Source organism: Sminthopsis crassicaudata, chromosome 6 (genome assembly GCF_048593235.1).
Source record: "Sminthopsis crassicaudata isolate SCR6 chromosome 6, ASM4859323v1, whole genome shotgun sequence".
Taxonomy (NCBI): Eukaryota; Metazoa; Chordata; class Mammalia; order Dasyuromorphia; family Dasyuridae; genus Sminthopsis; species Sminthopsis crassicaudata.
In genome coordinates, this window is record NC_133622.1 from 244457061 (window position 1) to 244529149 (window position 72089).

General features: G+C 34.5%; 2 protein-coding genes and 2 pseudogenes across 2 annotated transcripts; all 4 read right to left on the reverse strand.

The window, feature by feature from the left end:
* Positions 1-8422: 8422 nt before the first annotated feature.
* Positions 8423-9384, reverse strand: LOC141545603 (olfactory receptor 10Q1-like; annotated as a pseudogene).
* Positions 9385-22686: 13302 nt separating this feature from the next.
* Positions 22687-32621, reverse strand: LOC141547548 (olfactory receptor 5B2-like). Its single transcript, XM_074275937.1, has 2 exons — positions 31716-32621; positions 22687-22731 (listed from the first exon to the last, which is right to left on the reverse strand). Exons 1-2 carry the CDS (start codon positions 32619-32621, stop codon positions 22687-22689), a joined length of 951 nt encoding a protein of 316 aa, XP_074132038.1.
* A 24198-nt stretch (positions 32622-56819) lies between these two features.
* Positions 56820-57755, reverse strand: LOC141547550 (olfactory receptor 5B12-like; annotated as a pseudogene).
* Positions 57756-64766: 7011 nt separating this feature from the next.
* LOC141547551 (olfactory receptor 5B12-like) lies at positions 64767-65702 on the reverse strand. Its single transcript, XM_074275938.1, has one exon. The coding sequence runs from the start codon at positions 65700-65702 to the stop codon at positions 64767-64769; it is 936 nt and encodes a 311-aa protein (XP_074132039.1).
* Between the last annotated feature and the right edge of the window lie 6387 nt (positions 65703-72089).

Below are 72089 nucleotides of genomic sequence, written 5' to 3' on the forward strand. Positions count from 1 at the left end.
ATATACACAAATATATATGTGTATATATATGCATATATATATACATTTATATGTTTGGATTTATGTATATATATATTATATACAGCTACATATGGTGAGTATTTTAAAAAAGAAGGCATGGGTGGCTAATGATTTGGAATGAAAGAATGAAGAATAATATTAAAAAATCTTGTATCCATTGATGAATGGCAACATAAGCTTTGCTCTCATGATCAGTTTATATCTGATGATTTATTGTTGCTAAATTTTCAGTTGTTTCAAAGATGCAGACTCTTGGCTCAACTAAACTCCTTAGTTCAACATACTTAGTGAATAAATTAATATTGGAAATGCAAATAAAAAGAAAGGAGCTGTAAAAACTTTCTGGAAATGAATAATTCCAAAGTCAAATTTTATATCAAAGATTTAGTGACCATTTTTGAGAGCTTTTTTTCCCCCAGCAGATTTCTGCTCTCATGTGTGTTAATTAAGAAGATCTCTATATCCCTTTCTATCCAGAAGTCTCCATGATTATATGAAGTAAATGTGTTCAAAGAAAAAAAAGTAATAGTATGATTATTCTTAATTTGAAGTAGCCTGGCAAATTCATAATATCATGGAACAACGGAAATCTCTTTAACATTGAGATAAACTATTTTGAGGCATAGATGAAGAAAATAAGATCCAGATAAGTGTAATCTTTGTCCTGAGGCCACAGAGCTAGATTTCAAACTTAGGTCACCTTACAGCCACCCCTTCCTTCCTTCCTTCCTTCCTTCCTTCCTTCCTTCCTTCCTTCCTTCCTTCCTTCCTTCCTTCCTTCCTTCCTTCCTTCCTTCCTTCCTTCCTTCCTTCCTTCTCTCTCTCTGACTCTCTCTCTGACTCTCTCTCTGACTCTCTCTCTCTCTCTCTCTCTCTCTCTCTCTCTCTCTCTCTCTCTCTCTCTCTCTCTCTCTCTCTCTCATATCAGGTAGAGTTAAGTGACTTGCCTAGGGTCACATAGCTAGCAAGTGTTAAGTGTCTGATACTGGATTTACTGGTGCTTTTTCTACTAGCCATCTAGCTGCCCCATCTTTTGCCCATTTTATGTGATATATGCAGTTGATCATGAGTGATAACTGTTTCTTTGTGAAAAGCGCATTGAACAGGAAACCAGGGCCATAATCCCAATTCTCTTATAACGAGTGGTATGAACTTTAGCAAAGGGTTATTCTCAATTTCATTGCTTATAAAATAAAGGATATGGACTACATAATTCCTTTAGGCAATATGGTAAAGTAGACTTTCTCTCATAAAATACATGAGAAATAAAAGGCAGGCATTTAATTCCATTAATCTGACGTCGTTATTTTCTTTGGGAAAGAGGAAGATATTCTTTCCTTTGGGATACAACTATATCTTTGTGGAAAGAGTCAGGAAGCCAAGGTTATAATCCTGATTCTGTAACTAATTGTATGAATTTAGACAAAGGCTTTCTCTTTTCTGGTCCTGGGGTTTTTGCATAATATAGAGAGGATATTAGATTACCACCAATATTTCTTGCAAAATTTAGTAGTTTCATTACCCATATTCCTTTGTTCTGCCTATTTATGAGCAATATAAACAGAACAGATAATCTGTGGCATATTGGTGGGGCTTGATGAGATTTTGAACTCAGCTGTATAGAGGCTTAACTGTGGCTTCTATGTCCTCCCAATAGGATAGTAGTGACTTTCTTATGATAAATATTGTGTAGAGCATAGAATTCTATCTCCTCTCTACTAGTGGCTGTGTTTTTATTATTGCTTAAACCACATAGTGATTAATAACAGATAGAAAGTCTCAGAATTTCACAGGTTTTACCCAAAGTGAGAAGCTATTCAGTTGTGTGCAATTCTTTGTGACCCCATTGATCATTCAGTCCATGGGATTTTCTTGGCAAAGATACTGGAATGGTTTGCCATTTCTTTTTCAGGTTTCCTAGCATCACACAGGTAATATATATCTGTGGCCAGATTTGAACTTGAGCTTTCTTGACTCTAGCACTCTATCTGCTGAGCCACCTAGTTGTCTCTTCATGTGAGAAGACAGAAGTATAAAGTCAAAGACATGTCCTTCTGTGTCTTGGACATATTGTTCAGTCAAGCTAGTGAATTTAATGAATTCTTTTTCAGAATATTATTTTCAAATGGAAAAATATAATAAATCATAAAAATAATTATGCTATCATACAACTGTATATATTTTAAATATATATTTTAAAATATATTTTTATTTTATATTTATGTTATATTTTATATATATTATATATATTTATATTATATTTTATATTTATATTTTAGTTAAAATATATTTTAAAAGTTTACAGACCAGGTTAAGAAGCCACGACATAATTGGATGTTGTTGGGATTTCCTTTTCAAAGAATTTATGGGAAGACATAGAAAAGAATGAAGTAGGATCAAAGGGTATTGATGGGCTGTCATTTATAGATGTTCTAGTAATGTCACTCATCCAAAAGATCAAGGATTCATTAAAATAATCTTTTAGGAGGAGATTTAATGACCTCTTAAGGCAGATGGATTTTCTGCAAATTAAAGTTATGGAAGTGTTCTAAATCCTAGTCTTAAGGGAAGTATTTTTTGGGTGAACTTTTGACTTACATGAAAAGCAGAAAAACTCTCAAGGCAGAAAAACCTTAATGATGTTTGCTAGGACTGTGTACTGTAAGGCTGCAGGAGATTAACTATAGCAGGGAATGATAAGAATTGATAAATACTTTGCCCACTGACTCTTGCATCTGATGAAATTATAGCCTGATGAAGGAAACTAGTCCAAACTTTTCTCAAAAAGGCTTGTCTGGGTCTACACTAGAACTTAAAAAAAATCAATTAATAAGTATAAATTGCACATTGCTATATGATGGTCAGCACTATGCATTATTCCATGGGAGATAAAGGGAACAGGAAGATCTGAACTTTGTTCTTTTGGATTCAGAATCATATAATATCTATGTTAGTTTACTTGCCACATTTCAATCTGTCTCATGATCATAATTCATTTCCTTGAGAGGCAATAATGGAATTATTTTTATTTCATTAGGCTATTAAATTCTGGGGTCCCAATTCATATGAGTCAAATGACATAGTCTTACCATCTTCCAGTGCATCTGACTTCATCAGCCATCTAGAGAAAAGTTCTGATCTGAAGGCTCCCTTTTGTTCTGAGATCCTCCCTGGATAGTCCTTCTAAAGAACTCACCTACTCTCTCCTTCCTCTTTATTTTGGGATAATGGCAAAGTATGTTGTTTCTCAGAAAGGAGAGACTCTGGCCAGTAGACACACTCTTTATCTCTGCTTTCAAGTTGGCCCTTATGGAGATAAAAATTGGAGTTGTCTTTGATATCGCTAACTACTTTAGAATCTCGGAAAGGAAACATTTTGAAGGTCTGGTACATGGGGGTACCATTGGAGTTTCCTATAGCTGGGTCATAGATATTTGCTAAGTAATGGGAAACCTAGCAAAGACAGTCCATGACATCTCCATTAACAGTCTAATCATGTCTGTTTCAGCCAGTTTATTAGAGAACTCTGTGAGGTTTCTCTCAGTGGAACGAGTCTCTGGAGTAAAGGGTTTCCCCAGTAGTCCGCTCTAATTGGACTTGACTAGAAAATTGGTGAAAATTTTTTGCGTTAAGAAAAACAGATAAGCTAAATGGTTCAGTAGAGCTGTTCAGCACCAAATTATCTCATGTTCTAGTAAAGATCAAGGTTTATGTCTGGGATAAGTGGAAGGGAATATTTTTCTTTTGTTCCCATGGGAATTAAACTCTATTCCAGAAAATGTCAGTAGTGGAAAATGTTGGAGACATAAATACATGTCAATATGGTATAGTAGATAGATCTCTGAATTGGGAGACAGGAGACCTGAGTTCTAGTCTCAGTTCTTCCATGAACAATTTGTGAGATTCTGGGGAAATCACTTAATTGTTTTACTGGAATTGGGCTACACGGGTAACTTGGTTCAGAAAAAGCCTGGATGCAACAAATGCAGCAGATGCTAATGAAGTTCTAGATAATCAAAGATGAAATAAGATACTGATCTTGACCTCAGGAAGCAGACCATCTCAAACTGGTTAATACAGAGGGAGAACTTCATATTTCTATATGTTTTTAAAATGGTTTTAAAAAAAATGACTTTCTCTATCATTTATAATCCCTTTTAAATTTTCTGTTGCTTTTGTTCAGCTTCTTTATGGTTTACTTCTCCAATTCTTCAAATTTTGAATTAACTAGGTGATCCAGTGGAGAGAGACCTGTATCTGAAATCAGGAAGAAGTGAGTTCAAATTAACTTTAGACCCTTACTGAATGACCATCTTGGACAAGTCATTTTAACTCAGTTTCCTCATTTGTAAAATGATAGCAATAAGCATTTACTTAACATGGTGCCTGGTATATAGCAAGCACTATATACATGTTAGCCATTGCTATTGTGTAAGAAATTACAAACATGAAAGCCCCTTTATGGGTATCAGTTTGCATTCCTGTAATGTAAAGGGGACAAATTAGTTGATTTCCAATATTTCTTTTAAAAGTCCAATATATGGGGCAGCTAGGTGGCGCAGTGGATAGAGCACCAGCCCTGAATTCAGGAGGACCCTGAGTTCAAATCTAGTCTCAGACACTTAACACTTCCTAGCTGTGTGACCCTGGGTAAGTCACTTAACCCCAGCCTCAGGGGGGGAAAAAAGTCCAATATATTCTTTAAAACAATAATGGCTTTTTATTTCCAAAATATATGCAAAGATAATTTTCAACATTAACCCTTGCAAAACTTGTGTTCCATGTTTTTCTCTCTCCCTCCCCACTTCCCTCCTCCCCTAGGCATAATCCTATATATATGTATATACATATATATATATGCAATTCTTCCAAACATTTTCTCAATTTTATCATCTTGCACAAGAAAATAAGATCAAAAGGAGAAAAAAATGATAGAGAAAAAACAGATAAGCAAACATAATAACAAAAAAGTGAAAATACTATGCTGTGATCCACAATTAGTCCTGATAGTTCTCCCTTTGCATGCAGATAGCTTCCTCCATCATGAATCTATTGCAGTTTGCCTGAATTGCCTCATTATTGAAAAGAGCCAAATCTATCACAATTGATCTACGGATAATCTTAGTTGTTGTTCCATACAATGTTCTCTTGCTTCTACTCACCTCATTGAGCATCAGTTCATGTAAGTCTTTCCTGGGTTTTCTGAAATCATCCTGCTCATCATTTCTTATAGATAGACATATACATTTATATACAGATATAACAATACATTTTGACTACAACATTCATCATCCAGTTTGTGGTTCACTATTCTTTCTACCTAGATCATTGTCACAGAAAACATAACTCCTTCATTGTGACTTTGCACCAGTTGAATTTTTTTTTCTCTAAAAACTTCAAAGGGAGTATCCATCCAAAGTGGAAGAAAGATCATCAACAATTTCATGTGTTAGTCTCCTCATCTGTGAAATGGAGACATTGAACTAGATAATCTTTAAGGTTTCTTCCAGTTTTAGATGTATAATCTTGTGGTTTTATAATCTATTTCATAGAGGAAAGGAAATTAACATTTATATAAACTGCCTACCATACACCAGAATTTTACCAATATTATTTCATTTGATATTTACAACCCTGGGAAGTAGATGTTATTTTTTTTTCCATTTGAGATCACTGGGAGAAAAGAATATGTATTCAATTCTTCCTGATTATAAACCAGAACTCTGCCCACTGTGTTATTCACCTGCTTTTACTTAATACTGAAAATATATCCATCATCGGTCCTACAAGTTTTCTGTGCCAACTTTTAAAAACAGCATTGCTAGTAATCACCAGTTCATTCTCAATTCATTGAAAGCTCTATTCCTGAGTTCTACAAACAAGAACAGAATTTTATTGATATCTGAATATTGGAAGCAACCAATGTTCAAGGCATTTACCTTGTATGCATTGGGAAAGAAAGTGAGGATCTGATTCCCTTCTGGAGCTAGGGAAGCTTCAGTACCAAATGGTATCAAGCCAAATGGAACCAAATGGAAAAAAGCTCTGACCGTGTGTTTTAGGAAAAAAATGAAGGCCAGAAACATTTCAATCTGAGGAAATCAATGAAGATTCCATGGAAGAAGACAGAAAGGCAATAACAAGAGGGAAACAGTCCTTTTTGGATATAGCAGATGGCTTATGTGAAAGCATAGAGAAGGGGAAGGAAGGACAACAAAACAGCCAGGTGATCAGAACTAGAGCAAACTCTGCAACTATTATTGTTGCTGCTGTTACTCTTTGTTTCTTATTTTTGTTTTTTCTTATTCTTCTTATTTTCCCTCTTCTTCCTCCTTCTTTTTCTCCTCCTCCTCCTTTTCCTCCCCATCCTTTCTTCTCCCTTTCCTACTCCCCCTCCTCCTCCTACCATTACTATTACTGTGCCCACTACTACCACCACTACTACTGCTGTTGCTATTGTTGCTGCTGCTATTACTGTTACTACTGCTACTGCTGCTACTACTGTTACTACTGCTGCTGCTGCTACTGTTTCTATGATTACCACTGCTTCTGCTGCTATTGTTTCTATTATTGCTTCTATTATTACTGCAACTACTATTACTACTACTGCTATTATTACCACTATTGCTGTTGCTACTGCTGCTTTTATTACCATTGCTGCTGCTGCTGGTGCTGCTACTGCTGTTACTGCTCCTATTACTATTACTACTACTACTACTAAAACTACTACCACCACATCTACTACTACTTTTGCTGCTGATACTGATACTGCTGTCACTACTATTACCACTAATGTTGCAGCTGCTGCTACTACTGTTTTGCCCGCTGCTGCTGCTCTACTACTACTACTACTACTACTACTACTACTACTACTACTACTACTACTACTACTACTATTACCACCACTACCACCTCCACCAGTATTGCTTCTACAATCCAAACTTACTTCCAAACTACAGGAAAGGGGCTTCCTTGTGAGACAAGTTCGTGAGTACAGTAATTTTACAGATGAAGAAATGAGACTCAGAACAAACGTGCTAAAAGTCACAAAATTAGTAAATGCTACCACCAGCTTCCAAATCCAAACCTCTCCTTAAAGCAAAGACAAAGCTTTTTGTTTCTCTGTAAAAGGGTATAACTTTATTTCTCTTCATATTAGACACTATTTTTAATGGGGGTAAGTGCATGGACAAACAGAATTCAGATTGTGTGTGTTGTGCATGTATGTATTTTATACTATAAAAAAGATTGTTGTTCAGTCATGTCCAACTCTTTGTGAGCCTGTTTAGGATTTTCTTGACAAAGACACTGGAGTTATTTGCCATTTCCTTCTCCAGCTTATTTTATAGAACCAGGAGAAACAAAGTTAATTGAAGAATTCAAGGTTACACAGCTAGTTAGGGGCACCCACAAATGTCTGAGGCCAGATTTGAACTCAAGTCTTCTTGACTCTAGGCTAAGTACCCACAAATGCTACTTCTTGTCCCTGAATGATTGGAGCTGGGGGGGATGAAGATGAAGATGATCGGCCCCTAGAATATAGACTCTACAATGAAGACAAAAACATGGGTTTCAAAAAGTTTCTTTGACTTGAATGGATCCTTAAGATGGTAATGAAGTTAGTCAAAATGACTAGCAGGACAAACAAGGACATTGAAGACAATGCAAAGGAAAAGTACTACATCACTGATGTGGATGTCAGAAGAGAACCAAAATCAGGACATGAGAATCTCATATAAAAATGATAGATCATGTGGAAACTACAAAAGAAAAGGAGATACCTTATACTTGTTTGTGGGAAAGGATAGGATGAGATATCAGAGCCTGAGGAGACAGTATAGTTTAGGTGGTTATCATGGTTTGCTAAGCCTCTGTTATGCTTTTTTTTTTTTTTTTTTTTTGGTAGCATCAACAAATGATGGAAGCGTTTTAATTAAGGGATTAGAGGAATCATTCTCTTTCTTATGGTCATGCTTCAGAGAAGCAGAAAACAGGAAAAAAATTGAAAGGGAGGAGATTGGGAAAGAGAAAAATGGTGAGAGAAAAGTTGTTTGTCCTTTGTTCTCAAACAGAATGATAGCCAATAGAACTCATGTACTTGGAAATGGGTACATTATTTTAACAACAATCGTGTAGATATTAGAGAGTAGATTCTAGAGTTGCAGAAATTGGAAAAAAACTCAAAGAATATTTAATAGTAGTCCATACTTGAGCAGATATTCCTTTCACAATATCTCTAGCAAGTGATCATTTAAACTCTCTTTATGTTCATCATAATGCATATGGGCAGACATAGTGTATTTCAGAATAGAAGATGCAATTGTAGAAAATTTAATATGTGTGAATTTATACATTGGAATTAGTTCTTTTTCCTGTCTTCATAACTCTCTATTTCACATCTTCATGGAGGTTCAGAGGCTGCTGTGCAGCTCATGGATTTTTTCAGTGCATCTTTGAAATCTTTATTCCGTAGGGTGTAAATGATGGGGTTGAGCAGAGGTGTGACAAAGGTATAGACCAAGGCAAGCTGCCGGTCATCATCCTCTGAGGTGCTGGACTTAGGACGCATATAGACCAGGATGCCACAGCCATACTGCAGTAGGACCACACAGAGATGGGAGGAGCAGGTAGAAAATGCTTTCCGGCGCCCCTCTGCAGAGCGAATTCGTAGAATGGTGTTGGCGATAAAGATATAGGAAATGGAGATGAGCACAAAGGGACAGTCAGAACAAAGATGCCCATAATAAACAGAACAACTTGTGGCACTCGAATGTCACCACAGGCCAGACGTAAGACAGGTGGGCATCACAGAAGAAGTGGTTGATCTCCAGGCAGTGCCCACAGAAGGGGACGGTGAAGATCAATATTGTGAGTTGCAGATTAAGGTAAACAGCCAAGCCCAGGGAGACAACCATGAGTTGGACACATCGCTTCTGGGTCATGATGAGGGTGTAGTGCAGGGGATGGCAGATGGCCACATAGCGGGTCATATGCCATGACGGCCAATAAGAAACAGTCGGTACCACCAAGGGTGCAAAAAGACAAACATCTGAGCTGCACAGCCAGCAAATGAGATGGGTTTTTGAGACTCAAAGATGTTGGAGAGCATCAATGGTACCACAGCAGTGGTGTAACAGATCTCTATGAGGGACAGATTAGACAGGAAAAAGTACATGGGGGTACGGAGGGATGTGTGGGTATACACGGCCCAGATTATAGCGGTGTTACCACAGAGGGTCATTATGTAAAGAAGGAGAAGAAGCAGAAGAGGAGGGCCTGGATCTTGGGGGAGGTGGTGAACACTCGGAACACAAACTCTGCAGTAGCAGACTGGTTAAGATGGAAAGTATTGGGAGAAGACATTTCATCTGCCAAAGAGAAGTACAAAGTTAAAACGAATTACCAATAACTGATTAGATAAAATAAGAAAACGTTTTATTCTTAGAATGGTAGAATCATAGAAATATGGAGATTTGAGGATCTTTAAAAGATGACTTTTGATAAATCTCTTCATCTCTATAGCTTTTAGTATTCTTATCTACATAACATTGGGATTGAAATTTAATGTCTAAGATCTCCTCTAGGATGAATATTCTATATTCTACATTCTAGTTTCTCTTCCAATACCAACATCCTATATATTTTTCTCTAAAGCCAGCCACCTGGAGTTTCTTTGGCACTTATTTTATGCCAAGTCTTATACTAAATGCTGGGGATACAGAGAAAAGCAAAAAACTAGTTCTATTTTTAATGAGCTCACAGTCTAATGTGGAAGCAACTATATATAAAAAAGATATGTGCAGGATAAATTGATGGTAGGCTCAGATATGAGGTGGTAAGAACCTGACCCAAAATGTGGCCATATAAGATGAGAAGAGAGAGAATGTCCTAGAGATGCTATAAATTGTAACTATGATAGCCCTGGATAACTGATTGAATATAAAATTTGTCTTGCAACTTTGACATTCAATGTTTTAAAGTTATTTTTTGGCCCTAATGTTCTCCGTCTCATGTTTGAAGATCCTTTCTAGTTCTTAATTCTACACTCACTATTCTAGAGTCTTCTTTCAATTTGAGAGACATTTAACGGTCTCTTTCAGCTCTGATATGCTTCAAATATAACATTATTCCATTATTTCATAATCATCGATGAAATATGTAAATTGTCATAGGATCCTATATTTAAGATGTTCAGGAATTCAGAAACCATTGAGTCTATTATATTTAAGAGATGAGGAAGCTAAGATTGAGAGAAGTTGTATGACTCATCTCAGTTTACTCAGCTGGTTTACTGAAGCAAGATTTGAACTCAGCTCTTGACTCTAACTGCAGTATGGTATCTATTGCATCACTCATCTCTGGTGCAGTAGATGGATCCTAAAGGATTTTTTCCAACACATATGGTAATCTATATGGGCTCACACAGCTGGTAATCTTCAGAGGCAATAATTATATCCAAATCTTCTGGTCTATAAACCTAGCAAGCTTTTTTTTTCCCTCAATAATATTTCATTTTTCCAAATACAGGTGAAGATAGTTTTCAACATTCATGTCTGTAAGATTTTATTAAACTCAATATGTTATCCACTCTTCCTTGCTGCTTCTTTTATTTAATATTTTTAAAATATCAGTTATTTTGTTATATCCTGATTTTCTTTCCTGGAGCTTATTATGTCTACCATCTAATGATGCTTATTGATATTTTTCTGTGAAGCAACCTTCTTTGCTTTATTTTGCTTTTATGGAAAGAAAAAGTGAAAAATCTGTGTTCCAATTCCACTTCATTCCAGGTGACCCAAGTCAAACTGCTTCCATTCTCAACCTTGGCTTCCTTATTTGTAAGATGAGGATAATGACACTTGTAGCTTGCTACCCACTATAGATGATGCAGTTATGTGGTTCAGTAGCTAGAGTGCTGGGCGTGGAAATTATGTAGAACTTTGTTCAAATTCTGTCCCAGATGGTTAGTAGCTGAGTGATATTGGGCCTGTTTCTTTGACTAACCTCTCTGAGTTTGTTTCCTCATATGCAAAAATAAGAATAGGAATGTTACTTCCTTCTTTTTACAGTGTTGTAATAAGGTACAAAATGAGGTAACATTTTTGAGCTTTGTAAACCTTAAACAAGTATATAATTATAATTTATTATGGTTTTGAGTATTCCCTAAACTGCATCTTTGGGATGACCCTATAAGAGGCTGACATTATGATGATATTTTCATGATTCATAATATTCAATGAATTTTGAGTGAGCTTCATAATTATTCAAAAAGAATAGCCATGCATCCAAAATGAATGAAAACACATGTCTTTCAGACAAATAATGAATTAAAAATTCACATAAATAATCCTTCTGCTTAGGGTTACCTTGTTAATATATATTAAAACTTACATATAAAACCATGTCTCCTATCTCTTTGGCCAGTAATATTTCCACCATAACAAACATTTAATCATAGGATTAATTGGAGAGAACTCATGTGAACAAAAAATCTTTTCTAGATATTACTCAGAGGTTTTACCAATAACCAAAATGCTACTTTTCCTGAAAATTTACATCCCTCCTTTGAGAGTGCAACATTATATTCTGAAGATTAAAAGTAAATTAGCTCTTACCTGGCATAAGCTCTTCTGCAGGGCAGCAACAATTCTAGGACTAATAGAAACAGAAGAACACATGATTACAGAAGAATTTTGGGCCTTTATAGCTGCTGTGCAACCCCCATAACTGAACTGTAAGAAGAGGAAGAGGTGGATGAAAGGATAAAAAAGATACGAAAGGAGAAGTTAGTAAAAATAATTACCAGTGATTATCACTTTACCTAATAACTATAATGTTTGCATTAAAATTTTCATGACCATCATCAAATTGAAAATATAGAAGCTCTGAGCAAGAAGGGAAGGTAGGAGCTACCTAGCTCTTTCCCCCCGTATTGGAAATAGAATATCATATGCAATATTCTTTAAAAGGGGTCCTCCATGCTTTATTTAAAATCCTCCAATGTTGGGGAACCTACTACTTCCTGAATCAGCTCCTTCAACTTTGGCTTAGGTCTAATAATGATAAGGCTTTTGATTATGGGGAGATGAGTTTTTACTCATTACTCCTTTTCTATCCTGAAGATAAAAAGTCTATTTTTTTTTCCAATAATAGTCCTTTAAATACTTAGAGAGCTATTATATTTCTTCCAAGTTGTTTAAAAGTATTTTAAAACCACTTATCTGCCATTATAAACTTGACTTTTGGTAGGCACTATGCTACTTACTTTCTCTGTGATATTGGACAACCCAGGTCTCATACTTGAGATCCAGTTATCTCCTCGGTAAAATGAGGTTTCTTTTGGTCAAACCAAATATATTTTCTAACTCCACTTCCCATGATCCTGGTTATTCTCAATGCCCTTCCTTCCATAAAATCTGCAAATAATGGGTGGGAAGGTTCTCCTATTTTTTGAGACTCCATTATGGACTTGAATCTCAGAACTTGGTTGTGAACAAAATCCCATGAGAAACTGAGATTTTGACACTACATTACTCTCGTAAGTATAATATTGCTAGATAGATGCAAAGAATAAAAGTATACTTAAGGGTAAGAGATACTTTTAGTATTCAAATCAAATATATATTCTATGTGACTATGCTTCGTATTCAAAGCGTGGTCACATGGAATAGAGATTTGATTTATTCTAGTTTATCCTACAACCAGAACTCAGATGTATGGACTGAAATTGGAGAGAAACAGATTTGAATATTTGGAACTTGTGTAGTTGTGTCCAACTCTTGTGACAGTGTGTGAATGCACACCAATGTTTTTCATGGGGTTTTCTTTGTAAAAAATACCATAGATAATTGCCATTTCTTTCTCCCATGGCTTATGGCAAAAAGAGATTACGACATTTGCTTGGGATCACATGGTTAATAAGTACCTGAGGGCAAATTTGAATTCAGGTCTGACCCTAGGCCCAGAGCTCTATCCAATGGGCTACCTAGTTACCTTTGGAGAAATGTGTCTAATGCCATCACTAGCATGAGAGGAAGCGATTTGTAAAAAAGAAAGAAATTTACACCTTAACTTTGCTATTATTTGGAGGGAATAGCAAGGTGTATATGGTAGATTTGCAATTTTATATGCTATCATCTTTTTGTTATAATGTTTTATGGTCATCCTTATTTTGTTCTGTGAATTGGAAATTAAATAAATTAACAAATTTAAATATGTATATACATGCATATATACATATACATATGCATTTATGTGTTTGGATATATGTATATATATATATACATATATACCTACACATATATGTATGTATTTAAAAAATAAGGGATGAATGGCTAATGATCTGGACTGAAAGAGGGAGGAATTATATTAAAAAATCTTGGATCCATTGATGTATGACAACACAAGCATTTCTCTCATGATCAATTTACATCTGGTGATTTACTGTTGCTGAATTTCTAGTTGGTTCACAGATGAAGACTCTTGTCCCAGCTAAATTCCTTAGCTCAACATACTTAATCAATATTGAAAATGCAAAAAAAGGAGTTGGAAAAGCTTCCTGGAACTGAATAATTCCAAATTATATATAAAAAACTGGTGACCATTTTTGAGAGATTTTTTTTTTCAAGAAGATTTCTGTTCATATGTGAGTTGCCTAAGAAGATCTCTATATCCCTTTCTATCAAGAAGTCTGCATAATTCTATGAAGTAAAAGTGTTCAAAGGGAAAAAAAAAAGAAGTAATAGTATGATTATTCCCAGTTTGAAGCAGCCTGGCAAATTCACAATATCAAATAACAATGGAAAGCTCTTCAGCATTAAGATTTACTACTTTTATGCATAGATGAAAAAAAATGAGATCCCGATAAGTGTAATAATTATCCTGAACTAGTTTCAGTTGATGGTTCAAACTTAGGTTACCTTACACTCATTTCTCTCTCTCTCTGTCTCTCTCTGTCTCTCTCTGTCTCTCTCTCTCTCTCTCTCTCTCTCTCTCTCTCTCTCTCTCTCTCTCTCTCTTTCTCTCTCTCAGTGGGGCAATTGGGATTAAGTGACTTGCCTTGCATCACATATCTTGTAAGTATAATGTGTCTGAAGCTGGATCTGCTGGTGCTCTATCCACTATACCATCTAGCTGTCCCATTTTATACCCATTTTAATGTGCTATTTGTGGTTTATCATGAGTAGTAACTATTTCTTTGTGAGAAGAGCATTGAACACTTAAACAGGACTATAATCCCAAACTAGTGATATGAACTCGAGATCCAGTTATCTCCTCGGTAAAATTAGGTTTCATTTGGCCAAACCAAATATATCTTCTAATTCCAATTCCCATGATCCTGGCTATTTGCCAATGCTCTTCCCTCCATAAAATCTGCAAATAATGGGTGGGAAGGTGCTCCTCTTTTTTGAGACTCCATTCACTGATGGAATTTTTTTTTTCAGTTTCATTGCCTATAAAATAAATGATATGTACTACATAATTCCTTCAGGGAAGATGCTAAGGTAGACTTTCTCTTATAAAATACATGAGAAATAAAAGACAGAAATTTAATTCCACTGATTAGTGAAATTTTCTTTGGGAAAGAGGAAGGCATTCTCTCCTTTGGAAGACAACTATATCTTTGTGGAAAGAGTCAGGAAGCCAAGGTTATTATCCCAATTCTGTTTACTAATTAGTTGTATGAACTTAAACAAAGCATTTCTCTTTTCTGGTCCCCTGGGTTTTTGCATAATGGATATACTAGATGACTACCGATATTTCTCCTAAAATTCTGTAATTTCATTACCCATATTCCTTCTGTTCTGCCTGCTTATAAGCCATATAAACAGAATAGATTTAGTGAGGCATGATGAGAGTTTGAATTGAATCATATAGAATCTTAGCTGTACCTTCCTAGTCCTGTCTATAGGACAATAGTGACTTCCTTATGATCAACACTGTGTAGAACATGGAATTCTATCCCCTCTCTACTAGTGGCTGTATTTTTAATCATTGTTCAAACCTCATAGTGATTAATAACAGATAGCCAATCTCAGAATTGGGCGTAATCCAATGTGAGAAGCTGTTCACTTGTGTGCAATTATTTGTGACCCCATTGACCATTTGGTCCATGGAGTTTTCTTGGCAAAGATACTGGAATGGTTTGCCGTTTCTTTCTCTAGTTTCTTAGAGTCACACAGCTAGTAAAAATCTGTGGCCAAATTTGAATTCAGGCCTTCCTGATTCTAGGATTCTATCCAGTGAGCCATCTAGCTGTCTCCTACCGTGAGAAGACAGAACTATAAAATAAAGGAGATGTCCTTTTGCATTTTGGACTTCTTGATCAGTCAATCTGGTGATTTCAATGAATTCCTTCTCAGATTATTATTTTCAATTGAATAAAAGAAAATATATTAGATTATAAAAAACAATGATACTGTCATACAGTTATCAAAATGTATTTTAAAAGTTTACAGCCCTCCTGGTTAAGAAAACCTAACATAGTAGAATGTTGCTGTTGGGAGTTCCTTTTCAAAGAATTCATGGGAAGACATGGGAAAGAATAACTTAGGAGTGGGGCAGGTAGGTGGAGAAGTGGGTAGAGCACCAGCCCTGAAGTCAGAGGGACCTGAGTTCAAATTTGGTCTCCAATACTTAACACTTCCTAGTTGTATGATCCTGGAGAAGTCACTTAACCACAATTGCCTCAGAAAAAAAAAGACATAGGATCAAAAAGTGTTGATGGGTTTGTTATTTATGCCTCTTCAGGTAATGTTATTCATCCAAAAGATCCCAGATTCATTGAAAGAACCTTTTAGGAGATTTCTAAAATCTAGCTTTAATGACCTAATAAAGCAGATGGATTGTCTGCAAATTAAAGTTATTGAAGGGCTCTAAACCCTAATCATAAGGGAAGTATTTTATGAATTTTTGATTTACATATGTGTCCTCTCAAGGCAGAGTTGTTAAGTGATGTTAGCTGAGACTGGATTGTAAGGCTGAAGGAGATTAACTATAGTGATAAGGATTGATATACTTTGCCCACTGACTCTTGCATCTGATGAAATTATAGCCCGATGAATGAAACTAGTCCAAAGTTCACTCAAAAAGTTTTGTCTTGGTCTACCCTAGAGCTAAAAAACAATTGATTAATAGGTATATATTGCACATTACTATATAATGGTCAGCATAGTGTATTGTTCCATGGGAGATAAAGGGAACAAGAAGATCAGAACTTTGCTCTTATTGATTCAGAATCATATAATATCTATGTTAGCTTACTTGCCACATTTCAATCTATGATCTCATGATCCTATGATCATGATTCATTTCTTTGAAGCAATAACAGCATTATTGCTACTTCTTTAGGCTACTAAATTCTCGGTTCCCAATTCATACAAATAAATGAAAAGAGCCAAATGGCATAGTCTTATCATCTTCCAGTGGATCTGATTCCAACAACCATCTAGGGAAAACTTCCAATTTGAAGGCTCACTTTTGTTCTGAGATCCTTCCTGGATAGTCCTTCTAAAGAACTCACCTCCTCTTTCCTTCCTCTTTACTTTGGGATAATTGCCAAGTATGCTGTTTCTCAGAAAGGAGAGACTCTTGGCCAGTAGACACACTCTTTATCTCTGCTTTCAAATTGGACCTTACAGAGATGAAAGTTAGGATTATCTTTGATGTCTCTAATTACTTTAGAATCTTGGAAACATTTTGAGGGTGTGGTACATGGGGGTACCAGTGGAGTTTCCTAGACCTGGGTCATGGATATCTGCTAAGCAATGGGAATCCTAGCAAAGACAGTCCATGGTATCTCCATTAACAGTCTAATCATGTCTGTTTCAGTCAGTTTATTAGAGAACTCTATGAGATTTCTCTCAGTGGAACGAGTCTCTGGAGTAAAGGGTTTTCCCAGTAGCCCATTCTAATTGGACTTGACTAGAAAATTGGTGGAAATTTTTTGAGTTAAGAAAAACAGAGACAAGCCTAAATGGCTCAGCAGAACTTTTTAGCATCAGATTATCTCAAGTGTGTTATTAAAACTCAAAGTTCATGTCTGGGGTAAGTGAAGAGAATATTTTTATTCTGCTCCTATTTTGGAATTAAACTATATTCCAGAAAATCTCAACAGTGGCAAATGATGGAGACATAAGTACATGGCAATATGGCATAATAGGCAAATCTCTGAATTGGGAGTCAGGAGACCTGAGATCACATCTCAGTTCTTCCATGAACAATTTGTGAGAACCTGGGGAAACCACTTAATTGTTTTACTGGAATTGCTGCTGAGATAACCTGGTTCAGATACTTCCTGAATGCCAGAAACACTAATTAAGCTCTAGATAATCAAAGATGAAATAAGATACTGATCTTGACCTCAGGAAGCAGACCATCTCAAACTGGTTAATACAGAGAGAGAATTACATATTTCTTTATGTTTTTTTTTTTAAATGACTGAGTTTTTCTATCATTTAGAATCTCTTTTAAATTTGGTTTTGGTCAGCTTCTTTATGGTTTACTTCTCCAATTTTCCAATGTTTGAAGTAACTAGATAGTACAGTGTGGAGAGAATTGTTTCTGAAGTCAAGAAGAACTGAGTTCAAACCAATTTTAAACCCTTCATGGTTTTTTGAATAGTTTTGTTTTCTCCAATTACATGCAAAATAAGTTTTAGCATTAATTTTTTTTTGCAAAATTTGGAGTTCCAAATTTTTCTTTCTTTCTCCTCTTTCTAAAATGATAGGTAAATTGATATAGATTATAAAAACATTTCCACATTATGAAAGAAGATTAAACAGATTAAAAAGAAAAAAAATAGAAAAAACAATAAAATAAGTGAAAAAATGCTTTGATCTGCATCCAGAGTCCATCAGTTCTTTATCTAGATGTGAATAGCTTTTTGCTTTGTGAGTCCTTTGTACTTGTCATAGATCATTGCATTGCTGAGAACTGAGTCATTCATAGTGTGATCATCACACAATGTTACTGATACTGTGTACAATATTTTCCTGGTTCTGCTCATTTTACTTTTCATTATTTCATACAAATATTTCTGAGTTTTCTGAAATCTGCCTGTTCATTTCTTGTTGCACAAAAGTATTACATTACATTCATTTATCATAGCCATACCCCAATTGATGGACATTTTCTCAGTTTCCAATATTTTGCCACAAAGGGCTGCCATTAATATTTTTTTTGCATAGGCAGATCCTTTTTTTGTTTAATAATGTCTTTGGGTTACACATTTAGTAGTGATTTTGATGGATCAAAGAGTATACATAGTTTGGTTGCCCTTTGGGCATAGTTTCAAATTGCTCTCCAAAACATTTGGATCAGTTTACCACTTTACCAATGGTGCATTAGTGTCCCAAATTTTCTCCAAAATTTGTATTTTCCCCTTTTTGTCTTATTAGCCAATCTAATAGATATGAGGTGGTATCTCAAAGTTGTTTTAATTTGCCTTTCTCTAATCAAATGTGATTTAGAGAGCTTCTTTGCTTAAAGATAGGTTTGATTTCTTCATCTGAAAACTGCCTGTTCATATATTTTGATCATTTATCAATTGAGAAATGACTTTTATTCTTTTAAATTTGACTCATTTTTCTATATATTTGAGAAATGAGGCTTTTTAAGGAAAAAATACTGTAAAGATTTTTCCAACTTTTATGTTTTCTTTCTAATCTTGGTTGCATTAATTTTGTTTGGACAAAAGCTTTTTTATTTAATGAAATAAAAATCATCAATTTTGTATTTCACAATGCTTTCTATCTCTTGTTTGATCATGAACCTAAAAGTCACTTCTCCTTTAAGATACCATTGTCTATGGTATCTTTTAGCAAGATGTAGTTTCCTTCTTATATCTTTTAATCAGGCATATTTTTGTTTTTACTTTGTCTGAGATCAGGATTGCTACTGGTGGTTTTTCTTAATTCAGTTGAAGCATAATAGATTCTCTTCCAGCCACTTACTTTTACTTTGTGAGTGTTGTTTCTGCTTCAAATATATCTTTGTAAATAATATGTTGTAGGATTCTGATTTTTGATCCACTCTACTATCCACTTTCACTTTACAGGAGAGTTCATCTCATTGAGATTCACAGTTATGATTTCTCTCTATCCTATTTTCATTCCTCTTTATCCTCTCTCTTCACTTTTCCTTCATCTCCTCCCTTCCTACTTTCTGTTGGGCAAAGCAACATATACTCATTTGGTTGCGTATATTATTCCCTTTCTGAGCCAGTACTGATGAGAGTAAGGTTCAATTGATGTTCATTGCCCACCCTCTCATTTTTCCCTCCACTGTAATAAGTCTTTTGTGTCTCCTTATGTCTTCTACTTTTATTTCATGGATTGACCATTTTTTCACTTGGAATATTAATTTTTCCAGGTTGTACTCTAGCGTCTTTACTTTCTGGAATAGCATGTTCCATGATCTCCAATCCTTTAACATTGTAGCTAGTCCTGTGTAATCCTGATTGTGAATTATTTCTTTCTGAACACTTGCAGTATTTTTTCCTTGACCTCATAGTTCTCTAATTTGGATATGATATTCATTGGAATTTTTATTTTGGGATCTCTTTCCTGAGGTGATCAATCCATTCTTTTGTTGCCTATTTTGCTCCCTGGTTCCAGGATTCAAAGCAGTTCTCCTCTATAATTTCTTGAACAATGGTGTCCATGTGCTCCTTTTGATTATAGCTTTCAGGCAGTCCAGTTTCTCTCTGGACATCTTTTCTTGGTCACTTGTTTTCCCCCATGAGGTATTTTACATTTTTCTTTCATATTTTCATTCTTTTAAATTTGGTTGATTGAATGATTCTTGATGTCTCAAAGAGCCATTAGCTTCCATTTAGCCAATTCCAACTTTTAAGGAGTTGTTTTCCTCAGTTGTTTTTTGTACTGCTTTTTCATTTGGCCAATTGTAGTTTTTAAGCAGTTGTTTTCTTTTTCCAAACTGTTTATTCTTTTTTCATAATTCTCTTGTATCACTTTCATTTCTTTTCCAATTTTTTTCTTCTACTTCTCTTAAATGAATTTTAAGTTCCTTTTTGAGCTCTTCATGAGTTCTTTCTGGATTTGAGACCACTTCCATTTTTTCTTTGGGGTTTTGCTCATAGGTATTCTGATATTGTCTTCTTTTTAATTTGTGTTTTAGTCTTCCTTATCACTGAAATAACTTTCTATGGTCAAGTTCTTTTTATTGTTATTGTTTGTTGATCTTTTTTTTTTTTTAATCTTTTCTTTTCTTTTAAATTTGAGCTCTGCTCCCAGGGTGGAAGGAGCACTGTCTTCAGCTTTTTGTATTAGTGGCTTCTGGCCCTGATGGTTTATCTGGTGCTGCTCTAATGTTGCTCCAAGGCCCACAGGGGCTTCATTGAGTGGATGTGCTGCAGAGTGTTGGTATTGTTGGAAGTTTAGGATTGTACGAGATGACAGCTTATTTAATACTTAGCTTGACTCCTACTGGTGATGACTGGCATGCACTAAGGCCAGTGGTGTATTTCTGTGTTTCTCTGGAACTACATTGAAGCATGTGACAATCTAACTTCTGGAGGATGCCTGTTTGCTGAGGGCCACATTGACATACATAGTGGTTCTCAGAGTCTACCAGTTCCCCTGGATATGCTGAGACATTTGGGGTATCCTGCTGTTTCTGTCTGCCCGCTCACCATACTAGGGCTCAGGATCTCCTGCAGATTTGCTGAGATGGAACTGCTGCTGACTTGCTGGAGGCTTCTTGTCTTAGACTTTTACCTAAGTGATACTGACTTTTTTTTGCTGATCTTCCAAGTTTCTTGTAATAAAATATTTTTTCACCCTTCTTTTGCTGGTTCTGCCATTCTAGGATTTGTTTCTAGGGGCACTATTTTATAGTTGTTTGGAGGAATATGGGAGACTTCTGGCAATTTACTGCTTACTTCACCATATTGTCTCCCCAAAGACTGGCCTATTTATATTGATATATTCAAAGATATATTGCTTATTGTTGTCTTATACATTTTTTAAAAGCCAGCTCATTTGACTCCAATGACATCTGTATAAAAACCTGGGAACTTTAAATATTTGGAGCTATCAAGAAATATCCAAGAAATATATGGGCAGACTTATTTACCTGGGACCCCTCACTATATTGCTGCATCTCTAGAGAGTAAAAACAAGGCAGAAACTTCACATAGTAATGAGATAACAAAATGTATGAATGGGATGTTCACTACTTTTAGAGTTGCCTCTTAAGAAGGGGGTTGTAATAATCATTCCATAAAAAGTATGTTATATAAAAAGGCATCTAGGTACCATTCCTCCTATTCTGGTATCTGGGTGCCTATGGGTATCAAATGTGAAAAAAAAATGTATAGTAAAAAGTAGTCGCCATCCTCTATTGTAATTTCCTGGGGAGTGATTGGATGTTTAAAAAAATCAATAATAGGAAAGGAGAAATGAAATAAAATTATCTTTTTTTCCACATCCTCAAGGAACTTTTTTTTTGCTTTTATATTTTATTTTATTTTATTGTCCTTAATCTTTTTTTAGTATATCTTTTTATTTACAAGATAGATGCATGGGTAATTTTTCATCATTGACAATTGCAAAACCTTTTGTTCCAACTTTTCCCCTTCTTCTCCCCACCCCTACCCCCAGATGGCAGGTTGACCAATACATGTTAAATATGTTAAAATAGAAGTTAAATACAATATATGTATACATGTTCATACATTTATTTTTCTGTACAAAAAGAATCAGACTTTGAAATCATGTACAAATTAGCCTGTGAAGGAAATAAAAAATGCAGGCGGATAAAAATAGAGGGATTGGGAATTCTTTGTAGTGGTTCATAGCCATCTCCCAGAGTTCTTTCGCTGGGTGTAGCTGGTTCAATTCATTACTGCTCTACTGGAACTGATTTGGTTTATCTCATTGTTGAAGAGGGTCATGTCCATCAGAATTGATCATCATATAGTATTGTTGTTGAATATATAATGATCTCCTGGTCCTGCTCATGAAATAAAATTATCTTATCATACTTTAAGGGCTGTAATAAAAAGAAAGTGATAATGATGGGCTTTTTCTGGCATCTTTTAATGAAAAGATTATCTCAACTCCCTTCTCAAGAGCAGCAAATGGGAGATTTATCACATCTATATTATTATGTTTTATTATTTTAAATTTAATTTAATTTTGTTTTCAAGTTCATATTCCCTTTCCCTATTACCCCTGCTCAAATGAGAAAGTAAGAAAAACAAAACCCAAGTCACAAATATGTTTAGGAAAAACAAATTTCACTTTGGGTATGTTGAAAAGAAAACAAAAAACAACAAAATCTCAATCTACACTCTGGATCTTATTATCCCTTTATCTGAGGTGAGTAGCATATTTTATCATGAGTTCTTTAAATAGTATGGTGATCAGAATTCCTAAATATTTAGGAATATTTATCAATTTGATGAGTGTGAGTTGGAACCTCTGAATAGCTTTAATTTTCATTTCTCTAATTATGAGTCACACCAGCTATTCTGACTACTATGTATGGAAAGAATGTTTCCAATATAAATAGGATAATATTTGTAAAGACTGACACATAGTGAGTGTTTAATAAATATATATTCTCTGACTTTCTTTTCCTTGAGAGACAGAGGGCTGTTTTATTCAGCTTCTAGTGACTATATTTATCCAGTCCAATAAACTAGTTAGCATGTAAAATGCCCAGGCTTGACAATTGCCCTTTAAAGTCCATTTCTACTCCAAGTCTATAATCTTGTATTATTCTTCTCTGATACCTGAAAAGACAAGCACATGAATGGGAGATATGCAGAAAGGGAAATTCACCTGTACAGCAGGAGTGCGATCAAGCAGATTTTTATTATTACATGCTCTCCTGGGCAAGATTTACAGAAAACAATGTAAATATAAGCCAAACATTTCCAAATGATACATACAAGTTGCAGAAATGTGTAAAGCATAACTGAGAAACTATATTTTAGAATCATTTCCCAAAAGTTCCATTATCTTAGCAACCATGAAGTGTCTGCCCCATCATTTTATTGAATTTAAGAAGTCCTTTTGAAGCTCATGGATTTTTTCAGGGCATCTTTGACATCTTTGTTCCTCAGGGTATAAATGAGGGGGTTGAGCAGAGGAGTGACAAAAGTATAAACCAAGGGTGTTGGGGGAGGGAAGAAAAAAGAACTTTACTTAACTTTATTATATATTTAAAAGAAATAGCAAATGGTACATAATCAATTTGTAGTTTTGTGTGCAATGATATTTTCAAAAATTCTATTCTGTTATGGAAATGTTCCTTTTATTTCATAAATTAAAGTGATTGGTTAGTTGTGGAAAAAACAAAGAAACATTCATAATTAAGCAAAGAAAATTCCTTTTGGGGGCATGTCTAAATAATGTATGTCTCATTGTACACTTTGAGTCCATTACCTCTTTTTCTAGAGGTGATTAGGATGCTTCATCTTCCATTGCTCAGAATTGTTGTTTATTGCTTTAGAAGTTGTTATTCTCAGTGAACAATGTTCAAAGACACTCTGATCAACAATGTTAAATCATGATTCAGGTGAACCAATAAAGAAAGCTAACCGTCTTTTGAAAGAAAGGTTTAAATAGGTAGAATGATGTGTGTGTGTGTGTGTGTGTGTGTGTGTGTGTGTGTGTGTGTGTGTGTGTGTGTGTGTGTTTGAATTGGCTTTGGCTTATATCACTTTTTTCAGGACTGAATATTTATTACTAGGGTTTTCCTCTCCATCACATTTTGAAAGAAGGAAGTTATGGCAGAGAGAAAATAGAACATTTTTATATATTTAAGAACAAAATTTATAGGAGAGGACTTTGGGAAGATGAAAAGTAGATCAAAAATATTTTGTCTCTCCAAATTTTCTTCACACAAAAAAGAATATCTGCCTAAGAAGGAATGTACAGCAGTGGGAATGAACAAAATTCAAGGTAAAGCTCTTATTCTCTTTGGACTGTCCCATCCCGTGGGACTCAGTCATTCGTGAGGAACCGAGGAAAACCCAGCCTGAAAGAGAATGGGCGAGAAAGAAGAGGGAGACCAAGCAGATTCTTGTCAAGGTCTCATTTATTGTTGGAAACAGCTCAAGTTATATAGGGCAGGGTTACGTGCAAGAAAGGGTATGGGGGGGACTGCAGGAAGGAGCAGACATTCCGGGAGGAGGAGGGGGAAGGGCATCCTGTGGTTACAATTCTTATCTGAGTCTCTAGGGTCATTACGCCCCGAGACATCTCCGTGGTCAACACAATACCATGGCTATGTGTTCTGAAGTGTGGGGGTCGTTCCGCTTCTCTAGCCACCTGGTCGCCATCTATTGCTCAATGCAAAGTTTATGGTCTGGTAGTTTTCCATGACTATAGTTCCCGTCACCGACATTGGACAATCTTTAAAAAAAAAAAAAAAAAAAAAAACCCAATAACAAAAAACAAGGAAAGATCTGAACTCCAGGAGCAAAGGCTCTGATTTAGTATAAACACCTCTAGGCCAATTCTGCAGAATCAGTAAATGACAACCCCTGGGGATAAATGAGGTTGAGAAGCAACCTCAGACTTAGAAACTGTCATTTCTCAGACATCATGGCGCTGGGATCTGTTGGCTGAGTAGAAGTTTAAAGGACCTTGTACTGTGTGAGGGACACCAAGTGCATTGTGCTGAGTAGGTACATCATGGGCTGGGTAGAAGGAGCTGGCACAAACCTGTACAAAATGCAGTAGCAGAGGGGCAGAGACATTGCTGACGATTGGTACTTGAAAGAGAACAGAGTCCCTGGTTTTAGTTCTAGCTGTAATTTGTAGCCATTAGAGGGACCATAGGGAGAAAGATCGTTTGTAGCTGAGGGTTTTGGCCATAATTTAGGATTAGTGAGAATATTCTAAGTTTGAGCCCCCAAGACAGATCTCAGAAAATAACAGGAAGAAGGACCTGAAATTTTAAGCATCATTTCCCGTACCTCAAGACTTGAACTTGATTACACACATAGTTGCTAAAAACAAGATAAAATACACAAACAAAAAAGAAAATGAGTAGGCAAAGGAGAAAGAACCTAATCATAGAAAGCTACTATGGAGATAGAAAAGATCTGGGTTCATATTAAGAAGATAATGGAGCTTTAAAAAAGCCAAATGTCAAATGGTCCCAAGCATAAAGAGGAAATGGACTTTAAAAAGTCAAGCAACTTGAAATAGAGAATCAAAAGCTTAATTAGGCAAGGAAATAATATCTTGAAAGCTATAATTGGGCAAAGGAAAGCTAATGTTCTCAGACACCAAGAAATAATAAATCAAAATGAAAAAAGAAGTGAAATATCTCATCAGAAAAAACAACCGACCTGGCAAACAGATCAAGAGGAAAAATATAAGAATATACTACCTGATAATAATGATACAACAAGAAGCTTGAACAATATTTTAAGAACCATCAAGACCTAAAGTTCTAGAACAAGAAGACAAAACAAAAATAGAAAACAATCCACCAATCACCTCATGAAAGAGATCCCATGATGAAAATTTATAATAATATAATAACTGTATTTCAAAGCTTCAGGTTAAGAAAATATTGGAAACAGTGAAAGAAAACAATTTAAATGTCATGGAACTACAATAAGTATGCACAAAACTTAGCATGCTCTGGATTGAAGAACTGCAGATCTTGGAAGAATATGTTTTGTAGAGCAAAAGAGTTTGGGTTACAACCAATGGTAATTTACCCAGAAAGTTTAATCCTAAATAAAAAAAAATGGATATTTAACAAACTGAAGGACTTTCAGGTATTTGTCATATAAACAGTAGAGCTTAAGGGAAAATTCAACATATAATATCCAGGAGAAATATAAGGTAAACATTGAAGACAATTATAAGGGAATCAATAAGGACAAGTTATTTACTTTGTATATGTGAAAATATTGGCAGTACTCATCCTTATCATCATTATTTGAGTAATTTGAAAGAGAGGCTTGGTCTGAGCTAATTCTTTAAAAAAAGTGTATAGGGAGAAATAAAAAGGAATATTTATTTCACACAAATGAGGCATAAAAGAAGACACTGACATAAAAGAAGCTAGTTGTGGGAAGGGTGGGTAGTGCTAAAATCTTATTCTCATGGGTAATGGGTTAAAGAGGGAATAATAAACATTTAGAAAGATTTAAAAGTCTAAAATCAGAAAGAAACATAAGACAAGGGGATAGAATGGGGGAAAGGATAAGGGAGGGGACTATTGGAGGAGTGGGTAGGTTAAGGAATAAGAGGACAATATAGAGGTTAGAAGTAAAGAGAGGAGTGAGGAGTGTTAGTAATAGGATGAGAAAGATAGTGAGAAAAAATAGGAAGGAGGAAAGAAAATACTCAGAAATGAATGGGATGAATTTACCTATAAAGTAGAAACTGATAGAAGATAAAAAAATTGAATTCAACAAAATGATGCTTTCAGGAAATGCTAGAAAAATGAGAGATATACACAAAGATAAAATAATGTTCAGGAGTAGAATTTATTATATAAAAAGCAAGAGTGGCAATAATGAACTTAAAGTTGAAGCTAAAATAGATTCAACTAAAAGAGGGAAAAATAGAGATACTACAATGTCAGTAATGTTATTTAATATTGTTTTAGACCAAATAACTAGGCAATTTAAAAATACTTGAAAATATACCTGCCAAAATAGACACAAGAACTATATAAACAAAATGTAAAACACTGGTTTAAGCTAACTCTGTGATTTACTTTCAACAGAGTTCATCAAGAGGGTGTGTACAAAGGACCTTGTTTGGTCAAGCTCAGGACACATTTTGCTTTCTAGGCCTTAGTTTTGAAAAGCAAGATATTTCCTAATATTAAGAGAAAAAGAGAAGTGAAAAGAGAAAAATGGTCTTTATGTGGGGGTCCTCATTGGCTTTAAATAGAACCTAGACACTTTGAAATAAGAGGCCTTGCACAGAAGGTGATCTCGTCTTTGAGGTACATTTGAGGATGGAGGAAAGATGGTGTACACATGAAGTAAGGACATTGCCGAATAAATCCTCTTTCAGTGTGTTGATTGAGAAGTATAATAGATGGGGATTCTGGGTGTCTCTCCATTTTAAAGCACTTACCAAAGTGCATGTCACATAGTAAGTTTTATATATATGTTTACCTATTATTATTTTAAAACCAAACAAAAATGGCTCCTGGTGTCTCCATTCATAGTTTAGTAGTTTTATTTCAGCTAGATGACTGAATTATTTTTGCAAGTGTTTCAGTACAATGGACAAGAATTTTCAATATCTCTCTATAAGTGAATATTATCAGAGACTTTGAGAAAATTTTCACAGTTGAAGATAACATTAATGTGCAATTATATCAATATTTAACAAATCATCTCTTAAATCGATCTTTCTGCCCCACTCTCTCTGGTGACCCTCAATCTTACATCTTTAACTACCTTTCATATATCTTAAACTGAATGTCAAATAGACATCTTAAATTCAATATTTCCATAATAGAACTCTTTATCTTTCTCTTAAATCCTTACCTTCTTATGTTCCCTATTACTTTTTAGGGTAATATCATCCCCCCAGTTCCTCAGGCTCACAACTTAGAAGTCATCCTGGACTTTAAATTCTCTCTCAACCAACCCCATTTAAGCTGTTATCAACACCTTTCACTTTCACCTTTGCAACATGTCCTAAATATATGTCCTACCTCCTTCCCTTCTGACAATATCACAGCTCTAGTGTAAGCCCTCATAGCCTTAGGTCTTGATTATTTCATTAGCTACTTCTGGCTCCATCATAGTACTCCCCTAGTTACTTCCTATTGCCTCTAAAAGGAAATATAAAATGCTTTGACAGCCAAATGTCTTTATTACCTGCCCTCTTACAGTTTTCTTAAACTTATATTTTTTCTTAAACATCTATTTTTCAACCCAGTGACATTGATTTCCTGCACCTTTCAGTTTCGGGCATCCTCCTTCTTTCCCTTCCTCCCTTTCTCCCTTTCCTCCCTCCCTCTCTCCCTTTCCTTCTTTCCTCTCTGCCTCTCTCCCTTTCTTTCTTTTCTCCCTCCCTCCCTCATTTCTCTTCCTCTGTTCTCCCTCCCCATTTTGAAAGCTCTCTTTTATCCTCTTTGACTCCTGGCTTTTGTCTCTTTAAGTCCCAACTAAAATCCTACCTTCTACAAGAAGTTGCCCTCAAAACTTCTCAATCCTAGTGCCTTAATCATTTCCTGTTTATTCTGTATAAATTTGCTTGTATGTTGTCATTTCTACCTCCCCATTAGATTGTAAGTTTCTTCAGGGTAGGAACTGCCTTTTGTTTCTTTTTGTATCCTTAGTTCTTAGGACAGTATTGGACATTCAATGATTATTTTTAATAAATTAATATTTACTTCAGATTTACTTGATGGAAATCATAGCTCCAGTCCAAGGACCAATAGGAGGAAATAGGGATGGATAAAAGGACATTTGCTTAACAATGGCTACACAGATACAACAAATCCATTTCACTTTCAACTCTTCAATCATCTCCTCCATAAATTGTTTTCTCACCACAGAGAAACTTTATCTCTGGGACTGTTCTCCTGAATGGGGACTTCTTTTCCTTAACCACTCTTTTATCATCATTTCCTATGCCCCTCTTTTCCAAGGCCTCACTAAATATTCCTATTCTCTTCTGACCAAAATTTCCCCTCTGGCCAATATTCTCTTTTATATGTTTTCTTCCTCCCCACGCCAGAATGTTCAATGTCTAATACCTAATTTGACATATCATAAATACTTAATAAATGAATTTCCATTAATTATTAATTCATTAATAAACGCAAAGCTAGTTCATGATTCTAAGGAATTTGTATTCTTTTAAATTCTATTTTTTCAATTATTAACCATTTATTTTTCTTTCCACCATCAATCCTTCTCCCATTGGAAAAAAAAAAGAAAAACAGAACTTTTTAAAAAAATAAATAAGCATAGTCAAACATGACAAATTCTGACATTTACCATTTCCTAAAATGTATGTCTCATTTCACATATTATTGTAATCACTTCTCTGTTGGGAGGTAGATAGGAATATTCATTATTAGTCCTTTGAAACAATGATTGATCTTTAGTTCTTTAGTGTTCCAAAATCATACATTTTTTAAAAACAAAGTTGATGTTATAATATACATTTTTCTTCTGGTTCTGTTCATTTCACTCTTTCTCAGTCTATATGTATTTTCCTAGATCTTTCTGAAATTTTTTCATTTTTAGCACAACATTGTTTTATTATATTCATATAGTATAATTTAACTATTCTCCAATCAATTGGTACTCCTTTAGTTAACTGCCTTTTATCACAACAGAAAGAGCAGTTATGTTTTCATAATATAGAAACTTTTCCTCTTTCTCTGAAATCCTTAGTATTGTAGGTCAGAAAACATGCAGAAATCAGTAACTTTGGGAGTATAATTCCAAATTGCTTTCCAGAATGGCTGCACCAAGTTACACTGGAGATTATATTCTGATGGGAGAATACAATGTGCAAAGCCTTGTAGTGGTTCCAGAGATGGTCGTTGTAAAGGAGATGATTAACATATTTCATACAGAATCAACAGCAGAATTTATTTGATTAAGTATAGTTCCAAAGGGCAACTAGGTAGCACAGTGGATAGAACAGTGGTACTTAAGTGAGAAAGACTCATCTTGCTAAGTTAAAATCTGACTTCAGACATTTACTACTTGTAGTCACTTAACACAGTCTGTCTCCATTTTCTCATCTATAAAATGAGCTCAAGAAAGAAATGACAAACCATTCTAGTTTCTCTGCCAAGGAAACTCCAAAAAGAGTCAAGAAAAGTTGGACAAAATTGAAAATTAATGTACTACAATTTTTTATAGGGAAGCTTTCTGTTATAGTAGAGGTTAATGAACTGGAAGAGATATCTCAATGGAACCTCAAGAAAACATTTATTGGGGAAAAAGGCTGCATAACTGTATAATCCCTGAGTGTTAAATGGATTTATTCAAATGGTTTTATTTTTACCTCAGAGAAAATATAAAACTATCATTGGAAACTGTGAACAGAGAAAGCATAAATAATTTAAATAGTGCAGTTCTGTTAGATGGGACCTGACCTTAGGTCAACATTTGGTGACATTATAGTGCCATTCTTTCCATTGGTACCAAATATAAAGTCTCTTTCAGATCCTTAGCACTATTTTGTGGACTACAATCACCTCTATGGCTGAAGAAGCAATTTCCTTCCTATCTCATTTACCTTTTTTGAGTAACTATTTGCTTTGTAAGTAGCACTTTGTAAAGGCCACAAAGACAATATTTTTCTTGTTAAATGGAGAACACTGGGGAAAGTACATAGATAACCCCAAGTAGCAAACTACATCACAAAACACCCTTTTCTTTCTTAGAGGTTTATCTCCTTACTATTAGAATTTGTCTTTCTCCAAACTGGGCTGAAAACATGACTATATTTCTGCTTCTTACCAATCTATAGGATATTTTCTAATGCCTCAGATGCTATCAACTTTGAAGCCAAGCCAGAGATTCATTAGTCACTCATGTATGGCTTCTGCTATTCAAAGGAAACACAAAACCAGAATGCGACTGAGAATTTGAAATGCAGGAAGTTCCCTTGGTGGGGTTTGAGCACATAGAGTCATGTGGTTTTATAGCAAATTACAGTTAACTACTATTTGTGGGAATCATAGTGACCGATTTCCCTCCACATAGTTTGAATGCAGGTCTTGATCAGATGCTACTGTCTTTTGGAGGTAGAAAGGAAGTGTAAGTGGGATATATGAAGCAAGGATAAAAAGAGACAAAAAGAGACAGAACTAAGCAAAGTTAGAGAATTAGAGAAAAAAAAACAAAGAAAGAAACACAAAGAGACAAAGATTTAGAGATGGAAAAACAGAAAGAGACAGAGAGAGACAGGAATAGAGAGTCAGAGAAAGAGACAAGAGAGGAGAGGGATATGGAGAGGGAAAGGGAGATTGAGACAGTCTAGCTCTGTATTATGGATTTGTTAGGGGAGGGAACAGTAGCTCATTATTTTGAGGTTTAGGTAGCCATGCAACTAGAAGCCACCTCTATCGTAAAAGCTGCTCTGCCTAATTGGATGGATAACTGGTCTCAGAGTCAAGAAGATATAGGTTCAGTTTTCTCTTCAGTTGCAGATAAACTTCATGATTCTGGGCAAGTCATCCATCTCCTCAGTGGCCACAATAATTCCCCAATACTGTACATTGCAGAGCAGTTACCTTTCTGCATTGGTAGGGATTTGCTCACCAAGAATTCCCTATACCATTGACGTTTAAATATCTGGATCAAAAATCAAAGTGACAGGCAGAAGTGGGTGGGATTGGACCAACTTCTCACAACTCCAAGACCATAGTTCCTCTACTGTTGCAGTCCCACATGGCCAGTACCAACCTTATCATTATACCCTCTACTGAAACAAACTGGACCACCTGTATCAGATCCCACAAATTAATGCTAGGGACTTTTTGAGGATCCCAAAGATTGGAACTCTCACCGTCTACATTCAAATCTTAGGCTTTTTGACTCTAACGGCACAATTCACTGCAGTGTATAATACTGGAAAAGACAGAATTGAAATGCAGAATATAAGAAAATAGACTAATTGGGAGCCTAGAACCCTCAGAAGGCAGACTTAGATTGCATTTTCTCCCTAGGATTAAGCTTAATGAAATCCTCTCCACCAGATTACTTTTTTGAAAGCACTCTTAACCTCTTTATTCCTAAGGCTGTAGACAAGAGGGTTCAACATGGGAATGACTGTGGCATAGAAAACTGATGCCATTTTGTCTGTGTCCATGGAATGGCTAGAATTGGGTTGTAAGTACATGAAGATGATTGTTCCAAAGAATATGGACACTGCTATAAGGTGGGAAGCACAGGTGGAGAATGCTTTTCGCCGGCTTTCAGCTGAGTGCATTCTCAGGATGGCAATGGAAATAAACAGGTAGGAAGTCAAGATGACCAGAAGGATAAAAAAGATAGTGAGTCCCCCTAAGATAAAGACCACCAACTCATTAAAATGGATATCAGAGCAGGAGAGAGCCAGGAGCGGGGGGATGTCACAGAAGAAGTGATGGATCACATTGGAACTACAGAAGGACAGGCTGAAGGTGCAGCTTGTGTGGATGCAAGACTGCAGGAAGCCACAGACATAAGAGCCAATGGCCAGGGCAGCACATACACTTGATGTCATGGTGGTGGTGTAATGGAGGGGCTTACACACAGCTTCATAGCGATCATAGGCCATTACAGCCAAGAGGTAGCTTTCTGCTGAAGCAAAAGCCATAAAGAAAAACATCTGTGCAGCACACCCATTGTACGAGATGACCTTGTCTCCTGTGAGGAGCCCAGCCATCACCTTAGGAGTCACAGCTGAGGAATAGCCAAAATCTACTAGAGAGAGGTTACTTAAAAAAAAGTACATGGGAGTATAGAGATGGGGATCCCAGGAGATAAGAGCTACCATCCCCAGGTTCCCCACTAGAGTGATGAGATAGATGATGGTGAACATTATGAAAAGGGGCACCTGAAACTCTGGATTATCTGTTAATCCTTCAAGGATAAAGTCATTCACCTGTGAGATATTCTCCATTCATGCCTCTTAGTGTTTTCATCAGTCATCAGCAGCAAAAGAGAAATTTACAGAAGAATTAACTCCATACAGTGAAGATGCACAAACATGCATAAACTATGGTGAGAGACAAGTCCAGTGTAAGAGTTTGAAGTGGGATCATTATAGAAATTGCTCTAGAACCCACAGATTCTATGATCCCTGATTCCTCTTGGATGGTTGATCCTCATGTACCAATGAAATAATTGATGATGTTAAGAAACTTGAATTCTTTAGAGGAAACAAAATGTAGAGAGATTAGTAGAGTAAACAGATCACATAGAACACATTTTTTTTTGGAAAAATAATAATAGCTTTTTAGTTTTCAAAATACATGTAAAGATAGTTTTCAACATCCATCCTTACAAAACCTTGTGTTCCATCCCTCCAAATTTCTGTCTCCTCTCCTTACCTCTTCCCTCCCCTAGACAGTGAATTATCCAATATAGGTTAATTCTTTCAAACATATTTCCACATTTATCATGCAGCATAAGAAAAATCAGATCAAAAAGGAAAAAAAATAGAAAAAAACAAGCAAATAAAAACAATAAAAATTGTGAAAATACTACATTATGATCCACCTTCAGTCCTTAGAGTCCTGTCTCTTTCCACAAGTCTATTGGAATTGACCTGAATGATTTCATTGTTGAAAAGAGCCAAGTCCTTCACTGGTGATCAACACATAATATTGTTGTTACTGTACGTAGTATTCTCTTGGTCCTACTCACTTCATGTAAGTCTCTCCAGACTTTTCTGAACTCATCTTGCTCATCATTTCTTATAAAACAATAATATCCCATTATATATATATACATATATATATATACACACATATATATACATATACATACACACACACACACACACACACACATATATATACCATAACTTATTCAGCCATTCCCCAACTGATGGGCATTCATTCAGTTTCCAGTTCCTTGCCACTACAAAATAGCCTGCTATAAACATTTTTGCACAGGTGGCTTTTCCTCCCTTTTTTATGATCTCTTTGGGATGTAGATTCAGTAGAGACATTGCTGGATCAATGGATGCACCATTTTATAGACCTTGGGGCAAAATTCTAAGTAATTTTAACACGATGCAGACTTTAGGAACTAGAAGAAATATGTCCATCCTTCATTAGTAGATGCTAATTGGTTGTGTGTGGAAGGAAGGTTAAAATTCCAAAAGCTAATGAGACCGTATTTAGGGAATTGGGTGAATAATTGGACACAGGGTTGTGTGGAGTGGAATGTCCTTGATAGAAAACCACTTTCAGAGAAGTTTGATTCAATAAAGACTATAAGAAGGAAATAAAACTAGGAAAGAAGATGAGAGTTAGACTTTGGGCACACTTAAAATTCAGTCTGAGAAGTTTATATTTATCCTAGAGACAAAGCCAATCAAGTGCTTGAAGTGGTCAGATAATTTAATAATTGTGGAAACTATTTTAGTAGTTATGGAAACCAAATAGATGACACAAGGTGCACTTTAAAATAAATGTATTATTTGTAATTTGATTGATATTATCATGGTCTGCATCACTTTATAAGCACTACATCAACATTACTGTGAAACAAAAATGTAATGAGACAGCTGAAATGGTTTTCTTCCTTTGGCTTATTTTGCAGGATATTTTAGCAAATTAAAATTAAAAAAAAAACTAGCAACCTTTGGTGGCCACCTGCAATGAGGAACATCTGGCACTAAGGTAGGTTGATCTTTGGCCAAAAAATACACTGTCCCTTATGAGATTGTATAACTTAGCTAATTTTTCCAGAATTTCTGTTCTCCTCACGTATTTTGGACTAGTTCCATACCCCGTAATGAAAGATCAGAATTGGACTTGAGTGGAACATATAAATGGGATACAGATACAGATATTTGATCTATGAAGACATGTTTTATGATACAAAATATTACTAAACACATTCCCAGATTATCAAAGTAGGAAAAGCTATCTGGTCTAATCTATGTATAATAAAAAAAATCAACTATAAATTATTCCCATTACCAGCCTTTAATATACTCCTTAACTTGTACTATAAGTCTCCAACACAGTTACTTCAGATATAAGGTCATCTGTCAATCTCTATCTATTCAAAATTCGAGTTTATGAGCTCCTAACTACGTGTCTGATTTTTAAAGTAAGCTAATAAACACAATTTAATTTCTGATAATTATTGAATAAAATAGCAAAGTAAGAAATAACAATAAAATTATTTCTTTTATAAATACTTAACATAATCTTCTGCAAATACATGCTATCAATGAGAATGATGAACAGTTATAGGTAACATACATGAAAAGGCCACTACATATTGTCACATTGCCCCTAAGAAAAGGAAAAACATTAAAATTAAATCTTAGATTGGACCATCTCATAATCTTCTGGATTTTTTCTCCACTAACTTTTTATATGACTTGCACTTACCAGAATCATTAAAATGTCAGAAATTTCTCCAAAGCTCCAGAGGAATCTCACAGATGATCTGTAGCCTTTATCTTTTTTATATGGGGTCTCCCAAAAGACTTAGTGTAGTTTTAAGTTAATAAAGTTTATGTGTTCTTTGCAACCTATAGTCCACTTTCTTTTTTCTGTAAGTAAAACAAAAATGACACTATAGCCAAATGAGGAACTTATAACCTGTATTTAGAGAAACATATCTGTGCTGTATCTAAGTATTATTTTGGAAGCCTGTCTTCGTTAAATTTAATTTTACTTTGACTTGAAGTCAAAAGCTTTGCTTTAAACCTTAACCCCACTAACTTCTTAACTAATTCTCATCAAGAAAATGGGGGCTTAAAGAAACAGAAAAAGAATATGATGCCTTAGACTTGGAGTTTTAGGACTGAACCTGGTCTGTATAAATCCAAAGTCCAGGGCCATGGGATATGCAAAGATATTTTCTGTCTACCAATCTGCATATGTTTTGCTTGCCCTAAGCCCTGGGAGAACAGGAATTGTTTAATCCTTATCTCTGTGTCATTATTGCTTGGCACAGTAACACAAACTGGGGAAGAGCTTAATAAATGCTTATTCTATTCGATGGAACATTCTTATCAAGAAGATTAAGATTATATTATTTCTATATTGGAAATGAGTATATCTAGACTAGAGGCAGCTACATAGTCCAGTGGACAGAGTGTTGGGCCTAGAAGCAGGAAATGAGTCTTCCTGAGTTCAAGTCTGTCTTCAGACACTAGTTGTGTGATTCTGGGCAAATCATTTCACCCTGTTTGCTTCAGTTTTTTCACCAGTAAAATGGATTGGAGAAGGAAATGGAAAATGGAAAACCACTCTATAGTATCATTGCCAAGAAAATCTCAAAAAGTGTCACAAAAAATTGGACACAACTGGAAGATGACTAAAAAACATATCTAGACTATAAGTAGAAGTGACTTACCTATAAATGACTACACAGCTATTAAGTGTAGGAAGATTTGAATATGGTATGTCTTAGTTCTAAGCCCAGCCTCTATGCACCATACCATGCTGTCCTCTTGATGAATTCTGAAGTCCTGGAATGGATTTTCTAGAATTCCCCTTGCTCCTAAGAAAAGCTGATGAACTCCAGAGAAGACTGATAACCAAGAAATTTTGCATATGGGCTTTAGGTTTGAAACCTTAATCTTAACTAATTTATGAAGCAAGGAACAGTTCCCTCTAGTCTGGTGCTGAGAATTCAAAACTTCCTAGAACAAGAGAAGTTTGGCATTATTGCTGCAGGGATTTCAACAGAGCAAGAGATCTTTCCTCCTGATGAATCTCAAGATGAAAATTTGAAACCAAGTGAAGAAGTCTTTGTAACTCAAAGGCTTTCTGCTCTGGGTTAATCCCACAATAATGTGTTCTTATAGAGCCTCACTTGGATTTCAGTGATTGAAAATGGGAAAAAGGAATGAACTTTATACATATCAGAGACAGAAGCTCTTAGGAAATCAAGCTCTCTCCAATAATCTGGCAACTCCATAGATGACACATGAGCAAAACAGCTCATTAAATTCTACTCTGACCATGGGGACCAAAATTCTGATTTCTCAGGGAGATGATTATTCTGTGATTGCCATTGTTAATCTGAACTTGTTATTAGAAAAGTAGAACACAAAAAAAGCTGGGGCTTGGGAATAAGAAGATCTACTTTCTAGTTCTTAGTAACTCTAGTGCTGTGACTCTGGGAAAGTCATCAAACTGATCCAAGTGTCAGTTGGTTCATTTATAAATTAGAGATAATAAATTGGTCTCTGCTTGGTGATGAGGGTCAAATAAATATTGGATATGAAAGACAGGGTGAAGTGGACTATGAAGAACTAAGTTGAACTAAGATGTCATCAAAGTCTTAATTCTTACCTTTTGCTATTTGTATTGGCTTAGACAGTTCATTTCAACTCTCTAGGTTTCAAATTACTCATTTATAAAAGAGGAATAATAACAATCATCCCCAACACATAGACAACTATGTAGAGATAAGCTAATATTCTTCTCATCATTACTATTACTTTTACTAATCTTTAATTTCTTCTGTACTTCTGCTCTAAATTTCTACTTTATCCCATCCTAGCCTAATCAGTGGGTATATTCTTAAGGACACATATACATGTAGACCTAATGACTGATAGACAACAAGAGAATGCCTTAGATTGAGTTTATTGAGTTTTTTGGAAGATTGCCTTCCATTTAGGACATATTACCCTTAATTAATACTTCTTAATTCTAATTGAATCGAATAGAATTGGATTTTAATAATACTTCCTTAGATAGTGTCAGAGATGGCACCCATCAGATGTAGAGATATCATAAAGTTAGAAGAGATATTTAAAGGAAAAGTGATAGAAAAAGGAGTTAAAACATTTTCAATAGACTGGAAATATAGGATATGTCTATTAAGATATGGTTCTCAAAGGATAAATGTATTATTTTCACTTGGCTAAAAATAATCTACTCCCCATATACAATATCAGTAAAGGATCTCCAGATAGCCATTTGAAAAGATCTGAGTTTTTTTAAAAATTGAACTATAAGCTCAATGATTGTCAAGAATGGATATGGAACTCAATAAACAATAATAACAATAATTATAATAATGTGACATTTACATAGTACTTTCTAAGAACTATAGTTTTTAAAAGTGACTTTCATTCATTAACTAATTTGAGTAAAAAAATGGCAGTAAATTATCAGAAACTACCCTAAAATTCTATGACAGTGAAACTAAATTTTAACTCAACAAAGAATTATCTGAAAAACATTGTTCTCATCATTTCATTTGTTTCTCTATGCTTTTCTGAATCATCCATATTAATAATTTCTTTTTAAATTCAGTTTTATATTATTTTCAGCTCTGAATTCTTTCTCTCTCATCTTTCCATTCATGCATTAAGAAGCAAGAAAAATCATTACAAATATGTATAGTCAAAGAAAACAAGTTGCAATATTAAATAGCCATTTTGTTTTACAATGTTGTCATCTCCAGTATTTCTATTCATTTTATTTGTTTAGAGGCAACTAGGTAACATAGTATATTGAGTGATATACCTTGAATCAGAAAGATTTGAGTTCAAATTTGACTTCAGATACTACTTTTATGATTCTGAGTAAATTACTTAATTTCTGTCGGTTTCAGTTTCTTCATCTATAAAATTATAAAATATAATGACAATAATAGCATTATCTTTTCAGGATTGTTGTGATAATAAAATAAGATTATATTTTCAAGTAATTTATAAACTTTAAGACATGTAGAACATGGCAAAAGAGGTAAAAGATGGAAATAGTCAATATTAGAGGGACTTGAGGAAGATGAGCATTTATTGTAACCTTGTGGGAAATGGTCCAACCAATTGCTACATTGATGATGATGATGGTAGTGGTGGTGGTGATGATAATATTATTCTTCACCAGATGAATACCAGAGTTCAAAGAAGATAGACCAGATGTGTTATCCTACTAAGGAAAGTATTTCATTCTTCTCATGTCAAGGGCCAATATAGTATCCCAGTGTATGCCAGCACACTTGATCCAAGCTCTGTACACACCTATGCTACTAATAGGAAGTGCTGATATGAATATTTGTAGGTTATTTGGGATCTTTCTTTCAGTCTTGGTCTCTTTTTCCTTTATGCCTAGCATTGGAATCTGAATCAAATAGTAAGGTCATTTTATCGACTTAAAAAACATAATTCCTAAATGTAAGTCTGTATCACTCCCCTACTTAATTATTTCTGGCAGCTCTCTATTATTTTCAGAATCAAATACAAAGGCTGTATTTTTAAAGAACCTAGTCCAAACCTACTTTTATAAGAAATTATTACTCCATACATGGACAGTCCATCTCACTATTCTTCAAAGAATATTATTCATCTTATTTCTCTATGACTCTGTATCAGCTTTTCTCTGAAAAAAAATGTCTCATCATCTCTGTCTTTCAAAACCTTAGAGTCCTTCAAGGATATAGCTCAAGTGCCACCTTCTGTAATCTGCATGAGGCTTTTTCTGATCTTGTACCTATTAGTGTCTCCCTCCCACACAAATTGTTCTGTATCTATTTTGTATGTACCTTCATAAGTGCATGTTGTTTCCTTTATATATTTGCTCCTGAAGGATGACTGTCTCATTTGTCTTTCTGTTCCCAGTGACCAGAATAGAGTCTGATATACAGTAAGTACTTAAGAAATATTTTTGATTTACTGATTGGTTGAACCAATTCCCATAGAACTATAATTTTTATTTATTTTCCTAGAGCTCCATTCACAAAGATTATATCCTTTTCCCCCCCTTTCTACATGTAAGATACGTTTTCAGAATTATTTCTATTAAAATTTCTCTTATCAGTGATTTGGAATTATCTCTCATGTAGATAGTTCAGATTTTAATTCCTCTAAGACCAATTGCTCATACATTTTGACAACTTGATCGTGAATGATTCTTGCTATCATGCACTCATTTTAATTCTTCATCTTGAATATAAAAACATCATAAGAAATGCTTGATATAAAGATTTTTCTTAATTACTTGTTTGCATTTTACCCTGCCTACATTGATTTTAGTTGTTTAATTTCTTATAATTGAAATGATCTTTTGGCTTTTGTACTGCCTTTCCTTGTTTGATTAAAAAAAAAACTTGCACAAGATGATTTAGAGAAACCTAAGAAGACTTTTATTAACTGATACAGAATGAATTGAGTAGCACCTAAAGAACAATTTTTATGTTGAAAAGTCAACAAACATTTATAAAATATCTACACTGTTACAGGTCTGTGTTAAGCAACACATTTTTTTTATTATAGCTTTTTGTTGGCAGAACATATGCATGGGTAATTTTTCAACATTATCCCTTGCACTCACTTCTGTTCCAACTTTTCCCTTTCCTCCCTCCACCCCCTCCCCTAGATGGCAGGCAGTTTCATACATATTAAACATGTTAAAGTATATCTTAAATACAATATATGTGTACAGATCTGTAGAGTTCTCTTGAAGCAACACTTTTCAAAACAAAAAGGTTTGAAAGATTTTAGAACTGTGATCAGTGCAAAGAGGAAACATGATTCTAGAGAATTACCAATATCCTGAGAGAGAAGTGCATGTATGTGTGTGTGTGTGAATGTGTATATGTAGATTTGACATGGCAAATTTGGGCATTTGTTTTGCTTGACTATGCATATTTATTTTACTGGTTTGGTTTTTCTTTTTCTTTTTCCCCTCAATGTGGTGGGAAGGTAAAAGGGAGAAAAAATCTTTTTGTTAATTAAAAAATTAATAAAAAATTCTCCCTCAATATAACTATTAAAGATAATTGATTTCATTGCCCTTAAATTTTTTAATAGTCTAACATTTTATATATCTATATTATGTATATATATGTATATATATACATACATACATATATATAAATATATATACATATATACATATATATATATGTATACACACACACACACACATATATATATATATGTAAATATATATATATATATATATATATATATATATATATATAGCCATCATTGAGTAGCATGTAAGTTCTAATCACCTGGTAATTATAAAATCATACTGTAATTATATCATATGGATGATATAACATAATTATAAGTTTGATAGAAATAATTAGCTTTTTGAAAATATAGATTTGAAAATAAAATACTTAACAAAAGCTACTGCTTTAATTTCTCCCAATACTTCAGGAGTGTTGCCTTTCTTTCTCATCTCTTTTCTGAAGAGAGAAAACTTACCCAGTACAATTTCTATATCACATTGATCCTACCAAGTTAATTTTCAGAGGTGACATTGTTGCTGAATGGATTCTGAGTCCTGAAAGTCCTTCATTTTTCCTCAAGACATTGTTTTTGGACCAGTAGCAAAACTCCAATGCTGGAAAGCCTGAACATAAATAAAAATTTAGAAAACAAGACATGAGGTCCATTTTATTGCCCACATGCTATGCTGGGGAGTTTAGTGGGGAGAAGATCAAAGCCTTTCACTAGACACTGTCTTCAGAGGAGTCAAACTATAAGTAGAGTCACTGCTGAAAAAGTAGAGCCACTGACATCTGGGATTCTTGTTATTGGTATATTTTGAAGATACCTCCAATTATGAGTGTAAAAAGGCTTCTTTTAGTGACATGGTTAGCAAACCAGATCTAGGTACAGAATGTCTACACATGTTATAATGTATCTCTAAAACACTTTCATTACACAACATGAACACTCTCCCAGAAGTGATTCTTGAGGCTCTCCCTGATATTTTTTGCCATGAGCTAGTCTTTTATTACATAAGGAAGTAGTATATCTAGTTTAATTTGATTGTGGCTAGTGGTAAAAATTATTAAACTGAATTCCCATTCTCTCTCTCTAATTTTTCTGGAAATGAATAGTTTGTGAAATAAAATTAATACAAACACCCAAGTATAAGAATATTAACTTGAACAAGACATAAAGGAACTACTAAAGGAAAAAAATTACTACTCAGATATATTTACAATTGAATTTTACAAAACATTTATAGAGCTATTAATGATCATATTATTCAAATTATTCTCAAAAACTAAGAATTAGCTTGATCAAACTCCTTTTGTATATTCAAAGACATAATCAAGCAAAGAAAGAAAAGATAAGCTCTTATCACTACAGAATGTAGAGTTAACAATTCTGTAATATAGTTCAGAAATTGTTCACTGGCTAAATTAGATTTATAACAAGAATAATTTGATATTAGGAAAACCATTATAATTTCTTATATGTTGGGGGAAAAATTTTAGATTAGAGATACTTACAAGTGTCAAACAAAAGATTTACAGACTATATGTGGCCTACAGTACTCCTGAGTACTTTTTCAACCAAATTGAAATGTAATTGGTAAATATTTTAAAAAATAAACATATACATATATTTATATGTTCCTTACGTGTAGTTTTCAAGTCAATTGTGAAGTTTGCATTATTTAGAGATCCCCATTTTGATGTCACATAGATATCATTATCTTAGACTAATTGTATAGAGGAAAAACAAAGATCCATCATCTCCAGCAGTCAAACATCAAAGGAGTTTTACCAGACAGTGATCAGAAGACCAGGAGCATCCAGAAACCACCTGAAACTAACATGAAGTATCAGAACAAGATTCCATTAGGTGAAAACATTGTGCCAAGCAATAGGAATACAAAAAGAGGAAAAAGACAGCTCTTCTCCTCATGGAACTCACAGTTTAAGGAAAGAGATAACCAAGTACACATACACACATTCACACACACATACACACATATAATTAACAAATGAAAGATATTGGGAAATACTTATTCCTGGAGAAGATGGAAATCTAGTAGATGGAGATGGGGAGGGACAATGTTCCTTGAATGGTGTACAGCCAGAAAAAAAGGCCTGGAACTCAGAGATGGAGTATCTTGTTTGTGGAACAACCAAGAGGCCAGTGTTTACTGCATGGAACAATATAAAAGTACCTGTCTGGAGAGGCAATGTTATGTAGAGTTTTGAATGACAAAAAGTTATTTTTGTATTTGATCTGGAGGTGATAGGTTGTCATTGGAGGTAAATGTGAATAGAAGTGACATGGTAAGATCTGTACTTTAGGGAAATGACTGATGTGTGAATGGAGAATGGATTGGAGTGGGGAGGTGGACATATCTGCCAACAGGCCACAACAATAATTCAGGTGTGAGGTGATGAGCATTTACAACAGAGTAGTACCAGTGTCAAAATAGAAAGGGGCTTATTTGAGAGATGTTTTGAAGGAAAACTTGATGGGCCTTATCAAAGATTGGAGGAGCGAGAGATTGTGAAGAGTCCTTGATGACTCCAAGGTTGCAAATTTGAAGGACTGGGAGGATGGTGTTGTGCTCTATAATGATAGAAAGGTAAGAATTGAGAGGCATTTTAGGGAAAGGAAAATGAGTTCAGTTTTTGACAGGTAAGATAGCCATTAGAAATACAGTTTAAGAGGTCTTAAAGGTAGTTGCAGGTGGTAAATTGGAAGTCAGCATAGAAGTTAGGGCAAGATAGGTAGATTTGAGAATCTTCAAAATAGGGATTGTAATTAAATCCATGGGAGCTGAAGAAATGAACTTAAATGAAATAGTATGGAGGAAGAAGAAAAGAGGACCCAAGAGAGAAACTGAGAATCACTTATGGTTAGAAAGCAAAAATGACCAAGAACAAGCAGTAGTATAGATAGGAACAGAACTAGGAGAGAATGGGATCCTGAAAACCTAGAGAAAAGATAGTTCAAGAAGAACAGTTTCAAAGGTTACAGAGAGGTCAAAGCAAATACAGATTGGGGAAATCCCATTGGATTCTACAATAAGAAATCCTTAGAAAATTTCAAAAGAGTAATTATGGTGCAATGATAAAGTTGGAAGCTTGAATACAAGAGGTTATGAAGAAAGAAGAGAGGATAGGGAGCCATGGGAGATTTGTTGACTTGATTTTTATTTGCTTTTGACTTTTGGGAATCCATCCACTAACTTTAATGGGCTAGTACCATATGTAAGTTAAAGAGATAATTAACTGAACTTTAGGCCTACGTATAAGAAATATATATTTTTTAAAAACTGGAGTTATCTCAAAAAGGAATGAGCTGCTTAGAGAAGAAATGAGGGTCTGAATTCTAGGACAGATGATCATATGTCATGTGTATTACAGTGCTGATTATATTTTGATTGTGGGTTTAACTAGGTGAACTCTGAAAGTCCCTATATCCCACTCTCAGTCTTTGACTCTATTAGTCTGAATATCCAGAGGAGGGCAACCAAATTTTTTTGCCTTATTTGATAACTATTTCCTCAAGTGTTAGATTATCTCTGCCAAATACCTGTACCACAATGCAGAAACTATAAAAATTAAAAATCTAGGTATATTATGCATATGATTAGGTTCAGGTTTGAGGAAAAACACCCTAAATCAAGATAGGCATTCTAAAGATGCTTTTATAGATGAAATTATGACAAAGTAACAGGGAAATCAGTTATTTTATTTTTCAATCTTGTACATTTTAAAAAGCCTTTTGTAGTTGTTGCTGTTCAGTCATTTTCAACCAAGTTCTATTCTTTGTTATTCCATTTTGGTTTTTTGGCAAAGATACTCAAGTGGTTTTCTACTTCTTTCTCCAGATTATTTTACAGATGAAGAATTGATGCAAAACTAGGTTAATTCACTCATCTAGGATCACATAGCTAGTAAGTATCTGAGGCTACACAAGTTCAAGAAGATAAACTTTTCTTATTTCAGGCCCAGTACTTTAACCATTGCATTACCTAATTGCCCTCTTTTAAGCTACAAAAGTTAAAAAGACTCATAATCTCATGTTTTCTCCACTATCATAAAACCTAAGAAAGATTATACTCTCATTTATCCTCTAACAAACAAAAATCTAGTTAAGTAGACTCAAAAGGTAAGCTAAATCAAAGTACAGATTAAATACCCAATTCCCAAAATTCTATACTTACAAAACTGATGAGGTCTTGAATTGGGGTTTAGTTAAGGTTTAATTGAAGTCTAGTGTCAGGTTTGTTGTACAGGGAGTCAAATAAAGCTCCCCTGTAACCCCTTTGGATTCGGCACAATGGAGTTAAATGAGGTCTGGTAGTGGTGCAAGAGTTCCCTGTAAAGAAATTTACAGACCCAAAAACCTAGATTGATAAAAGAGATTTATTATGGGGTTTGGAAGTAAAGTCTAGTTAGTAAAGTTGAAGGTAGAGATAAGAGGGTACCGGAATCAGTGTTCCAGTGGGCAGAGATCCCTGGCATGCCAGGCGTAAGGCTGCCATATTTGGAACCTCTGCAAAGAGAGAACTCCAGTTTGGCTCTTTTATAAAGAAAGATTTAGCTTAAGGGGCCTGTGGGTGGAGTCCCAAGTTGGCTCCTTGCTGTGTTTCATCCAGGGCTAGAATTTGCTTGGTAAAGGTTGGGAAATCTGAGCAGATTATTAGAATGGGGCCTGGGACAGCCCAAGTTGGCTTAGATATGATGGGGGTTGTGAGAGCCCGGATATCTCCTATTGAAATTCAAAGGGATGCTTTTGACCAGGGTTTGTGAATCAAAGGTCCCAGCTTCTTGAATTGATAATGCATCAGCTATGAGGGGCTGGGAATCAGAAAGGAATAAATCAATCTGAAAGGACTAGTTTCTTAAAGGGACCACAACCCACATCAAAACTACACGACTATATTTTATAAGCCATTATGTGCTAATTGAGAAGAGGAGATTTATATGTCATGAAAATTTGGCATCAGAAAAATTCTTAAAGAAATAAAAATTTTGGGAGGCTTTTTCAATTAATTGCATTTTATTTTTCCAATTTCCAATTTTCCAATTACATCTAAAGATAGTTTTTTTTCATTTTTGTAAGATTTTTGAATTCCACATTTTTCTTTCTCCCTTTCTCCCAAGATAGCAATCAACCTGATACAAGTTATACATATACAATCACATTTAACACATTTCCACATTAGTCATGCTGTGAAAGAAGAATCAGAACAAGAAGGAAAAACCATGAGAAAGAAGAAACATCAAAAAAGTGAAAATTATGTGCTTTGCTCTCTATTTTATTCAGACTCCATAGTTCTTTCTCTGGATGTGGATAGCTTTTCCATCATGAGGCTTTTAGAATTGTTTTTGATCACTACATTGCTGAGAATTTAGTCTACCACAGTTGATTATCACCCAATATTGCTATTGCTTTGTGCTTTGCTCTCCTAGTCCTACTCACTTTACTTAGTATCAGTTCATCTAAGTCTTTCCAGATTTTTCTGAAATTTTTCCATGCATCACTTCTCACAGAACAATAGTATTCTATTACATTCATAAACCGTAACTTGTTCAGTTGTTCTCACTTGATGGGCATCCTCACAATTTCCAATTCTTTGGAATTTTATAACAACAAAAAGAATTGCTATAAATATTTTTGTAAATATGGTTCCTTTCTGTAGCAGGCTGAAACTCTGAATAGGTGTACTTGAATCTAAGAATGGAGAGCATTTAAGGCTAATTACCTATTTGATGTGAGACAATGGCCTTATTAGCATATATTTGAATCATGGCTCTTCTCACCTTTGGTGCTTGCTGAATTTTGGTAGTAAGACAAGGATTTGGTAGTAAGCAAGGATTGTGGGCTGGAGTGAGAGAAGGGAGAGTGACTTGGTATCAGGACAAGGAGGAGAGACCCTGGTGACTCTGGACTCTGGAATCCAGGATACTTATTCATCAAGGCTTGAGGCAGCTTGCCTGCCTCCTTCACTTCTCCCCCTAAAGACCAAGGACTTTAATTTATCCTGACTCTGGCTGACCCTAAAGCCCTTCAGGGAGCTAGTCCACACACTGTACCTTTCCCCTTTTTTTTTATGATTTTATGAATAAAGACCCAGTAATGGAATTACTAGATCAAAAAGTATGCAGTTTTATGCCCTTTGGTAGTTCAAAATTGCTCTCCAGAAAATTGGATCAGTTCCCAACTCCATCAGCAATGCATTCGTGTTGCAACACATCTTCTCCAACATTTTATTATTTTACTTTCTTGTCATAATAGCTAATCTGATATATGTGAGGTGATACCTCAAAGTTTTCTTTATATTTTTCTAATCAGTAGTGATTTAAAACATTTTTCATATAGCTATAGATAACTTTAATTTCTTCATCTGAAAATAGCTTCTTCATGTACTTTGACCATTTATCAATTGGATGATGATGTATATACTTACAAATTTGATTCAATATATTTGAGAAATGAGACTTTTTTTTATCAGAAATACTGTCTATTAAAATTGTTTTCCAGTTTCTTGCTTTCTTTCTAATCTTAGTTGCATTAGTTTTGTTTCTGCAAAACCTTTCTAATTTAATGCTATCAAAATTATCCATTTTTCATTTCATAATGTTTTAGATCTTGTTTGGTCATGAATTCTTTCCTTCTTTATAGATCTGACAGTATTCTCTTTCTTGCTCTCTTGATTTGTTTATGTTATTACCCCATATGTCTAAATCATGTACCCATTTTGATCTTATGTTGGTAATGGTATGAAATGTTAGTCTATTCATAGCTTCTGCTATACTATTTTCCAGTTTTTTTTTGTCAAATAGTGAGTTCTCATTTCAGAAATTGGAGTCTTTTGGTTTAATTACATAGTACATACATACTATAGCCATTTACTATTGTATACCTTACCTGTTCCACTTATCTACTACTGTTTCTTGGTCAGTACCAAATAGCTTTGATGATTGACACTTTATAATATAGTTTTATATCTGGTATGCTAGGCCTTTGCATTTTAAAAAATTAATTACCTTGATAATCATGAATTTTTGTTTATCTAAATGAATTTTTATTAATTATTTTTAGCTCTATAAAAATATTGTTGGTAGTTTGATTGATATGGCATTAAATAAGTAAATTAATCTAGGTGGAATTATAAAATTATTATTTTAGATTGGCTAACCCTGAGCAATTGGTATTTTTTCCATTTATTTAGATCTGTATTTGTATGAAATGTGTTTTGTCATTGTGTTCCTAAGGCCCCTAAGTTTGGCTTGGCAGGTAGACTCCCAAATATTTTATATTGTCTACAATTATTTTAAATGGAATTTTTCCTATCTCTTGCTGCTGGAATTTATTGATAATATATAGACATGTTGATGATATAGGTGGATTTCTTTTACATCCTGCAATGTTGATAAAGTTGTAATTATTTCAAGTAGTTTTTAGTTGATTCTGTAAGTATGCAGTAATATAATCTTCAAAGTGTGAAAGTTCTCTTTCCTTACTGCCTATTCTAATTCCTTTCATTTCTTTTTCTTCTCTTATTGTTAAAGCTAACATTTCTACTACAATATTGAATAATGTAGATGATTATAGCTATCCTTGTTTCATTCCTGATCTTATTGGGAATGCATCTGGCTCATCAATATTACATATAGTACTTCCTGATGTTTTAAATAGATATTATCATTTGTTCTTTTTTTTTTTTTTCTTTTTTTTTTTCCTGAGGCTGGGGTTAAGTGACTTGCCCAGGGTCACACAGCTAAGAAGTATAAAGTGCCTGAGACCATATTTGAACTCAGGTCCTCCTGAATTCAAGGCTGATGCTCTATCTACTGCACCACCTAGCTGCCCGCAGATATTGTCATTTGGAGGAAAACTCCTTTTATTCCTATGCTCTTTCATGTTTTAATAGGCATGGGTGCTATATTTTGCCAAAAGCTTTTTCTGCATCTATTGAGACAAGCATAAGCTTTTTGTTAGTTTTGTTATTGATATGGTCAATTATGTTGATAAGTTTTTAAAATATTGAACCAGTCCTGCATTGCTGGTACAAATTCCATCTGGTCATAGTATATTATAGATAAATTGTTTTTTTTTTTTTGCAAATATTTTATTTAAAATTTGTATCCATATTCATTAGAAAAAATATTCTATTTTGGCTCTTCCTTATTTAGGTTTCAGCCTTATATTTGTGTAGATTATTATAGATTATTTTCAAATTATTTTTCTAGTTTATCTTTTCATGGTCCTTTACTGCATATAATAAATTGCACCATGATCTGAAAAGGATGCATTTAATATTTTTTGCCTTTTTGCATGATTTTAAGTTTTTATGCCTTAATACATAATTAGTTTTTGTATAGGTGAAATGTATAGCTGTGAAAAAGGTATTACTTTTTATTCCCATTCAATTTTCTCCAGAGGTCTTTCATATTTAACTTTTCTAAAATTCTATTCATCTCCTTACCTTTTATTTATTTTGTGGTTAAATCTATATGTTTCTGAGAGGGGGTGATTGAGATCTCCCACCAATATAATTTTGCTGTTTATTTCTTCTGTGTCTCATTTAACTTCTCTAAGGGCTATGTGACTTGGTGTATATATATTTAATATATATTACTTGCTTCTTTATAGTACTTTTGATCAAGGTATAATTTCCTTTTGTTATATCTCTTTATTAGATCTCTTTTTGCTTTTGTTTTTGTCAGAGATCAGGATTTCCACAACCGCTTTTTTTTTTTTTTAACTTCAGCTGAAGCATAATAGATTTAGCATCAGTTTTTTTTTTTTTTACTTTTACTCTATATTTCTGTTTCAAATGTACTTCTTGTAAACAACATATTGTAGAATTCTGTTTTTTAATTCACTATGTCATCTGCTCCCAATTAATGGGATAGTTCATCCCATTTATATTCACAGTTATGATTACTAACTATTTCCCTATCCTTGTTCTGGATTTTGGCTACAATATTCCTCAGTTGCTGATTTGTGTAGTGGGTAAGATCCTCCTCTGGCTTGCCCAGACACTGTGTTGTGTTGTGCTCCCCTGTTACCCAATTGAGATAGACTTTTCATAAAGTCCTTTTGAAGTATCTTCAGAGGGAAAGATTTGTTTTCTTTCACACTTTTGTGTATTCTTCACTCTAGAATCCAATTAGGGGTTTGATATAATGTTATTTATGAGAGAAATTGGGGAGAGCTCAGTAACTTCTTGGCTGCTCTTTAGCATCTTGGCTTTGCCTCTCTTTGGAACATTTTAAAGATACTATATTCAATGAAGCCAAGAAAACAGAAAACTGCTATTTATAGCAAATATTTCTGATAAATATTAATTTATTAAATATATTGAGAACTTGCTCAAATTTATAAAAAATCAAGTCATTCCTCAGTTGATTAACTGATCAATGAGTACAAATAGATAGTTTTTGGACAAAGAAATCAATCCCTTCCTTCCTCCCTCCCTTCCTTCCTTTTACAAAATGACTAATATAGAAATATGTTATATTATTACACTTGTATAAACTACATGAAACTTCTTGCTATATAAAGGAGTGGAGAAAAGAGAGGAGGGAGAAAATTTGGAACTTAAAAAATAAAAATATTTTATATTGTAATTGGGGAAATGAAATATTATTAAGACAAAATGATGTTGTATTCCTTTCTCCATTTCATTTAGTAGTTGGAAATCTGAGGAATGTTAAAAATCCTCCTGTAACACTATTATTCTATGAATTAGTCAGATGAGGTTAATATTAATGAAAGATAGGAATTCAGTTAAATAAGAGTAACAGGGGGAATGATTCTCAAATAACAAGAAATAAAGGAAACTTTAAAAACCTTCTTAAGAGTTTATAGAATTCTCATAACAATCTAAAAAGGAAGATCAATTGAAGGAACAGGATGTTTAGCCAGAACAATGAGGAGACTGGAGGTGGTGGAGGGATTTGGGTGAATAGATGGGAAGACATAATAAAGTCTTAGAGTACTTGTGTAAAAGATACATTAGATTTATTTTGTTTCTTAGCTGTGGAGATAAGTATCTCTTAGTCTTTCTTATCCCCACCCACTTCTGTTGTTTATCAATTGTAACCATCCATATGCAAACTTAGTAAGTACTACTGAGTCTGTTATTTCCCCTTTTAAGGTAACAGTATGAGAAAGCAGAATTTATAACAATGGATGGAAGATACAAAGACACAGTTGAAGCTTAATATGTTGCTATAGTGGATAGAGCACTTGGTTTGAAGTCAAGAATACCTGAGTTCAAATCCTTCTTCAGAACAGTGTAACCTTGGGCATTTCTCTCAATTTCAGTTTCCCTATCTGTAAAATGCGAGAGTTGGCTCTTATGGTATCCAAGATCTCTTTCAGCTACAACTCTATTATCCTAAAATATATATGGAAAATATTCTATGTTGAATTCTTATCACTACAAAGTTCTTGAGGGTCTTTCTATTTCTATAAGTACCTAGTGAGGAATAGTTCTAAAAAGTGTTTGTTGAATTACATGGAATTAGGTACAGGTTGAGCACTGACAGGGATGCTCTGAGTGTAGGAAAGTAGTGATTTCAGCACAATTTACTCAATATACGACTGAGATTCTCTCCCTTTTTACTAATAGTTATGAATTTTCTTCATGGCACGCAAACCTTTTTGGATTCTGTAAGTTAGTAACCTAGTGCTACTTTAATGTCTACATAAATATAGGATAAATTGAGGAAATATCCCCAGAGTATTGTGTACCTCAACTCTGAAGGGTATATAGGAGTACATGAGCATGAATGGCACTGGGCAAGAAGTTGTAGGTGTGTGGTCACTGGGATCTGTAGGGATGAGAATCCTCCACATATGGAACCACAGTTCTGTTTTATTTTTAAAATCATAGTAATTATTTAGGAGAAGCTCTGTAGAACTTGGTTTTAATAATCTCATAAGGGAAATAATTTTTCAGTGAATTAAGGGAAAAATTCCCTGAACTGTCTGCCCTGAGGGAAATAGCTTCTTTATTACAATTGATGATTATAGACTTGATTTTTTTCCTCAACCAAAAAAGGAGAATCACTGAGTCTGATGTCTGCTGGGCCTTGGACTCTAAAGCTCCAGACACTTAATTATAGAGTGAGAAAGGAAGAGAGCTAATGGGAGATATATTCCTTTTCCTCCTTTGATATGTGATGAAAGTGACAGAGAGAGATGGGAATTTTATATTGTTTCCAAGCAGCCTTCAACCTAAGATCTCTGTTTTAATGAAGAAGTATTTGATGTATACCTACTGTGTATTTACCAGTCACTAGGATTCTAAAAAAATACAGAGGGATGGAAGCTGTGGGCACAGGAGTTGAATCATAATTATAGAATGCTAAAGTTAGATGGAACCATGGAGATTTGATCTTTGAAGTTACCCCATGAGATCAATTTCTCTTTCTTTGTCTCATTATTGCTCTGAAAAGAGAACTTGCCAAATATAATTCATATATAACTTGGGTCTTAGTTTCTACAAAGATGTTGGAGGGTCTGCTACAAGGACTCAAAGGGATAATAGTAAACAGATATTACAAGACTTTTATTTTCCCTACACTATTAAAATACAGAAGATGCAAAGATTTGTTGGACCTCATTAGCAAATAAAGAAAATTCATGAAGGGACCCACAATAGCTCAAAGACTTTCAACATAATAATGTCCATTTCTATGGTGTTGTTTTTCTTGCTGTGCAGCCCCATGTGGGGCCACATTGATATACTAGAGTGGTTGGACACTCAGGCAAATGGAGTTAAGTAACTCGCCCTGATCACAAAGCTAGTAAGTGTCCAAGACTGGATTTGAACTCAGGAAGATGAATCACCCTGATTTCAAGTCCCCTGCTCTATCGACTATGTCACCTAATTGTCTAGTCCAACTCTATGATTTCTACTTTGTGTGCAAATGAATTTAAATTTGCAAAAGTACTTTGCAAATCAGGTGCTTCAAATGCTTTTTATTATTCATTATAAGTATTATTTTTAATATTGTATTAATACTACAACCAATATTGTTGATATGTTTAGTAGTGTTGGTTTTATTATTTCTTATTATAAACACTATTATTATTAATAATACTAACAGGATTTAAAATTCTAACTCACAACCAAATTGGATTAGGATTTCCTAAAAAAGAACTGACTTCCATTGTCAACAGGACAAATACTTGACATTTGAGTCAATAGACTTTTCTCACCAAGTATTGGACAGAAGGGAGTCATATCATGAAGATATATGACAGCTAATGTATTGTTTGACTAACTCAGGGAGTTGTGTAAAGGTTAATGTCAGGTTAGGGTCAGGGGTAAGAAAAGGTAATGGACCTCTTTCTCTTTCCCTCCCTCCTTCCTTCCTTCCCTCCCTCCCTCCCTCCCTCCCTCCCTCCCTCCCTCCTTCCTTCCTTCCTTCCTTCCTTCCTTCCTTCCTTCCTTCCTTCCTTCCTTCCTTCCTTCCTTCCTTCCTTCCTTCCTTCCTTCCTTCCTTCCTTCCTTCTTTCCTTCCTTCCTTCCTTCCTTCCTTCCTTCTTTCCTTCCTTCCTTCCTTCTTTTCTTCCTTCCTTCCTTCTTTCCTTCCTTCCTTCCTTCCTTCCTTCCTTCCTTCCTTCCTTCCTTCCTTCCTTCCTTCCTTCCTTCCTTCCTTCCTTCCTTCCTTCCTTCCTTCCTTCCTTCCTTCCTTCTTTCCTTCCTTCCTTCCTTCTTTCCTTCCTTCTTTCCTTCCTTCCTTCCTTCTTTCCTTCCTTCCTTCCTTCCTTCCTTCCTTCCTTCCTTCCTTCCTTCCTTCCTTCCTTCCTTCCTTCTTCCTTCCTTCCTTCTTCCTTCCTTCCTTCTTCCTTCTTTCTTTTCTTTTTTTATTTCTTTCTAAGATAATGGCAGAAATCTTGTAAAGAGGTCTTAATTAGGAATCAGATGATTTTAGATTAAATCCTAGCTCTGCTTTTTATTACTTGATTGACCTTAGCTAAGTGATTTCTCTTTGATCTTCTCTGAGGCATAAATTCCTTCTCTATAAAATGCAAGAATTTACCTCTTAAGATAAAAGTACATGGAAATTCAATGAGATAAGTAATGAAAAAGTAAAATGATTGCAGTTTTTTTAAAACTATTTTTAAGCATGTCTGATTTCATCAGCCATTTAGGGAAGAACTCTGATCATTGGAGTACTTCTGGGGCTGCTAGGTGGTACAGTGGATAGGGTATCAGGCCTGAGGTCAAGAAGAATCAATTCCCTGAGTTCAAATCTAGCATTAGATACTTAATAACTATGTAACTCTGGACAAGTCACTTAATTGTGTTTGCCTCCATTCTTTTATGTAAAATGAACTGGAAAGAGCAAACTTTTACTTTACTAAGAAAACTGCAAATAAGATCAAGAAGAATTGAACATAACTGAAAATGAATGAACAGTAACAAACTATTGTATCCGTCTTCCTGGAAAGCCTTCCAGTATTCTCCCTCCTCTTCACTTTGTATTACATGCAAGTAGCGTCCACAACTTTCAAAGTCTATCTAGTAAGGAAAGACCTTAGGTGAAATATAGGCTCTTTGAATGAACTGCATATAGTTGATGGGGAAACACTTGGGTATAAAAATCCTTTGGAGAAGAGAAATCTGTTGAATTACAATCTCAAGGGACAATATATGACAAAGAACAGATTTAATGGGGTATGAATATTTGTTATGAATGTAGCATAGTCATTATTTAATAAATGCTTGGTAAGTCATTGTTGATGACCAAAATCCAAATCTGTTTATTCTGCATACAAAAAGAAAATCATACTGGATACTGGAATATTCTGTATTGTATTGGATACCACATTGCTACTTCCTGAGGTGCAAATAAAGGTAACTTTGGACAAGAATATTGTAAAGCTCCAAGACTTACTAAATGTGTCAGCAAAAAGAAGTAGTTTAATGTCTCCAACTTTCAGTTTTCTTATTTAAAAGTTAACAACTCCTAATTCAATATTCAGAACCAAGTATACTGTGCAGAGAACAAATAGGTTACCAGGTCTAGGGTTAAAAAGATGGGAGGTAAAATTTGGCCTTAGACACATGCTTGCTTGGTGCATTGGACAAGTCACTTAGCATCTCCCTCTGTGTCCTCAATAGTAAAATCAGAATAAGAAGAGCACCTATTTTCCAGTACTGTTGTGAGGGCAAATCAGAAAAAAAAATATCTAAAGAATTTTGTTGGATACAGAGCCAAGGTAATGGAGAGAAGCCAGGAACTTGCTTGAGCTTTCCCCACTTTTCCTTGAAAACATTAAATCAGGAAAGAAAGAATCTACAAAAAGATTCAAAATTTTCCAATTTAGGAAACCTTTGAAGGACTTCAGTAAATGGGAGCATAGCTCAGTGCAGACGGTATCTGGCCAAGCCAGAAAGAAGGTATCAGGTGCTAGTGATTGCTTAACTGCACTGAGGTGGCCTGGCCTAATTGTGCTTAGACTCTAGGGCTGGCAGTATGCATTCTGCACTGGGTCTGGATGCATATCTTGGACTTCTGAGGAGAACTTAGGTGAGTCCCTGCCTTTACTCTGCCTTATTGTCTCCAACTCAATTGGAGGAGAACTTAGGTGAGTCCCTGCCTTTACTCTGCCTTATTGTCTCCAACTCAATTATCTCAGTTTTTTTTTTTAATGATTTTTGTTTTTTTTTTATCTTTTTTTTTTTAATGATAAATTATCCCCCTCTCCCTCCATTCCCTTCCCCCAATGACAGACAATCCCATACATTTTACTTGTGTTACAATAACCCAGATACAATACATGTGTGTAAATACCATTTTCTTGTTCACAATAAGCATTAGATTCCGAAGGTACATGTAACCTGAAGATGCCTTTATCTTTTGATAGCAACAAATTGATCTTAATAAAATATCTAAAATCAGGACAGAGAAAGTATATCTGAATTGCCCTTTCTTTTTAATTGTGGTTGTTCTACAGTCATCCATGACTGACTCATGACCTCCTCATGATCTCATGGTCTTATCCATAGGTTTTCTTAGCAAAGATGGTTTGCCATTTCTTTCTTCGGTGTTCCCTTATTTTATAGATGATGAAATGAGACACAAAGGGGTTAAATGATTTCCTTTTTTCTAGAAAATATATGAATTTTAATACATATTAATTTATTAATCAAATTAGAAGAGAAAAATCAGATCAAAAGGGAAAAAAACCATGGGGGGAGAAAAAAAAACAGAAAAAAAGAGGTGAACATAGTATATACTAATTTACATTCAGTCTTACTTTTTTTGTTTGTTTTTTTTTTTTCCTGGATGCAGATGGCATTTTCTGTCCAAAGTCTATTGTGATTGCTTTGATCACTGAACCACTGAGAAGAACCAAGTCTTTCATAGTTGATCATTGTGCATTCTTGCTGTTTTTGTGTATAATGTATTCCTGGTTCTGCTTGTTCACTTAGTATCAATTCATGTAACTTTTTTCAGGCCTTTCTAAAATCAGTTAGTTCATCATTTTTTATAGAACAATAATATTCCATTATCTTCATGTACCACAGCTTATTCAGCCATTCTCCTGATGATAGGCATCTCCCCATTTTCCAACTCTTTGCTACTACAAAAAGAGCTGCTTCAAACATTTTTGCACATGTGGGATTCTTTTCTTTTCTTTATGATTTCCTTGGGATACAGACCCAGTAATGGAACTGCTGGATCAAAAGTTATGCATAGTTTTATAGCCCTTTGGGCAGAGTTCCTAATTGTTCTTTAGAATGGTTGGATCATTTCACAACTCCACCAACAATGCATTAGTGTCCCAGTTTTCCCACATCCTCGCCAACATTTATCATAATCTTTTCCTGTGATTTTAGCCAGTCTGAGAGGTTTGAGGTATATCTCAGGATTGTTTTAATTTGCATTTTCCTTAATCAATAGGGATGTCAAACATTTTTTCATATAAGTATAGATGACTTTAATTTAGTCATCTGAAAATTATCTGTTCATATCCTGTGATCATTTATCAATTGGATAATGATTTGAATTATACTTTTTACTGCTTTCTTTATATATTTTAGAAATGAGATCTTTATCAGAAACACTGGCTCTCAAGATTTTCCCAGTTTTGTACTTCCCTTTTAATCTTGTTTCTGTTGGTTTTATTTGTGAAAAGCTTTTAAATGTAATGTAATCAAAGTTGTCTATTTTGCCTTTCATAATATTCTCTAGTTCTTTTTTGGTCATAAGTTCCTCCCTTCTCCAAAGATCTGATAAATTATCTCTTGCTCTTCTGGTTTGTTTATCGTATCATCCTCTATGCCCAAATCATGTATCTGTTTTGACATTATTTTGGTATGGGGTGGTTAAATGAGGCTTGATTTGAACTCAGATTAAGTGCTCTATTCATTGTACTATCTAGTTGCCTTTTTCCTTAAGTAGAATAAGGCTAATAATTCTTTCTTCTAATAGATTTTCTGAAAGCATTCTTGACATCTTTATTTCTCAGACTATACACCAATGGATTCAGCATGGGAATGATCATGGTGTAGAATACAGAGATCATTTTGTCTTTTTCCATGGAATGAAATGATGAGGGTTGTAGGTACATGAAGATGGTTGCTCCATAGAATAAGGACACTGCAAAGATGTGAGAAGCACAGGTGAAGAAGGCTTTCTGGCGGCCCTCAGCAGAGCGGATTCTCAGGATGGCAATGAAAATTGAGAGGTAGGAAATCACAATGATCAGAATGGCAAAGGCCATGTTAAATGCCCCTATAACACAAACCAACAACTCAGTGAAGTGAATATCTGAGCAGGAGAGAGTCAAGATTGGAGGAATGTCACAGAAAAAGTGATTCACAATATTAGAATTACAAAAAGAGAGGCTGAATGTGAAGCCAATGTGGATTGAAGAGTTCACTGAGCCACAGACATAACAACTAATGGTTAGACCAAGACACATTCTTGATGACATGATGGTAGAGTAGTGGAGGGGCTTAGACACAGCCACGTGGCGATCATAGGCCATGGAAGCCAACAGATAATTTTCAGTAGTGACAAAGATTACAAAAAAGAACATTTGTGTGGCACAACTATTGTAGGAGATAGTCTAGTCCCCTGTGAGGATTCCAGCAAGCACTTTGGGAATAATAGCTGAAGAAGAACCTAAATCCATCAGAGAGAGGCTGCAAAGGAAGAAGTACATGGGAGTGTGGAGAGTAGATTCCATCCAAATCAGGGTTACCAAGCCCAGATTTCCTACTAAGGTGATGATGTAGATAAGGGTGAATATTATGAAGAGCAGAACCTGATACTCTGGGGTATCTGTAAATCCTACAAGAATGAACCCATTTACTTCTGTGCTGTTTTCCATAAATGCCATTTGAGAGCAGGATCATTTATCTACAATTAGAGGGGGGGGGGAACTAAATTATTTCTGCATACTTATAAAACCAAAACCATGTCTGTTTAACTCTTTTGCAAATAGTGGAAAAAATTGGCCTGAGGGATGATGGAAATGTTGATGGTCATCATAGCAGCTACTCCATAGTTTCTCATGGAACTTATTCCAGATAATTCTTTTAAAATAATTTTATGGATGACTTGTTATATCATAAAATAACAATGTGATGCAGTACATAGAGTTCTAGGCCTGGAATCAGGAAGTCTCTTGCATTCAAATGTGGTCTCAGAGACTGACGGATTCAGTGTCACTCATCTATAAAATGAAGTGGAAAGGTGTTGAGACCCTGTATATCTTAGAATCAGCCGGAGTCTTTATTCTTGGTCTTTTGGGGTTTTTGTCAAGGGATCAGATATAGGAATCTCCACACCTCCTTCCTCTCTCTCCACCACAAAAGAGTGATCCTCTTTCTCCTACTCCACCTGCTGATCTTCCCTCCCTTTTCTCACCACACCCACAGATCCAGCCTGCACCAAGTTGAGTAGGGTCATCCTCCAAATATGTTAATAGAGAATTGTCCAATTGGTAATTAGCCTTAAGTGCTAGGTTAAGTGCATCTGCTCAGTTCTAGCCCTTTACAGAAAGGAAATGGCCAACCCCTGCTTTATCTTTGCCAAGAAAACAACAGAGTCAGGAAGAAACAGAAATGACTAGAAAATAACTGAACAATAACTTTTATATAACATTTACTTCCAATATATTCCTTCTCATCTAACTCACCCTACCATCATAAGCCTTTCCTTAGAACAACAATTTTAAAAGAAAAAAACAAATGAATTAAATAAAGTCTACCTATATATATATATATATATATATATATATATATATATATATATATATATATATATATATATATACACACACACATATGATATCTAACAGTATAAAGCCTTATCCAAAGTCCCTCATCACTATGGTAAAGGTAGTGAATTTTTTCTTAGATCTTCTTTAAAGTTAAACTTTGTTATATTAATTACAAACGATTCACTTTTCATTTATTTTTCCTACACTTTGATTGTATATATTGATTTCTCATTCTTATTTCTCTCTGCGTCCATTAGTGTTTTCACCATGATTTTCCAAATTCTTGCAATTCATAATTTCTTATAGAACATTTCTATTTCATTTTATTCACATATCAAAATTCATTCAATGAATTCCTAATCAGTGGGCATAGATTTTTATTTTTTTTTAGATTCTTGGTTACTAGAAATAATACTACTATAGAAGTTTTTACCTTCCTCCTTTTTTTCTTCCTTCCCTTCTTCTCTTCCTTCCTTCCTTCCTTCTGTCATCTCCTAATTCCTCTGTCTTCTATATCTTACATATATACAAAATAGTGAGGTTAAGTAATAGAAAAACAAGTTAAAAAGTAGAAGTAAAGTAGAAGAATTAGGGATAGAAATAAGAAGTAAACAAAAACATAAAAACAATGATCAGGAGTAGAATTTATTAGAAAAAAAGTAGGGGGTAGTAGTCATTGATGTTAGTCAAACTTTAAAAAGATTCAGTCAAGAGAGAAATGTACAATATATTTCAATCATATTAATATTGTTTTATATATGTATATGCATATATGTGTATGTGAATGCCTATAGGTGTATATATGTATATGTGTTTATATATGTATATATATATGTATATACATATATGTGTGTAAATAAATATATCCATGCTTAAATGTAGCCTATTTGGGGGAAGTAGAGGAGAGTAAAGAAGAAAAAAAAAGAATAAAGTAAAAAGTGCATAGCAGGAAACAAAAGAAAACCTACAAGGAAATGAAGAAAACATGGACAGTTATGGAAATATCATTCTATGTTCTTTTTTGATACATATGATACATGAAGGAATCACAATATCTATCAAGGGAATGCTATGTAAATCAGTAAAAATAATGCAACCAGAGACTGCTTTCAATGAAACAAAGACTCTAGGAATTAGAAGAAGTTGGTTTCCCTTTCCTTGCTACCTAGGTGAATAAGAAATTTAAAATTTCATATTAGAATTATAAGCTCACTCAAATCTGACAGGCCTGAGCTTCCAAATTATGGGAACTTGACCATTCCATGAACTTTGTATATTTTTGACACTAGATACTAGGAACTAGCCATTCCTAGAGATGTTTATGCTCCAGAGAGGAGTGGCTCCCTCCCTGAGCATAGGCAATTAATAAAGAACTGTCAAGATGCAGACGATATGGAACGAGTCAACTAGTGAAGCCCTCCCGTACCCCGTACCTGCACAGATGTATTTGCCAAACCCTTATATAATTTTTTGGCAAAAAGCCTTCTTTGTCTAAAGACATATAAAAAGTCAGCGTCCCATACTATGACAGAGCCTCGCCTGTGAAGGGATGCCTTGCACGGGAAAATCTTTACACAACTCAAGTTGAGAAGGCTGAAAAAGAGGGGCTCCCAGCCTTTTGATGATCTTGCGGGTTGTTCCCTTGAGTTGGTGATGTATTCTCTTCCTCTATCCATTATAATAGTGATTGTTATATTATTAGCTATTCTTATTGTTATTTGCTTTTTATGTAAGTCTAAATTGTCTATACCTTGCCCTATCTAATTAAAACATTTTTCTTTCCTTTCACTTTTCAATTTCGTGCGTGTGTAGCGTTATTTATACGGGCGAATCCGAACTTTCCTTTAAAATCATAAAACACTAGGGCATTTGTTTAGGTTTGAGTTAAGAGGTAAATAAACTTTAGAAAAGTGTTCTAAAAGTTTTGTGTGTGTGTGTGTGTGTGTGTGTGTGTGTGTGTGTGTGTGTGTGAGATAGAACACTTAAAACAGTCTAGTGAACTCTTCTCAGAATAAGAATTTTAAATGCATAAAATCTATTAGAATAATTGCAAAGGAAATGAAAAATCCATCAAAATAAAGATGCATTTTTTTAATTACTCCAAATTTATAGGTTCCTTAAAATCTATTCATGGGTTTGATCATAGATTCCAGGTAAGGATTACTAATCTATATCAAGAAAAAAAGCAACCAGCATGGAGAAAGTCTTAAAAATCATAAGATGTTGTTATTGGTAATAATAACTAACATTTGTATACCACTTCAAGGTTTACAAAGGTCAATAAAATATATTCTTATTTTATTCTTATGATAACCCTGAGAGGTATGGGTATTCTTATTATCTCCATAGAGGAACTGAAACTGAGAGTGATTATGTGATTTGTCCAGGGTCCCTTAGAGTCAGAGTGTCTAGGTGGTAGTGATTTCAAGTCCACCATCAATCTATCTTGTATAGTATGCTGACTCCTATTCTAAGATAAGCACTGTATTTTTGAAGACCTACCTGAGTCATTAAAAAATGTTGAAGAGATTCCACGTGTCAGTTTCTTTCATAAGCTTGAGGTTAAAGTCCCAAGCCTTAGAAATAAATGATACTGTTAAAGAAACTGTTCCCTTGAACCTGGTAATAAATATTTATTATTAGAAAGAAGAGGAAAGATCATTTCTGCCTGCTGATGCTATAGCAAAGGCAATTTTAGGGATCTTTTGCTCACTTACAAAGTGAAGGTAAAAGCCAAATGAATAAATGAAAGACTCAGATGACTGCTGATCCAGGTTGGTTCCACTTCAATGAATCATCATAGAGCTTGATTTGCTTTTTGGTGACTAGAGGTCCATGTCAGGGAGGGACTTGTTATAGATCTGAGAAGACCATGACTGTTAAGAGACCATGCACCTTTGGAGATATCTGAAAAGTCTATTATTATCTGTAAACAAAATAGGCCATTAAAATTTGTAATGCCTCCAGAGACCAAATTCTGATTGCTGAGGGAGATCATTTTCTTGAGTATGTCTTGGTCCTTGTTAGTTCATTGTTAGTGAAATGAAATGGAAACATCTCTGAACTTGGGAATAACAAGATCAGTATTCTAATTCTGGCTCTACTGCCTCCTGGTAATGTGGCCATAGGCAAGACACAGATTTGCTCTAAACCCTGATTAACTCATATTTAAAATGGGAGTAATCATTTCTTTCATACTTAATTTGAAGGACTGTTTTGAAGATCAGATATGACATTGGATGCAAAGAAAAAATGTGGAATAAGGGAAAGAACGTCAGAGGCACATCTCAATAAATGTCTTAACTTTCCCAAATTCCAGTTTCTTCTATAAAGTGAGGATTTCATGACCTAATTCATAATACTATTGTGAGGAAGGAGTTTTATAAAATATGAAATGCCATTATCATATTAAAAATATTGTTATTATACTCTCTTGCATCTCTAGCATAATTTTGCTGACTGAATCCCATACTTCAACATTATTCTTAAATTGTTCTGAATACTGCTTCTTCTTGAAGGTTGTATACACCTAAATATAGACTAAATTGTTAAATTATAAGAGTAGTATTGGTGGGGTTTGCCTTGATTTTATCAAGCATATAATGACATTTAATTCTTCCATGAAAAAGAGTAGCACACATACTTGTGTGGTATATGAATATATAGAATATATACACACACACACACACACACACACACACACACACATACACACACATCTGTGTATATGTGTGTGTGCATGCACACATAAGAGAATGCTCAAATTTAAGAGAATATCACTCTTTGTAGATAATTTAAACATTATTGGCACTTTGTTTAAAACCTGAGCTTCACATTGGAACTAGAAGAAGAGAAACAGAAGGTTCAGATTATGTGGATAAAAGTAATTCAGAAGACCATAAACAAACGATCCAGAAACTTTCCTGAAAGCAGTTTTGATTTCTTTATTTCTCAGGGAGTTCAACATGGAAACAACCATGGTGTAAGAAACAGATGAGCTTTTGTCCATGTTCATGGTATGATTAGAATTGGGTTGGAAGTACATGAAAATTATTATCCCATAGAATATTGATACTTCAAAAGGTGGCAGCACAAGGGAAAATTCACTCAAATTGAGTGAATCCTCAGAATATAAATGAAGATAAATAGGTAGGAAATAAAAATGAATATAAATGACATAGCTCTATAGAAGCTAAAAGGAAAATTTTAAGTGGCAAAGATTATAAAGAAAAATAACTTCATAGAACTTCTATTGTAGTAGGTGACTTTGCCCCCATTATGAATACAGCTATCATATTCTGGCTAATAGAAGAGAAGAAACCAAAATCTGCAGACAGGCTAGAAAAAAGCACTTTGAGGGCTGGAAATGACAGTCTCAAAAGATCAAGACTACCATTCCCAGATTCCCTACCATGGTTTTGAGGACAATATGAATATGAATATAAATATGAAACAAAATGAAGAGAAAGATCTGAGTCTCTGGGACATCTGTGAATCTTATAAAAATGAATACATTCACCTCTGTGTTGATCTCGGGGAATGCCATACATGAGTTCAGTCATTTACCTGCTATAAGAGATAAAACAGTAGTGTTACCATTTCACAGAGAATGACTGTGGCCAGAGATAAACCATGACCAGAGACCAGTCTTCTGTGAATAACAGAAATATAAGACACAGGGAACGAGAGAATCAAGTTGATCACTGTTGGTTCTTTATTATAAATCTGATTTAATTTATTCCATGTTTAGTTAATGTTTGTATTTCTTTAAATGAACTTCATTTTTGTCTTGCTTTATATAATTTCCCCTTAATAGTTGGATTTACATAGCATTAAATCTGCAAATTAATTAACTATTCTAATTTTTTATTATGTTAACCCAATCTAACCTTCATCACTGAATAGCTCTTTAGATATTTCAGTGCTTTTTAAAAAAATTACTTAAACAGTTTTATGTAATTATAACTATATAAGTAATGAACGCATGTTGGTAGATTAGCACTTGAATATTTGATGCTCCTTAACGTCCTTCTGCATGGGTCTTCTCTATTATTTCCACATGGGTTTTACAGTTGCTCTAAAATGTGGCTTATTTGATATTTTTCAAAGTCAGATTTTTAAAATATACAAGATGTTCCAAAAGACTTTGAAGTTTCATAATTAATAGTTTGAATCTGTACTGACTTTTTTGTTAACATTTTATTTTTCCCAATTATATGTAAAAACAATTTCCATGTTCATTTTTTTTTCAAATTTTGAGTTCTAAATTCTCTTCCTCCCTGTCATCTCCCCTCATCGAGTAACTTGACATAGCTTATATATGTGTATTCATGCAGACCACATTTCCATTTAAGTCATTCCCATGAAAGAAAACATAGACCGAAAAACCCAATCCCAAACCCAAGAAAATAGAATGATGGAAAACTATATTGATCTGCATGCAGGCTTTACTAGTTTTTTTGTTTGGAGATGGATAGTACCTTTCACCATATCGCCTCAGAATTGTCTTGGATCATTGTAATGCTGAAAACAACTCGGTTATGCATAACAGATCATTGTATAAAATTGCTGATCTTCTAATTTGACTTGAGCTGAAAAATTGTTTCACATTATATTTTTGAGGGTTATTCTGCTCTAGAATTATTTAAGAGTCATATTTAAAAGTATTTGAAGAAATTAGGCGAGTCCATGCCTTCTTGTTTTTGCCTCAGTTGTCTCACTTTTAAAAAATGAGAACAAATAATTAGGGAAGAAAAATGTAACCTGCCAAATTCCAAGAAACCTTTATCTTTTGACAGGATCACCTGGGAATGCAATAAAATAGCTAGACCTGGGGATTAGAGTTCAGACAAAGTGTTTCTGGATTGTCCTTTTCCCTTAATTGTTTTTATTCAGTCATCTAATAATGTCTGACTTTCCATGACCTCGTGGACTTGTCCAAAATAGTTTGCCATTTCTTTCTCCATTGTTTCCTCATTTTATATATGAGGAACTGAGGCAAAAAAGGGTTTAATGACTATCCCAAGGTCATAATAGCTAGTAAGTTTCTGAGGCTTGATTTGAATCTTTCCAATTCCAAGCTTCATGCTCTATCCATTGTACCACCTACTTGCCCTTCTCCTAAGATTAATAATTCTTTCTTCTAGTAGCTTTTCTGAAAGCATTCTTGACATCTTTGTTTCTCAGACTATACACCAATGGATTCAGCATGGGAATGATCATGGTGTAGAATACAGAGATCATTTTGTCTTTTTCCATGGAATGAAATGATGAGGGTTGTAGGTACATGAAGATGGTTGCTCCATAGAATAAGGACACTGCAAAGATGTGAGAAGCACAGGTGAAGAAAGCTTTCTGGCGGCCCTCAGCAGAGCGGATTCTCAGGATGGCAATGAAAATTGAGAGGTAGGAAATCACAATGATCAGAATGGCAAAAGCCATGTTAAATGCCCCTAGAATACAAACCAACAACTCAGTGACGCGAATGTTTGAGCAGGAGAGAGTCAATATTGGGGGAACATCACAGAAAAAATGATTTACAATGTTGGATCTACAGAAAGAGAGGCTGAATATGAAGCCAATGTGGATTGAAGAGTTCACTGAGCCACAGACATAACAACTAATGGTTAGACCAAGACACATTCTTGATGACATGATGGTAGAGTAGTGTAGAGGTTTAGATACAGCCACATGGCGATCATAGGCCATGGAAGCCAACAGATAATTTTCAGTAGTGGCAAAGGTTACAAAGAAGAACATTTGGGTAGCACAATCATTGTAGGAGATAGTCTTGTCCCCTGTGAGGATTTCATCAAGCACTTTGGGAATAATAGCTGAAGAAGAACCTAAATCCACCAGAGAGAGGCTGCTGAGGAAGAAGTACATGGGAGTATGAAGAGTGGGTTCCACCCAAATCAGGGTTACCAATCCCAGATTTCCTACTAAGGTGATGATGTAGATAAGGGCGAATATTATGAAGAGCAGAACCTGATACTCTGGGGTATCTGTAAATCCTACAAGAATGAACCAAGTTACTTCTGTGTTATTTTCCATAACTGCCATTTGGGAGCAGGATCATTGATCTACAATTAAAGCGGGGGGGAAACTAAATTATTTTTGCACAATGATAAAGTCAAAACCATGTCCATAGACTTATCTTTTGAAAATGGTGGAAATAATGCCCTGAAGGACCATGAAAATTTAAATGATCATCACTCCATAGCCTCTCATTGAGCTTATTCAAGGTTATTGTTTTAAAAATAATTTTATGGATGACTTGTTATGTCATAGGATAATTAAGTAGTACAGTGCATAGAGTGCTATGCCTGGACCCAGGAAAACTCCTCTTCCTTCATTCAAATGTACTCTAATACTGAATAACTTATGGCTTTTAGGCTCTTATGACTCTCCTTCCCTTCCTCTTTAAGTACAAGATTTCCCCTTTACTTCTACCTGTTGCATGTTAATGTCTATACTCCATTGCTTATTAACTATTCTACCATTCTACTATTTTGAGACTTCCTGAGTCTAGACTTAGCACTCTATGCAATGCATCACCTAGTTGTCCTATGATATAAGAAGTCATCCATAAAATTATTTTAAGAAGAATAATTTAAAATACCATTTTACCATATTCTACTGTTTTAAACTATTCTCTCACTCTTTTTGAAAATCGGAGGAAATCAGGGCAGCTAGGTGGCGCAGTGGGTAGAGCACCAGCCTTGAATTCAGGAGGACCCGAGTTCAAATCTGGTCTCAGATACTTAACACTTCCTAGCTGTGTGACCCTGGGCAAGTCACTAACCCCAGCCTCAGGGAAAGAAAAAATTGAGGAAATTGAAGTCCTTGTTCATGGGTTAGCTATATCAAATCATCCTTGTTCCTAAGGTTGTTTTTTTTTTTTTTTTTAAGCTTGGTGCCTATTTTTGTTTTATGTTCTTTGCTTTATAATATTTTCAAATTAAATAGTCTGTTTCCATTATTGATTTATTGATTTCTCTGTTGCAGATCCAATTTTTCTAAGAGAATATTAGTCTCAGCTTTGATAGCCATGTTATTTTGGGGTTGCTGTTTGAACTTAAAAAAAAATACACATTTTACTCTTTCCACTCTTTTCTTTGATTTCTTGTGATGGTCAATTAATTCCAGATTACAACTGGCATTCTTTCTTAGATGAATGTCTCTCTCATGAGTTCTTGCAAAATTCATTTTTTAAAATTAAAGTTGTAAAATTTAATCAATTCAAGAATTGGATTTTAAAGCACATATCTGTTAAGGATCTTTGAAAGATCATAGAAAACAGGAAAGAAAGAAGTAGTGAGAGATTTTAGAAGGCAAATACCTCCATTTTTAAAAGGGGGAGTGAATCTAATCTATAGAATAAAAACATGAACTTTTATAGAAGCACATTTTAAATCAGATTATTAAAGAGATCATCAGCAAATACCTCAAAAAGGAAATAGTCATCACAATGCTGTAAAATGGCTTCAAGGAAAAAATGTTGCTTCAGGCTTAATTAATTAATTTCTTTTTTTTTTGACAGGGCTACTGAACAAAAAGGTTGGAGGAATGCTGTATAAAATATTTATTTAGAATTGAAAAAAAATCATATTGCCAATCTTACTGAATGCATGATGTGGATGAGGTAATCGTGGAATGTGGAGAAGTAGAAGTGCTTGAAGGCAGGATTCCCAAAGTAGACATTGATAATGTGATAGAAGCACAGGAACTTCCCAATGGAGTTAGCCAAGGATTCATATTTTCCTTGTGCTTTAAGAATTTCACTGATGACTTGGATAGAGGTATAAGTGCTTAGTAGATTTGCAAATGGCACACAGAATATGCTCATAATTAATTCAATGAATTATAGTACAGGAATTAAAACACTAGCAAATCTTATACCTGAATTATAAAAATAAACTTTGAAATTCAAAATTAGAGAGACAGGGTTAGCCCGAAGTTTTTCTGGAATGGAATTGCAATCACAATATGTATCAAGGGAATTCTGTGTAAATCAGTAAAAGTAATGCAATCAGATAATGTTTTCAGTAAAACAGAGAAGCTAGGAATTAAGAGAAGCTAGTTTCCCTTTCCTTGTTGTCTAGAACATTTCAGTCTGAGCTTCATATTTAAGGAGGGAGATGGATAAACTTTTAGCAAAACAAAACAAAACAAAACAAAAACATGTGTATTCATGCAGACCACATTTCCATTTAAGTCATTCCCATGAAAGAAAACATAGACCAAAAAACCCATATCGATTATTACAAATATTGTTATTATACTTTCATGTATCCTCAGCCCGATTTCATTGACTGAATCCCAAACTTCAACTGTTTTTTAAATAACTCTGAGTATTATATTAGTAGATTATAAGAATGTGCTTTGAAGGCATATACCAAGAAAATAGAATGATGGAAACCTATATTGATCTGCATGCAGGCTTTACTAGTTTTTTGTTTGGAGATGGATAGTGTGTCATAGAACACAAAGTAATCTGGTGAACCCTTCTCAAAATAAGGATTTAAAAACCGTTAAATATAATAAAAAAGTTACAAAGGACATTTTAAAAAACCCATCAAAATGAAGACATATTTTTCATTATTTCAAATGAATACCTAAAAATCTATCCATGGGTTTGTTTGTAGAATCTAGGTAAAAGATTACTGATTCATACTGAAAGGCATTCAACATGGAGAAGATCTTCAAAATCATGTGATGTGGGTATTGGTGATAATAGCTAACATTCATATACCACTTCAAGGTTTACAAAGCACTTTAAAAATATTTTTTTTATCTTATGCTTATAATAATTTGGTGTGATAGACACTATTATCTCCATAAAGGAAACTGAAACTGAGAAGTGTTCAAGGATTTATCCAGAGTCCCTTACAGTCAGTGATTTTAATCTAAGTCATTGTGATTCCAAGTTCACTACCAATTTATGTAGTACAGTATGCTGACTTCCATTCTGAGATAAGCATTGCATTTCCCAGAACTTACCTGAATCATCAAGAAATGTTGATAAGGCTCCCCGGGGCTGTTAAACTTTTTTCACAGGCTTGGGGCTAATGTCCCAAACCTAGGATACAAGTGATATTATTAAAGAAACTGTTCTCTTGAATCTGGTTTTGAATGTTTAATGTTGCCTACATCAGGAAAGATCATCTCTGGCTGCTGATGCTACATTGATGGCAATAGATTCAGGGACCTTCTGCTCAATACAAAATGAATGGTAGAAGCCAAATGAATGAAAGACTCAGATAACTGCTGATCTAGATTGGCTTCATTTTAATGAACCATCATAGAGCCTCATTGGCGTTTGAGTGACTAGAGGTGGATGTCAGGGAGTGATTTAACTCTGAGAACACAATGACTCATAGGGGAGACAATGCCCCCCCTCTGGAGACACCTGAAAACAGCTACAAACAAAATAGGCCATTAAATTTTGTTATGACTCCAGAGACCAAATCTTGATTGCCGAGGGAGAGCATATTTTTGAGTACGTCTTGGTCCTTGTTAGCTCATTGTTAGTGAAGTGAAATAGTAACATTTCTAGATTTGGGAATACGAAGTCAATGATTTGCTCCAACCCTCAATTAACTAGAACTTAAAATGGGCATAATTATTTCTGTCACACAATTTAGACGTTGTTTGGAAAATCAGATATGAAATTGGATGAAAAATAGAAAGCGTATGGAGAAGTTCAGAGCACAGATCTGACTTATTGCCTATGTTATCTTAAACAAATCCCTTAACTTTCCTAAATTTCAGTTTCCTCTTTTACAAAATGGGAATTTTATGATCTAAGTCATAGGAATATTGTGAGGAATTCATATAAAATATGAAATGCCATTATTATATCGATTATTACACATATTGTTATTATACTTTCATGTATCCTCAGCCCGATTTCATTGACTGAATCCCAAACTTCAACTGTTTTTTAAATCACTCTGATTATTATATTAGTAGATTATAAGAATGTGCTTTGAAGGCATATATCAAATTGTCTGATGTCCATCCTTTGGACAAGATGGAAAATTATATCACAGACAAAAGTAAAGTCAAGTTGTCTCAAAATGGGTTGAATTGTCAAATCCAAGAAATGAGCCCAGGGCTAAATATAAACTTATATCTAGTTCTTTGGTTCTTGCATTTTAAAATATTTTAATTCACATAAGGTGTTTACAGAACTAAACATCTCTTAGTTCTGTACATCTCAAATCTTAAAAGTTTTTGTTATATTAAATAGAATTGATGACAACTTATAGAACTATACAACATGCATATCAAATTTATTTTGAAATTTGAATGTTTAATTGTGAACTTAATTAGCAATAAACAAATATTCAAACAAAGAAAAGAAACCCTAAAAGGAATGGTATATACAAAACTGAGTTTCTGGTGTACAGTTAGCTTTTCAAAAATTTATATCAAATTTCACAAGGTGTTTAATATTAAATTTAACAAAATTATTGCATTTATTCTGCTTTGTTTTCTCTTGTGTATTTTTATAGTCATTAATTTTTCTACATCTCTCCCTTCTCAGTAATTCAACCACAGTTCAACCTAATAGATATTCCTTTATAACAGATAAATACTGTCAAACAAAAGATATTACACGTTAGTTCATATTTTAAATATTTCTATATTTGAAAATGTCTCATTTACATCCTATGTAAAGAGTTAAAAGGCATATTTCACCATCAGTTTTTTTGAAGCAATAATTGTTTTACTTCATTCATTAGAGTTCTATAAATTTTCATAGTTTTCTTTCTCTAGTTCTTGTCTCTTTCCTCATTCTTCTATTGCTCTGAATTGGTTTTTAACATAATTTTAGCTCATTATTTAATTCATCTAGGAATTTTTTTTCTATTTGTGTCCAGTTTGCTTATTTCTCTGATGTTTTGATTCATTCTAGATAATTTAAAATTCATTGTGCTCTGTGCTTAAGACTTGAGCTTCTCTACATCACAGTACCTCTTTAGTTGGTTCTTTTTTGTTTGTTCTGAGCAAATCTTCTAGCCTTCCTCACTTTGGATTTTGTTAGTAATGAGCTCTATTTATTTTGGGAGGAGGGGTAAATGTTTAACTTGAGCCTTTTCTTCTTTTATGTCCTCATGTATTTGCAGTTTAATATAGGTCCTGGAAAGTTCTAAGTGCTTCCAAAGTGATGTGATGTAGGGACATATTTAGTCACTTACATCCTGATCTGAGTTCTGCAAGTTGTATTTATTGATTTCTGTATAGGACAAGAAATTAAAGAAAGAAGGACCACTTTGTGCTTTATCTCTTATTGGAGAATACACTTTGGTATCCAGGAAGACCATTGTCTTTTGGGTATTTTGTCATTCTTAGCTTTTGCTGGCAAAGTGAGGTAAAGAATAAACCATGGGCAAGGAAATAAAACAAATGGGATTATAAATCTGCTTCTATTACATCTAACCTATAGGATCTTAAAGACATCATGGGACAGCTCTAAATCTCATTTTATTCATCTTTGAAGTGGGAATAATTATCTTTAATCTGATTACATTGAAAGAGCTGTAGTGAAGATTATATGTGATATTGCTCATGAAAGCCCAAGATAGGGTCAGAAAAAAGAGCACTAGATTTGGAATTAGAGGTCATGGGTTAGAGTCTTAGCTCAGTGGGAAAACTTAAATTTTTACCATTTCTGTGTTTTGTGTTTCACATCAGTAAAATGGAAAGAAGCATACATGCATCCTCAAGTTCTCAAGATTATTGTCATGATAGTTCTTTGCATTGTGAAGATAATGTTTTTTGTACATCACAGAATGCTATTATTATTCTTATGAATACTTCCACTATCATCTTTAAGTTATACTCTTCTCCCAATTTGACATGTCCCCAACTTCCACCTTGATCCATTAGGCTCAGTCTACTTAGTAACTCTTGTTCCCAAGGACACATGTCTTTCAATTCTAATTAAACATACTTTAGGCGGATGCTATAGCAATCATTTATTAAGGATTTAGTTAAGCATTTGAACATCTTTTTCTTGTTGTTCTTATAGATAAGATCCAGAGATGTACTCTAGATAAAGGAGATAGTCTATTATATTCAAAACTGTGTGAATATCTAGATTCAAGAAAGAGTTATTAATGGCTCAGTTAGTGGTCTTTTCTGATCCTCCTTCGAGTATTATCTCTCCTATATTGCAAATTCATTTCACATTTGGTTAATGGGTTTTGTATTTATTTGTATGTATGTTTGCTTCCATGCATGTATGTAGTTTCATCCCAAAGAATGTTCTATTGGATAAAGTTTTATTTTTGCTTTTCTATCCCTAGAACCTATTATAGTGCCTTGCTTATTGTATCTGCTTAATTGACCCCTGCTGATTTCAATTGAATTATCAATGACTTGGCAAAGGCCAAGTGAAATCCTCATCAAATCAAATATGACACAAAATTATAATGGATA

Coding starts and splice junctions, on each gene's coding strand:
- LOC141547551 (XM_074275938.1), bottom strand. CDS start 65,702: ATGGCAGTTATGGAAAATAACACAGAAGTAACTTGGTTCATTCTTGTA.
- LOC141547548 (XM_074275937.1), bottom strand. CDS start 32,621: ATGGAGAATATCTCACAGGTGAATGACTTTATCCTTGAAGGATTAACA. Junction 22,732..31,715: donor AGAGTGCTTTCAAAAAAGTA/ATCTGGTGGAGA, acceptor GTAGAAATGGAC/TTTAAAGGGCAATTGTCAAG.